The sequence below is a fragment of the Lycium ferocissimum genome, chromosome 3, assembly GCF_029784015.1.
Source record: "Lycium ferocissimum isolate CSIRO_LF1 chromosome 3, AGI_CSIRO_Lferr_CH_V1, whole genome shotgun sequence".
Lineage (NCBI taxonomy): Eukaryota > Viridiplantae > Streptophyta > Magnoliopsida > Solanales > Solanaceae > Lycium > Lycium ferocissimum.
The window spans coordinates 58,397,887-58,469,975 of record NC_081344.1 but is presented as its reverse complement, the minus strand read 5'-3'; the positions used below and the strand labels follow the sequence as shown (position 1 = coordinate 58,469,975).

The 72,089-nt window shown below is 36.1% G+C and overlaps 4 protein-coding genes and 1 pseudogene across 4 annotated transcripts; 4 read left to right on the top strand and 1 right to left on the bottom strand.

The window, feature by feature from the left end:
- The first annotated feature begins 36,782 nt into the window (after positions 1-36,782).
- LOC132048937 (uncharacterized) lies at positions 36,783-38,060 on the top strand. Its single transcript, XM_059439616.1, has one exon. The coding sequence runs from the start codon at positions 36,783-36,785 to the stop codon at positions 38,058-38,060; it is 1,278 nt and encodes a 425-aa protein (XP_059295599.1).
- Positions 38,061-38,402: 342 nt separating this feature from the next.
- On the top strand, positions 38,403-39,007 carry LOC132048936 (uncharacterized). Its single transcript, XM_059439615.1, has 3 exons — positions 38,403-38,773; positions 38,852-38,924; positions 38,990-39,007. Exons 1-3 carry the CDS (start codon positions 38,403-38,405, stop codon positions 39,005-39,007), a joined length of 462 nt encoding a protein of 153 aa, XP_059295598.1.
- LOC132050315 (uncharacterized) lies at positions 38,977-47,702 on the top strand. Its single transcript, XM_059441515.1, has 8 exons — positions 38,977-39,163; positions 39,246-39,312; positions 39,398-40,267; positions 42,224-42,512; positions 43,856-44,134; positions 44,214-44,325; positions 46,494-46,987; positions 47,091-47,702. Exons 1-3 carry the CDS (start codon positions 39,099-39,101, stop codon positions 40,196-40,198), a joined length of 933 nt encoding a protein of 310 aa, XP_059297498.1. The 5' UTR covers positions 38,977-39,098; the 3' UTR covers positions 40,199-40,267; positions 42,224-42,512; positions 43,856-44,134; positions 44,214-44,325; positions 46,494-46,987; positions 47,091-47,702.
- LOC132048935 (pollen-specific leucine-rich repeat extensin-like protein 3) lies at positions 41,962-42,793 on the top strand. Its single transcript, XM_059439614.1, has 2 exons — positions 41,962-42,081; positions 42,224-42,793. Exons 1-2 carry the CDS (start codon positions 41,962-41,964, stop codon positions 42,791-42,793), a joined length of 690 nt encoding a protein of 229 aa, XP_059295597.1.
- Positions 47,703-67,072: 19,370 nt separating the features above from the next.
- Positions 67,073-72,089, bottom strand: part of LOC132050313 (pentatricopeptide repeat-containing protein At1g12620-like) — a 7,840-nt pseudogene continuing 2,823 nt past the window's right edge.

The window sequence follows — 72,089 nt, the reverse complement described above, 5'->3', positions numbered from 1 at the left end:
TTAATAACATCATTTCCCATACCAAAATATTATATAAAACAGCCCACACACTGTTTCCCAACTTCCATAACTCACAACTCATTATACAATCATTTTACCGCTCTATTTCCGAATAAGCTAAACATTAACATAAATGTAGATCTATACCTTTCTCCTTTATTATTATTATTGTATCTTCACTTTTCCATGCTAAGTTTAGGCCACAACACACCGCTATATGATTCTCGCAACAATAACTATACTATCCGACCGAATTTGAAAATTATACCTCGGCTCAAGCTAAAAAGTTGGCTCGGGGGTTGGGAGAAATCTCCAATTTTGGAGAGGTTGGGGTGTTTTGTGAAGAAATGGGATTGTCCTTGACAAAGCTCCAGAATTCAGTCATACCGCCTCCGAAATCGTTCGCGATCGCGTGTCTTCTCAAGGTTTCGCGCAGTTTAAATTTTCTCGTTCGCGCATTCGTTCAAAGAAAAGGTCATAACTTTTGATCCTCATATCTTGCGAGGTCCCACAACCTATGGTTGGAAAGCTCTTTCAATTATCTACAACTTTCATTATCGTGTTTTTCAAATCTAAACTTATCAGGAATGTTGGCTCCTCCAAGTCGATCATCCGAAAATGTTTCCTTAAATCGTCCTTTTGGAGGGCTTATGCCCATATTTGGATTATGGGTCCTTCTTAGTACTTTCTCAACTTTCCATGTACTACTCATATGTCTCTTCATATGTCCTTTATAATACTCCGGCATGTGGGCCCCACTTAGCGTGCAGCAACGAGGGCTTTTCATTAAGTGCCATATGAACAAATTCACCCCATAGGGTCTCCAAATGTCATATAAATGTTATTATTACATTCTTATAATATAACCCTCATCCTGAACCCGGGCCTCGTTTTGGTCGGCGCGTTCACGCCTCATAGTGGCGTGTTCGCCGTGTTGGCCTTAGTATACGCGCGCGTTCGCGCCCTCCGGCGCGTTGCACCATTTTCCCGGCACCGCAGCTCGACTTATAATGTCCATATCTCCTTACCCCGATGTCCTATTCAGGAGCGGTTTGTTGCGTTGGGAACTAGACTTCCCGAACTTCACTTTAGACTTTTGTTTCACTTCAAAACTCTTAATATACTAAAACATATTCTTCTTCTAGTTAAACCGAAATTTTCGTACCAAACCTTGCCCAACTTTCCTTCAAAGCCTCCGAAACTTAATCCTTAGTTCCTTTATCTTCAATCCTCCTATAACCCGTTACGCGAACTCGGACTCTTATAATCATAACACGAGCATCTATGATCTTGCATCTTCTCGACAATACTCCGATGTCTGCAATTGAATAGCTAATACCTAATGAGTCTCAACGTCTGTAAACTACGAGCGTGTAACATCCTTCCCCCCTTAGAAACATTCGTCCTCGAATGTTGCAGTATTGCCAACCCACAAAACCATCTTTGATTCCTTAGAATTGTTATTGTTCCCTTAGGGTCCGATTACTGTTTTCTTAGATTATAACTTGGTTCAGTCTCTTCTCATCTTTCTTTAACTCTTTCATTGCTTTCAGTCAGCTTCTTCCACTTCTTTGTCCTCATGTACATGGTCGGAAATTAACTAGCACCTCGCTCTCGTTTTGTCTCCATTATTGTAGTCTTGCTTATCGTGCCATAACTATCGGCCCGTAAGTACTCTTTTCTCGCTTGTTCCTTGTTAGTGGGCAATTACCTTTCTCATTTATGGCGTCCTCTTTGCGTTTACTCCTTTGGTACCATCTCGGGCTATCTTTTTATACTCGTTGATTTTTAAGTATGCACTTTACCGCCTTCTGGTAGCTCGTTAGTCAGGCTCGCTATTCCCTTACATTCCTGTCACTGCCTCGCTTAACCTTACATTCCAATTGCTTATTCAACCTTACTTTGTCGCTAATGTGCATAATGGTTATGTTTCTTTCCAAGGCCAGTTATATCGATATCCGAAATACATATATACATAATGTTTCTTCGCCATTTATTATCCTTCGCAGTGCACTTATGGCAAACTCATAATTCGAGTTCAACTAAATTTGTAGCTCGCCACATTTTTGAGCTCCTGCCACAACTACCTACAGTTTTGATTGGTAAGCTTCACTTTTTCCTGGAGCATTACCGAGTCTATGTTGCATATGTTTTTTTGTGACAAGAGGGTATGTCGGGGGCCCTATCCCGACTTATATACTTCAGTCATGTTCATAGAGGCTTTGCAGACGCTTCTTGTGCATGTGCCTTAGTCATAGTGTGACAGTAGTAATGTCGGCATCATGGGTCTATTGTACATTCACTTATGCATGATATTATGTTCATATTTAGCCTCTTCAACTTATTGTTTCCATTTGAGACACGAAAGATGTAAGTTATAAGTTGGTTCGCTCGGTTCCTGTAAGGTGCCGGGTGCCAATCACGCCTTGCCAAGGGTGAGGTGTGATACATTCTTTTATGGATGCAGAGTATTAGATAGGTTCACTCTTTTCCCTGCGGCTGATTGGCTAGGCTGCTGTAGAGTCATTCTACGGTAAGCACGATGACGGCCGCTGCCCGGATGTTTTTTCCCTTACTTACTTGTCTTACTCTTAATTTGAGACAATTGTATTATGAGACTTTTTCATCTTCAGACTTGTAGTATTTAGTTAGTGCTCTTGTATGACCAGACCAGATACTGGGGTGATTTATGATTACTTCCGCATTTATTATACATTCAAATGACAGGCTTCGTTGCTTTATTTTCTTCCGCTATATATATACTGGGTTGTGAATGTCGAATTAAGGGTTCGCCTATCGAGGTGGGATAGGGAGGTACCCGTGCGACTTTGTGAAATTGGGTTGTGACAAAAGACATGAAGATGACATGTGATAAAAGAGAGTCAACCTGTACATTTGAATGCCTCTGAGGGCATATGACATGCATGTTTTCTTTTAAAACAGCGTATGACATGCATGTTTTCTTTTAAAACATACACATATACATAAGCCATACGTTGAGGCTGTATCATCATCATTAAGATGCTTTTTGGGGCTATCATCATCAAACCATACCCAACTGCAGTGATGTGCACAATAAGTACCACACCCAGCCGACTATAGCACGGCTCAATGTCATAAAATAGCGACATATATATACATAATGCATGAATGATAAGAAGACAATCTGAATCTATCAGAGTGGCATAAGGTAGTTGCACCTCCGATTATCATTATAGAACTAACATCTTCAACATAACTTCTTTCAAGGATCGATGGATTATAAGATAACATAAGAATCGTCATATGGAAAAAAGAGCATAATCTTCTAACACTTTCTAAGAATAGAGCCATTATGGATTACATTTGTTTCATTCTGATCATGCCAATAGAAAGGAATAGCCTTAACATACCTTGTAATCTCCTCTTCAATCAACCACCAAGCTCAACACAATTTTCTTGCATCTACAATAAGGAAAAAGATACTATCATCATTATAACTATTGTAACCATCACGTTTTACTAACCACATATCCTACGAGAAAACGAGCAGCACCTCCCCTATTTATACTACATCCCATAGACCACTAAGGGTCATTAAACAGCCCAACAACACAATACAAATCAATATAAGCTTTCCGATTACTTCAACAATCATATTGAGCAGCAAGCTCGATTTACGAATAACGACACATAATCTGAATTCAATTCTTGTTTCATAAATCTCTCTGCACTACTTGTGACATTATACTTAGGCTTACCATATCATTCACAACTCAAAACATCCAAAAAACAACATTCAAAGTAGTCCACACGCCTACACTTCAACCTTCCCTTTCAATTCATAGTTTTTACATGTTTTCTTCTTCAGTTCACTTAATTAATACATGAATAATTTTAACAATAGAAGTCACAACATATTCATGTTATATTCCATAATTTCCAGCCATCATAAATCATATTTATCACCTCAAAATAGCCCAACAAAATAGTAGCCATATCTTAGGCTATTTCAATGCCATCTTGTAGTATTTTGCTTCAAACAACCTCACCAATATGGAATTAAGCTTAAACACAACAAAAGGGAAGTAATACATACCTTACAAAGTAGATAAAACCTAAAATCCAAACTTGATCCAGCTCACATCCACCCTTGTTCACTTCACAACATCTTAGAGTTGGTGTTCTTTACTTTAGCTAGCTTTTGGTGTTGGATTTGGTTATGAACCCTTGGATTTTGCCTTGAACTCTTTAGGAATCTGTTAAGAGATCTTAGGAGAGTTTTGGGTTAATTTTGGTCAAAAAATTATGTAAGATAGGCCCCCAAACGTTTTTAAAACAAGCCAAGGTTGGCCACCACCTAAGTGGGTCCCAGCGAGGCTGACTACGCAGTCTCGCAAAAATACAAATATCTCTCTATTCTGATGTTGTATGGATGAGCGGTTTAATGCATTGGAAACTAGACTCATAGACCTTCAATTTTATGGATGGAATGCTCCGTAACTCCAAGTACATTCGGAGAAAAGCTCAGTGACATTTGACCCAAATTTAAGCAAATTTAAGAACGTAACTTGCGATACTTTCCGCCGACTTTTATTTTACAACTTTCCGCCGACTTAACATACAAATATTATATGGATCAATTACCTTAAAATTACGACCTCCTTAGCATATAAAGAACTTCTTGTTTAACCTCGAAAGTACGGGTTATAACATTGTTGATTTGTTTAACCCCGAAACCTTATGTTATATGCTTAACATTTGTTAAGGTCTTTCTTGGCCTTATAGGAGCTCCATGGCCTCTCTGGCCTTACATTAGTTTACTTACGACCTAAATGATGCAACAATTTTATGAGGTGTAACTATAATGACCCGTTTGGTCGTTATAGTCTTTCCGGCACTTTCATCCTTTTTTCGAGCTTGGTTAGCTCACTTTTGACCCGAGGGGACCATTAACACTCTTCCCGAGGTATCTAGACTTGATTCGAGCTACTTTTTGTGAAATTTGGGCTTTAAGCGAAAAAGAGTTGACTCAAAGTTGACTTTTGGGTAAACGGACCTTTTTCAAAAATTCGTTGATTTCATGAGGTCTGGATGGTCATTTAGAACTTTTGTGCATATCTGGTTTGATTCCCAGTGCACTCGGATGCATTTTGGGACTTGGGTTGGGAAGTTGGAAATGAGGTATCGGGGGTTGACTCAATCAACGAGACCTCCGTTGGAAATTCTAAGGCTACGAGTGCGTTCATAACGTGTTTTTATGTGGGTCTGTGTATGTGGTTTGCGAGCAGATGGCCTCGGGAGTGGTTCGGGATTCCGATTGAGACTTAGAAAAATGTTTGGGATTTTGGTACCTGGTGTCCACCAATGCTGTCCCCGTGGCACCGCCGTAGCGGTGGCACGGCCGCTGGGGCGGCCAAGCTTGGTTCGCCCAAACCATCCCGACAGTCTGAGAGGACGCTGGGGCAGTGGCGCCGTGGCGGCCCCAATGCCGCCGTGACGATATCGGGCTGTTATTTCATGAAGTGTGTATTAAAAAGCCCTTAGTCTATCATTTATCACCATTATGAAAATTGAGCTCTTAGGAACTGTTCTAGAAGATTCTTGGGGAGAACTCTTGGTGGTAAGTCTTGCTAATCTTCTTACTAATCTTCTGACTAATTCCTTATTCTTAATTGTAACAGTTCGCATTTTTGCAGGCGGGGTTAGCGCTCGGAAAAGCTACTTCGAAATCGTTGGTACTCTTTTGGACTTTGTTTTAAAAGAGTAGCCACCTAATTTTTACGAAATTAGGAAAATCATTTTTGAAGGGTTTATTTCATACACCGTGAAAAAAACCTTCTTAATTCAAAGTTTCAGGTAAGGGTTCTGGTGATCCCCTGGGGAAGGTGTTAGGCACCCCAGTATTAAGGATCCGTACTATACAGTTGACCTTCGAGTTCCAATGTGTGAGTATTTGCATGAACCGTTTATTTAGTGTTTATTTCCCGCAAAAGAATTGTCCTATAGCATATCATTTTTTGAAAAGAAAAAAAAAAGTTGAATATATTCCCTTTATATACAGGGTATTTAGGTTTGGATTTATGATATCCAAGTACAAATAATTCCTTTTATATATAAGGATAATAATCTTACTTATAGTAAACGAAAAGTAGAGGGTTCATTTATTTATTGGGTTTTGAGTATTCAAATTTTATCCATGCTTTACTCACACATGAACCGGGTTAATCCGTCTAATACGCTTTCGGAATATCCTTACCTAGAGTTTGTTATGAATTAAGCGTGACCTTAATTGTTTAGACTCTTTAAAATCTTTACATATTTGGCGCGATTGTTTTTAGGAAAAAAAAAAAGTGGATTATACCCGTGATTAATACGTCCCATTTATACATCCCCTTCTAAAAATACTTCCATTTTTATAGCTATTTTATCCTAACTTTTAATTAAGGGATAGGAACTTACTTTCAAGTAAAAGTCATTTCCTTTTACAATAAAAATGACTAATCTGTTTGAAATTTGTGGGCCTTCGCCCCAAACTACCGACTGGTTTGATAAAAAAGGCACGGTGGGCTTTTTGAAACAAATGACCTGATTTAAAAAAAAAAAAATACAGAGTACTTGGATTGATTTAGCCAAGTCAATTCCTATTTCTAATTATCTTGAACATAGGCCTTTGGTCAGGTTTATTTAGCCATAATTTTATTCGAAAAAAAATCAGGTGAGCATTCTTTGGTTTAAAAAGGATCCTCTTGTTATTTCGTTTTTAAAAATGCCAAGCAGAGTGGGGTTCAACCCAACATAATTCAATGAATATATTTTTCTCGAGAAAAATTTAGTGGGTTGCAGCCTAAAATACCAAAGTTGTTTTACAAAAACAAGTTGTTTTACAAAAACCCAGAAAAAGGTGCTTTTTAAAAATGCTTTGAGAAGTAAATCCCCCTTCCTGCGTAATCTATCCTTTCTCTAGAGTTTTCACAGGTTTGTTTACCATTTTTGGCGATGTTTGAGAAAACCTCTTAGTTTACTACTTAGTCAAATTGTAGCGTCCATCTACTATTTTTTGAAATACTTTTAAAATCAGTACGTGGTCCCAAAATTTTTAAAAAAAATCAGGTGCTAGAGTCAAAACTAAACGGCATATGTATCGTTTTCCTAAGATGCCTAATTTGTAATAAAAGGGTTCCAATAATTCTGTGGGTTTACAAGCAATCAATTAATACAAGAAGAAAATAATATGCAGCAGTATGAATTGAAATGAAATAAATGGGGTGTACCAAACCCCAACTATTTTTACCCAGGGCTGGGCCTTCATATCATTTTTACCCATGATTGGGCCTTCAATATATTATCTTCCCTTTGCTCTTTTGGACTCAAAAGGCATTTGAAAGATGTATTCCTTATTGGGCTTTTAGCCCAACAAGACGGCTGGACCTCGGCCAGCGTGGCCATGCAATGGAGGAGGGGAAAAACAACAAAGGACCCTGGTTAGTTTATATTTTTCTGTCCTTATCACACGTATAATATACACACACATATATATGCAAGGTACGCTACTATTCTACTAGTCCTATTCTATGTGTGGACTTACCACATATGCATACATAGTATATCGCACTCACCCAAAGGACCATGTGAAGCACATGTGTTCTATGTTTTCAAACTCAAAACATCCCAAATTAGATGGTGGAAAGTCAAGTCATCAACCCCTTTTTATCCGAATGCCGCACAAGTTCCAAGAGGTTTCATGAACCTTCCGGCATGGCTGGTCATTCGGGAAGGGTTCAAACTAGACCCCCCTTTACCTAACATGCATCTCAAACCACAACCCAAGAGAACACAGCTTCACATGCATCACCACATGGCCTTAGGGCAAAAGGAAATATACCCAATATACATATGTATTGAATTACTATTATCTTAAGAATATAACTGAGACCAGTGAGGAGAAAACATAACTGAGACATGAGACATAAGTAATTCTATGATCATAGCACAGTCCAAACTCAACTTAACCAAACAAATCTTAGCAAATTAATCACATATAGCTCCCAGCAACATGGGATCAGATAGATGTGGCAAAGCATGTAAAAACTCAAAGGGGAATCCTCCTCTAAACATAGTGTTATCATAGTAAATTCACATACATAAGGTGTGCCTACAACTGTATAAACCTAAATCCTAAATGGCTCCTAATGGTTCATGGATACTTTAAATGAATACTTGATTGCCCTCAAAGTTATATATATTCTAAACTTTGAGTGATCTCTCTCAAGAGAATCAAGATAAACAGATAGGTGCATGTCACAGTCTGAACAACAATGCTTAATCAAAACCAAGCACGCACAGCCTAGAATCTTTCATCAGTACACATTTTCACAGAACACAGTGCAAGTCAAATACAACACTGAAGACCAAACTGGAAACATCTATAGAACCAACTGTCCAGGCCTCTTTTAAACCACTGAGTTTTTATGTAGATTATGCGAGTCCTAAGTCTAATCAGTCATCCTTATTTTAAATGGAATGAACAACTAGGCAGATTACAGTCTCAAAATGTCTATGTTCTTCATTATTTAAACTATTCTGGCACTTCCCTTGACACTACCTTATTGGCAGGAAATTTCAATTGACTTAAGAGATGCACTTGGTTATGACAAGACTCTTAACCTTTACCTTCCTTAAAAAATTGATTAAGTTTCACAGATTCCCAACTTCACATGCATAGCAGGAAAACAACTTCCTTTTGGCATATCTAGAATGAGCCTAACTTCATCTATTACATGATTCTGTGCATCAAGGTTCAAGTAACTTAATTCAGAAAAGAAAAAAAAAAGCCATGGTCTGGAATTCAGAGAAATCATATATGTAAGAAGAAGGCCAAATATACCCCTCTCCCTTAACCTATACTGTTACTATGATTGCAATGGCACTATGGGCCTTCTTGCCCTTCAAGAATCATTTACTGAAGCTTAAGGTAGAAGGGCAAGGAACAAATTACTTTCAGAACAACAAGTTATGATTACAAATTCACACAAGATACATATAACATCCAAATTACAAGCCTGATTTACCTAAGCTGTTAAGTGTCACCAGATCCTTTTCACAAAGGGGAAGGATTCTTCCCTTTTTATTTGTCAAGACAGGCAATATTCAGAATAAAAGAAACTTCTTTCCAATTTTACTTACAAAATCCCAACTAATCTAAATACTCCCCCTTAAGGCATGATGAGGCAGACACAACAGAAAAAGTGATCCAGTTTTAGGTTGAGCAGTTTCAACAGCATGACAAGGTGATCTCTAAGTGTAAGGGGTAAGAGGCTGCACCCCTATAACTTGAGAGGGAGGCCATGACAACCTCTTATTTGGAAGAAAAGGTACTATGGGTCAAGCAAGTGATTGACCCTTTCCCGAATCTCCTCTAAGGTGTCTTTAAAAGACCTTCCCTGTCTAGTTAAGTGGCTTTCAGCCTTATATCATGCAATCATGTCCTTTTATTACTTATTTTGCAATCACAGATTAGATAACATTAGGCATTTCACAAATCAAACAGTCAAATTGTTTCCCCTTTTCATTCTTAAAGACTATTTACCCCTATTTCATTTCTTTATACTCCTCTTACTTAGATTGCTATCATTAAACTTCTTTCCATCTGTTTCTATCTTTTGTGCCTAGACAGTTAAAAATAAATGATCATCACTACTATACTAATTGCCTTATACACACAGAATAGCAGAGAAGATAGTCATGTTACAGAGTGAGGTTTTAGTCTAGGTTGTTCAGAACTTGAGCAAATAAAAAAAATGTCATATTGCCTCTTTTCCCTTTTTCTTCTTTCAATATTTCAGACTCTCAAATATGGCATTCATGACCTTTTACCAAATTCAGACTCACATATGGATACAAGTAGTCACAGATTCAAAAGCAAGATATCAACCCTCTACTCTCCTTGCCTTATTACTTCATTCTTTAAGTAAAACCAATCAATAAGGCAGTGTTAGCAAAGAGTCACAAATAAGAAAAGCATACCTCTTTTTAACATTATTCTCATTCCATTTTTTATTCTATACTCTTCTTAGCTTTAGCATGACTGGGTGATGAAGTTGGCAGTTAATTCACTAGTCATTTAGCAAGTTAAACAATCTTAGTTACTTCTAGAGGATGACATGAACTTGTGATTCCATTATTTCTCCTGTTGCTTTTATTTTCTCATTAAGTTCTACATACTTAGGCAGATAAACTATTACTAGATATGAGCCTGTGACATAGACTATTGAGTCAATTATGAACGCCAGGTGCACAAGCAGAGAAGTTCACACAAGGTAAGATAATTTGAGTAGACCAAGGAAAACAGGATTGGCACTTTAAGCATTATTTGCCATAAGCACAAGCAGACAAGTTCACACAAGGTAAAACAACTTTGAGCAGACCAAGGAAAACATGATTGATATTTAAGTATCATGTTCTCAACAGCTTCTACGACTTCTGCCATGGATCATGGACACTCAGCATTCATATATCACAAATCATAATTGATCACACACAACCTACTCCAGGTGATAATACCAATACAGTCGTAGTCATGGACAAAACAAGCAAACCCCAAATCTAAAGGGGGCAATGATCCTGATTCACCCTTTATTCCATTATCCAAGCAAATAACAAATAGACTGGTCTTGTTCTATTTTATTTCAAGTGTAGGACTGTTTTAAAGGAAAGAAGCAATGAGTCACTTCACCATCACACTTAAAAGATTTAATACCACAGATGCATATTCCTAGCTAAACTTCCTTCATTCATTAAATCTTAGGGAAAAAAAAAAAGGAAAATACCACAGATCACGTCCAGAAACATAGGTCAAATTTCAACAGTCCAACAAAGCTTTTTTTTTGCCAATCAGTATTACTTCACAATTAGAGTGCTTCATGATGAATAGAAAATAGCTAGGCTAGATGGTAATCAGAAACACACATTGTTGTCAATTTTAATCATGTCACAGTGCCACAAATGAGCTGTCTCACCCCCCCCCCCCCCCAAAAAAAAAAAAATCTCCTTTTTAGAACTGAACTTAGATTGGTCATCTTTATCTATTCAAGATCATGCTCAATAATCCTATAATAATTCAAAAGCAAGACAAAGAAAAATGGAAAGGGACCTGCCCAACACCTTATTTACAACTTCACAAAAAGTCTCAAGATCTTATGAACAAAGATAAGGTCAAAAGCAGTTCATGGCCATTCTTCTCTTTTCAAGAACTCTAATCATGGCATTTCTATTTATCTTTTCTCAATTTTTCTACTGTTTATCTAGGAAATCGTGCATTAAACACATTCCCAACAAGACAGAGGAAAATAATCATATCTAGTCTACAAAACACATTCAAACCAAGCAACATAAGCAGAATACTAAATGCTAAACTAAAAATGAAACAAACTAAATTGAGGTTTACCTTTTACACGCGCAACCAAGGGAAGAATGGATGTGATATCCTCTTGTGCTTCCAAACCAACAGACTCAGCCACACACAAGGAAAAATAAAGCGAATGAGAACCAAATATTTCAACTAGAGCCTAACCCCTTTCGTTTAGGCTTCTAAAATTATTTTGACTGGAAAGTTTCTTGAAAAAATCTAAGTTTTTCACTTTCCTTTTCTAAAAAACTCTACTCTTAAACTCTTTTTCTTACTATTTTCTAGTTTTCAATTTTTTCTTCCAAAAACCAGATCCTCCATGTGCAAAGACTGGGTTTCTTATTTATAGAACCCCGAAATTCAGACCAAAACCAACAAACACCGATGTGGGATGAAGTTTAAACATCAAACCAATGGTTCAGATCGACACGAATGAATATACGGCCAGATCTGGCCCTCTTGGATCGATCTGGCAAATGAAAATGGACAAATCACAAAATACCCTCAAAACAAATTGTAAAAGCAGCAAACAAAGATGATTTCGACAAAAATTGAAAAAATAATGATAAAGGGAAGATTTTACCATTTTCAGGTAAAGCAATGCACAAAAAACTGTGTGAACGTTGATCTTTCACCATTATAGGCGTACATACACTGTGCATGTCAGCTCAAACTCGCACACGTGCCATTTTTGTCATGAGAGAGGTAAGATTTCAAGGGCAGCAACTAGGGTTTGCCTAGAATAGTAAGAGAGAGAGAGAGAGAGAGAGAGAGAGACGGGGTAGGGTTAGGGAAAATGAAAAGAAAAGGGGTGTGAGGGGGGGGGGGGTTTGATATTTTGAAAATAAAACGTTTGGGCTGGGTAACAGCCTGGTTGGGCTGGACTCGGTCCAAATTTGTGACTTAATAAGATGGGCCTTTTGTATACATCAAGTGTATATATGCATATACCTTGTGTATATGTATATGTATACTTGATGTATACTCGTGTACATATAAAAACAAGTAATTTAGAAAAACATAAAAAATGAAGAAGTATTAATCATATAAAATTAAGTCGTGATTACTTTATAAAAATAGTTAAAGAAAGTCAATCAAAAATTGTTTTTGAGCCAAAAATGGCCTTTAATAGATTGACTAATATATTAAGACATTAAACTATATAATTAGCAATAATAAATATATAAATTAAACTGGTTTATAAAACAAAATGTTAACAGACCTGTTTTGCAAAATAACCAAGATTTGGCTAATTTGATAAGAAAATATATTTATGAAAAATTTATTTGCGGTAATCACTACATAATTAATTAATTGACTTAACTAAAACATTTATGGGCGATTATGCCTATTTTTTATAAATTTGTGGATTACATATAAAAATTAGAAATTAAAAGGGTGGAAACAACCTAATTATCCAAATATTCAAATTGCTCAGACTTTTACAAAATATTAAAAAGAAGTATTTGCAAGAAATATTTAATAGTTTTAAAATAACTTAACTAAATAAAACCCTTTTCTTTTTCCTCCTTTTTCTAATAAAACCTCATAAGAATAGTTATAAAAAATACTCATTAATTTCTAAATGAATTTATGACGCATTGAAAATCTCTTATATCAATTTAAGGGAAGAAATATTAATCTGGATGATTTATAAAATAAAAAAAAATCATTCCAGTCCTTAGAAACACTCAGCTCATTCATTTATTACCCGGGGACTCTGGGCAGTTAAAATATATTGGGGGAGGTTAAAAATTATGTGTCAACACTAATCATCTTAGAATTCCTCTTTCCTTATTAGTTCCTTAGTAATGGAAAATGAAAGTGGTTTTAATGGATATCCCAATTAGGCTTTTAAATGGTGAAATTGATTGGGTTTATGCTAGATTATGATATATCTAAGTTTATTAATCATATATCTTCCATTATTAGTCTTTGAATCCTTGAATCTAAGAGTTAGGGTTTATACCCAAAATTAGGGATTTTACTTGAATTTCGAAATTGGGTGAATCTTTGAGTTAATTTAGCAATTAGTTGATGGGTTTTGATCACCTAGTGTTTAATTTGATATTTTACCCCCGAGTTTCTCATTTTGCCCTTGTGGGGCCCGTTTTCCCAAATTCTAGGGTTGGTTTTGACCTAATTTGAATGATAGCAATATAGGTATCAATCTTCATGATTTCTAATCTAGATTTCAAATATGCCTAGACTTCTTTGATCTTGAGGCTCAGCGGAAGGGCAAGGCTAAAAAGTGATTGTTGGTGTATTGTTATTCGGCCATCCAGGTTGGTTATGGCTTACCCTTGGTGAGACTTCATGTAGCGAAACATATATTTAGATTATAGTGTCAAAGAAAGCATGTGAACCTTCGAGTATGAAGTTAGGTTGAATATTGTCTTAGGTTGGGCCCTGTTGTGTGTTGGGGTTAGCCACCCCGTTGTGTGGTGACTTGATTGTTCTTCTGTGCTTGGCTTGATGCCACGTGATGATAGTAGATATTGGTAACTATTGTTATATCTTGATTGTGATATGGTAGTACCATAGTTGTTGGTGTTGATACGAGGATAAAGTTCTGTATGACTTGTGTAGTCTTTCATGATATTGTTGGCGTACCCATGTTGGTACTTATGATATTGATCTGATTATTGATGTTGACACATACATTACACGCATGCTCATATTTCATTATATACTGTTGATACACTGTTGGTACTTGATGAAACACTATGATAAGCTGGGCTTAGTTTTTCAAATGAGAGTGATGTGAGAGTCCGATATCCAATGTTAGTCCCGGAATAATGGATTGAGCAAGTGCATAGACTCCGCGGATCCCCGTGGTGATGGCGGTGAGAACCCTCTGTGGGCAAAGATTCAGAGTCTCGTCTATCTGTTAGGTAAAGATTCTGGATGAGTGGCACTTAGACTTCGCGAGTCACCTTGGGTTATCTTTGTCGAGACGTGGAGTTATTCCATCCGGAGTATGTGTGTACGCATTGCATGGCATTGCATTGCATTTGCATTCATACATTATTGCATTGGATTGCATCATGGCTTATATTGAGATGATTTGGTGTTTTACTTGTGATGTTGGTTTCGGATTGGACATATTGAGACCTAGCACATTTGGGTTTAGATGCTCTACTTAGGCGATGATGTGTACTTGGTTCCAATTATGTTTGACTTATACCTGTTGATTTATATGCCTATCTTGCTTATTTGGTCTAGATTATGTTAGCTTTACTTAGTCGGCCTACGATACCTACCAGTACTGTGGTTTTGTACTGACCTGCACTTGTTGCATTCTTTTATGAGTGCAGAGTTCCAGGTTGGGTCTTTTTCCGTCTCCCGTGGCTGATAGTCACTATCAAGACTGCTTTGAGTTTACAGGGTGAGCACGATACATTCGCTGCCTTGAAGACTCCTCTTATTATGTCTTAATTCTTTATTCTGAGACATAGACAGAGTTGATGTATTATTATATTCCAGACTTGTATATTTTCACTTATATGCTCTTGTATGGCTTAGACCAGACCCTGGGGGTATTTCCTTATTTTCGCACTATTTCTATTATGTATTATTGTAAGACTTACGTGATTATTCTCTCCGCTTGATTGATTAATTATTTTATGTCTTTATTTTCATTGGGTTGAGGGTTCGCTTACCGAGGTGGAAAAGGTAAGTGCCCGCATGACTTAGCCAAATTGGGTCATAACAGTAACATCCTTCTCTCCTTAGGAACATTCGTCCTCGAATGTAGGACCTCATATGTATCATTTAACAACATATCATACGTAGAATCTCGTAGGAGGATAAAATTCAGTACTCAGCTACCTTAGGTGTTCATCCTGTCCCTTATCTTTCCCTTAATCATCATTTAACACGGATCATCAAATTAGCATCATCATGGGCATATGAAGATGGAATTCATTGCAGTTTTAAAATTGTGGAACCTTTAATCTGGAATAGACATGAAAACTTCATTCCTCGTTGTTTCTTCTACCTTTCATGTGATCCTTTTTCTGTTCCTATTATGCCACATAACTTTTACAGAGGTCACATCTTTAGTCCTCAATTCACGGATTTATCTGTCTGTATAACTATCAGGACTTTCCGTATGATAGGTTTTTACGTCATTTATACCTTATCAATCAGTACCATGACTAGTGCGCTTCCACAACATGAAAATATGGAAGACTTGGTGAATAAATCTGGAGGCGACTCCAATTCATATGTATCTTTAGGAACACTCAACTGCTCACTTAAAATCTTAAACCCTCAGCCGACGCTTTTGACGAACACGATATCCTGACTAACTTCCATTTTTCTCTGGGGTCTGGTGTATCACATCGAGTCTAAACAAATATAATTTTCTAACCACAACTACTCTCTGGGAGAATCCACAGTCTCATATGGAGTCTTTCTAAAGCTGACATAGGAGCTATTGTCATATGCAAATTTAGTAAGAGGAGCATAATTATCCCAACTTCCTTTAAAGTCCAACACACAAGTCCGTAACATATCTTTAAGCGTCTGAAAATTGTCCTTTGCTTGCTCATCTATCTGAGGCTAAACAATAGTGTTGAGGTTGACCTGTATTCCCAGATTACTCTATAAGGATCTTTAGAGGCTAGCTACGAACTGGGGACCCCAGGCATGTACAATAGAACCAGAATGCCATACAATCGAGCAATCTCTTTGATGTAAATCTCTACATGGTTTTCCACTATGACAAATTCCATAATAATCATCTCCCCTTTCTATACCAGTATCTCTATATGCTACCATAGTCCACTAGGCCTTTAGTGCTCAATTTTCTCCTATAAACAAATAGTTGATTCTGTAATACCTTCTTCTCATCGATCCATCAATACCGCTCTTTGAGGTCATGATGTATCTCTGTTACCTCTAAATAGGTGGAATATGGGAATAGTGAACTTCAGTCATGATCTTACCGTGCAATCCTACTATATTAGAAACACACAATACTCGATTCCTGAATATCTCCTCTAATTGTCCCTTAGACGGGATATATCAACTATTAACATTTTTTGTTGCACCATACTTCAACAATTGGAATTCTGTACCTATCTTAGTAGTCCGTTATACACTTATATCATTCCTGTGATACATAGTCCCATGCCATCTTGCAACTTTCCTCATAATCCTTAATGATGTCACACCCCGACTTTACTAGGGTGTGATGGGCACCCGACCCCACGTTTGGAGCCGAGCGAACCCGCTGACTCTCGTTACATATCAAATCCTCCAAAAATTCTTACGTCAACAAGTAATAGAAAACGTAGATAAGCCTCATTTTTTATTTTTTTATTTTTTGAAACATAAAACAACGGGACGCGTTGGGCTGATGGCCCGCGTCCGAACCGACATACTACACTCATGACTGCGTACGCAAAGTCTCTAACTTCAATCCGGAGATCCTAGCATATAGCTCGACTCGGCGGCACTCCAAGAACAAGTGGGGCCTGCCAACTCCGGCCCAGGAACGTCTTCTATCCCGGCTTTCGTCCATCGGGTGTACGCGCGGCATGAACGCGGCCGAAGAAGAGGGTCGATACGAGCATTGTCGAGTATGTAAGGCACGGAAAGTAACATAGTAAAAGTGGTAGAGCATGTCATGTGAGAGAGAATATCCTGTACATATGAGACATATCGTAAAAGCGTAACTTTGTACATATGGAACATATCATGTGAAGGCGTGTCGTACATATGGAAGATATCATGTATAGAGGAGTAATGCGTACATCTGAGTGCCTCTAAGGCGGAATCATGCATGCTTACTGTTCCTTTGATATACATACATAACCCGTCTGAATCACATAACATCATTAGCCCGCGTCCGGGCCTCCCGTGTCCGGGGTAACCATCTCATGCCGCCCGCTAGTGGTGATCGTGCCCGGCCCTCTAGGCTCGGTGTAAACTTAGCAGCCCGCCTTAGCGGTGACATGCCCGGCCATCTAGGCACGGTGTAATCTGTCACAACTTAAGCATGCATAAGAGCCCAATCAAAAGCTATAACTTTATCGGAGTGACGTAAGGTCGGTAACCTCCGATTATATTATGGAATGGGAATAAGCATCCACCGATGTGGGATTTGCCCGAACCAATGTGGGATTCGCCTAAACCAATGTGGGATTCGCCTAAGACAAGCCTTACGCTCATCCCCCACTTTGGGACTCAGCGTTCTTACTGAGGTTTGCCCCACCACTGGGTTTTCCCCACCATTGGGTTTGCCCCACCGCCGGCTTTATGACGCCTCACCTTGAAGGAACAATTATAAGGCGAGACTATCAACGAAGGACAACATCACCGAAAAACATAGGACAGGATCATAAAGCATCGTTCCATATACTTTGGAACCTTTAAAATAGTCATTATCCAAGAAATAGCTTAATATTTCGTATCGTCATATTCATAGTAAGAACATATCCTTGGCATACTCGTCATAGACACTTTCTCATATCGGGCATCATCATTGTCGTTATATAATCGTATTCGTCGTTTTAGTCATAAAAGCTTTCAAAATCATGAACTTGGTTTTTAGAAAAAAAAAAATGAATATTTTGAAAAACATTTATAAACTTTTAGGAAAGAAAACCATGCCTTAAAACCATTACTTCTAACTTTTGAAAATGAGAACGCTATGGAAGCATTTAACACATCTCACGTACGAATCATGCCATAAAAAGAAAGGGCGTAGCCTTAACATACCAACGCCGCGCCTTACTAGCTACGTTTATTCGTCCGAACTTGTTAGTCTACATTCAATAAAATCAGCACTATCGTTAGATTCATCGACATGTACTTGTCGTAACCTTTCAAGTTTATTCACTTATGGTCTGCCGGAATTTCGGCAGCATCTCCCCTATAAATATATCGTCCCCGAGAGTCTATCTCGACCAATTTTTAATCAACAACAATCCGGGAATTCAACCTGGCCAAACTATCAACAATACCAACAAGTATTCTAGCAACACTTCAATAACCAATCCAATCCAATCCAATTTAATTCAATTCAATTCAATTCAATTCACATAATCTTCCAACAACTCAATCAACCTACTACTTTATCCGAAACCTTCAACTTCAACAACAACCATGTATTTCATGATCATTCGTATGCATTAACTTCGACAACAACCTTCATTACACGTTACATGATCCATATCGACAACAACTAGAATATCAAATTACATCAATTTACACTAACTTACCAAAACACCTATTTCGACCATAATCACTCCTTACATGTCTTCATGCATTTTCATCCATCTCTATACAATATAACAATAACATAACAATCAAAATGCTAAATAGAATTGTTTCATTTTCTCCTACATCATACAAGGACCACACGACCACCACACTTTATACATACTTCCATGCATTTTTACTCATTTCTTAGCATTTCAATAACAACCAACATGCTACATACACTACATGCACATTTCCATGAATTCTCATCTTTTCATACATTACAACAACAAACAACGTTCTACATAGAATCAATCCATTCTTCCCTTGCAAGACAACACAACACACATATATTCGGCCATTACCACACACCACACGGCCACACTTCAATATCATCGATTTCATGTTTTTCCTTCATTTTTCCGTACCATAACATGTACCAAGCATCCATAATACATAAAGGAAGATTAGTTCTTACCTTTTTCCTTCAACTTTCCACTTGACTAGGGTTATGAATTTGTGCAAATGAGTGATGTTCTTGTTCCAACAACCCTTTCATGTTGTAGAGGACCTTCCAATTGCTTGGAATGCTAGGGAAAAATAATTTTTCTCCTTCACTCTCTTTAGGCCATGTTTGGCCGAATCCTCCTTCTTTCTTTCTCTTTTTTTTTTTTTCTTTATTTCTTTCTCTCCAAGTCTTTCTCTCATTAAAATGATGACCACTTGCATATATATATAGTGTTTGCAAGCATGTGAGGGGCACATGCCCCCCCCCCCCCCCCTTCTTTCTTTTTTTTTTCTAGACTTTTCTTTTCTTTTCTAGAATTTTCTTTCTTTTTCTTGAACTTTTTCTAAAATAAAAGATGACTTATTTTGGTCATCATTTTTCATTCTTTTTCTTCACATGGCCAATATGGCCCCTTTTTGGAACTTTCTTGAATTCTTATGAAATGACCATTTTACCCCTAGCCTTTTTAAACATTTTCATGAACTATTTTGCGAATTTTCCTTTTTCGCCCTCAACCTTTCTCAATATTCCATATCAACAATATTCCTAAATAATAATATTAATAACCCACTTGCGCATTAAAATAGTTTTGGAAAACGATCTTACCTTCCACATTCCACGACTTCTTCGAAATGTCCGAGCGCACGAAATACGGGCTATAACAAATGACTTGCTACTTTTATGTGTAGACGTATTCATTTCGGTGCTAGCTCTGTCTTTATTCACTTAACATAAACAAGTCATCTTATACGACCTTACTTCTTCTCGCCCCTTCTTACTACCGTTATTATCCTCTAGTTCCTTATTCAGTCTTATCTTACTCCGTTTCGCTCGTAACTTGGCTCCAGTTCCCTTACGTTTTGAATCTCTTATGCCTGAGATTCGAATATTATCTCTGGGGTGCCACTTTTATGTCGCCATGTGTCTATCATAACTCATCGCAGGTTGCTCTGGGTATAGGGGATTTACCATCACGTACTCACTTACTTCAATATTGGCCTATTACTTCATCTGTCTTCTATCATCAAATCCATATCTTTTCCTCAACGTTGTTGTTGCTAGTTCCTGACTCGAATGGTTTTGCCTCTCTACCATCCTCCAATATAGTGGCTTCATATCGGTTCCACTAACTCAAGGTGGCTACATCACATATTTTTATCTAAGTTTATCCTTTAACTCCGAGTATCATCATGCCCAATCCTTCTTCATTTCTTCATCACTGGACCTTTCATTACTTCCTTATCTTGTAATTTCAAGTAACTTCTTCTCTGAAGTTCTATTTCCTAACTTTTGCCTGATCGGGCATACGACTGTCTGAATCAACAATTTATCCTTACAACTTATATTTTTGCTAGTGCGATTTCTTTGAAGTGGTTTCTAACCCCTTCCAGTTACCATCTTTCCAAGCATACTTCTAACCTAATACTTATCGTCTTGTCTTCCCCCCTTAAGGTAATGGTCCAATATTTTACGGTTAATATCCCATTTATCTTCCCATTTCCTATAAGTACATATTCCCAATTTTTTCGCGATTAATCTTGACAGTAGTTGCTCATCTTTTAGTCCATCTGTTCAGATACATATACATATAAAGTTCACATACTCTTATTGACGTACAGGCTCCACCTCTTATCAAAGAGGTCTTTATGGTTTCCCTTACCCTTTTTCTAGTAATTATCTTTCTCTTTTCCAATCACTGTAATGATAGCTAGCACAAGATTTCTTCTCATAGGTCCATCCTGATCGTTGACATATCTTCGTTGTATAGGCGTTCGAATTTTTAGTAGACCTCCTTTAGATTACTAATTCATCGCTAAGGAAAAACATAGCTTGTATCACTTTGCAACCTTAAACTTATCCATTTTCCATCCTTCCTGGATTCTATTTCTACCTTCTTGGTTCCTCGCCCCTTGCTCTTATTCTGGATAATTTTCTCGAGACATTTCTTATTTTCCCCCCATTAGCTATATAGCCTTACATTACTAAAGCAATAATCCTGTTGTCGTAAAACTTCCTGAAGGATAATCCCCTTTACCTTGGTCCTACCTTTCGTCTTATACATTCCTTCGAAAAACCCATGACTCGTATACATTTATACTCATGTCCCTGCATAACGTCTTTAACAATATAATCTACACTATTTCTTTACTTCATTGGCTCATAAATCATCTGCGTAATTACTCAAGTGTCATATTAAGGCATACTCCTATCCTTCCCATAATTTTCCTTAAAAAGAAAATGCAACTCTATCTTCTTCACAAACAGCTTATAATTCGCAAGCGGTACTAAAGATTAGGCAGAAGAAGAACTAGAACGAGAATTCTTCTGCCACAGATTGAGGCATATCTTTTGGAGATGGTCACGTCAGCGGCGGCAAGTGGATCATTCATGCGCAGACAACACTGAAAAAGAAAGATTAATATAACGTTATAACATCTTTATCAATACAGAACCATGGGTAAGAAAACTTCCATCAAAATATATCTCAATGAATAATATATGTTGTTCTTCTACCTTTTCTGACTATTTCGATCCCATTCATTGTCCAACCAGTAAAACTATCTTAGTACAAATCTTGCAATTCCGTATTGTATCGCCATAAACATTAAACATTACAATCCTTGTAATCTACACTCCTTTCTTATTCCACCTTTTATGTTTTACCTTCTTGTTCGCAAACCATTTACATAATAAGACTTAGGTGTCTTACTGAAACACATACGTAGCCTTTCCATATTCATTCCTTTTGAAGCAATTACAATGACTATTTAGTCATATCATCGCCTTATTACCCCAACATTTCTTTACTATGTTATCGACATACTCACAATTTTAACCTGCCATCTAACCGCAGATTCCACGTAAGGTTCTTCATTTAACACTACCCTTTTTCCTTTTCTAGATGTAACCATCGGGGCTTTACGACTTATCGTTGTTGCTTAACATAAAACATTTCAGAATCACACTCGTTTAATTCTAACATTTTATCAAAGCGGTGAATATACCTTCAATATTCAGTCACTCTGGTCCGAAAATCCCGATGGATGCGGACCTTGCCATGGCCCTACTCTAGAGCTTTGATCTGGGACAAATCATTCTAACATGGGCTGGGGAAATTCTTTTTCCTGTTGTCCCTCCATTGGTTGTTCATCGCCACTCGGAACCTTTACAAACGTCCCAACTATACTGACCCTCCTAGTCTGGTTACCATTTTCATTCGAACCTTATTCCATAGATGACGTCAATTCTCGATTAGTTAGGCTCTCAGGCTGCAAACCTCTCAGTCTCTCGAAAGGCCCTGTACTCTCTCATAGTCTACCATAGTACGAAGCTTAGGGATCAACTCCCGGCATTGGTCTCCTTCTTTCTTGCCCAGCTGGGGCCAAAGGTGAAACTGGCGACATCGGATCTCTTCTGGGCTCCTCTACACTCATCAAGGTCGATGATGTCTGTAGTGCTGACTCATCCTGAATCTCAGACGGGTCTGTTTGCATAGAAGATATGATCTCAGATGGGTCCGTCTCAATGGAGGATGTATCCTCAGTTGGGTCCTCCTCTAGAGAGTAACTCACATCCACCCTTCTCGTCACTTCAGTCCTCGAACCAGCTGTAGTTCTTCCCGAAAAAGTCATCTTCCAACTATAAGATAAGGAAAGGTTAGGGTTAAGAATTTCACATGCTATGACTTGGCTCTACAGCACAATCTAGAATAAGGAAGAAAAGTAACCACCCTAAATGCCCTATAGCCTCCAATATATAAGTGTGGCCCGCAATACATGCATAAACAAGACACTACTAGACACGGCTTGTACACAACCCTAGGACAGAACTGCTCTGACACCACTTTTGTCAAGACCCAAACTGGAAGGCCATGACGGGCACCTGCCCTTACATGCCGAGTACCACTAGACAAACATCCATAATTTAATTATAAGCATAGGTGGCCATTAAGGCTGCCATGAGATAACCTGCTAACTCACAGAAATGATAGACTGAAATAAAACAAGTCTGAAAGGACATAACTACATAACAAGCTGGACATAGTGGATGGGCCGACAGGGACGTCATATATATCTATGCAAGGCCATACAATATTTGGCTGTACATAACTGTCTGCAAGCCTCTAGTAGAGTACATGACATAATGTAGTCGAGACAGGGCCCCGCCATACTCATACATGTGTATACATATAACCATACTGACCCACAAGGCAACAAGTGGGGTGCAACAATACTGTCTGCTGAGCTAGTATCCTACAGAGTGGGCCATCAACCTATACCTCAATACCTGTGGGCGTGAAACGCAGCGTCCCCAGACAAAAGAGATGTCAGTACGAATAATGTACCGAGTATGTAAGGCATGAGGAATAACATAATAAAGACATGAAGGTAACATGAGATAAAGAGAGTCGACATGTTCATCTGAATGCCTCTGAATCTATCGGAGTGACGTAAGGTCATTGAACCTCCGATTATCATTATGGAACTAACATCATCAACATAATTTCTTTCAAGGATCAATGGATTATAAGATAACATAGCAACCGTCATATGGAAACAAGAACATAATCTTCAAACACTTTCTAAGAATAGAGCCATTATGGATATCGTTCGTTACGTTTGTTTTATTCTTATCATGCCAAGAGAAAGGAAGAGCCTTAACTTACCTTGTAATCTCCTCTTCAATCAACCACCATTAACACAATTTTCTTGCGTCTACAATAAGTAAAATGATATTGTCATAATTATAAATGTTGTAACCATCACATTTTACTAACAACATATCCTACGAGAAAGCGAGCAACACCTCCCCTGTTTATACTACATCCTATAGACCACTAAGTGTCATTAAATTTCCTAACAACACAATACAAATCAATATAAGCTTTCTGATTACTTCAACAATCACATTGAACGGCAAGCTCGATTTACGAATAACGAAACATAATTTGAATTCAACTCTTGTTTCATAAATCTCTCTGCACTACTTGTGACATTATACTTAGGCTTACCATATAATTCACAACTCAAAACATCCAAAAAAACAACATTCAAAATAGTCCACATGCCTACACTTCAACCTTCACTTTCAATTCATAGTTTTTACATGTTTTCTTCTTCAGTTCACTTAATTAATACATGAATAATTTTAACAACATCAGCCACAACATATTCATGTTATATTCAATAATTTCCAGCCATCACAAATCATATTTATCACCTCAAAACAGCCCAACAAAACAGTAGCCATATCTTAGGCTATTTCAATGCTATCTTGTAGTATTTTGCTTCAAACAACCTCATCAACATGGAATTAATCTTAAGCACAACGAAAGGGAGGTTATACATACCTTACACAGCAGATAAAACCTGAAATCCAAACTTGATTCAGCTCACATCCACCCTTGTTCACTTCACAACATCCTAGAGGTGGTGTTCTTTACTTTAGCTAGCTTTTAGTGTTCGATTTGGTTATGAACCCTTGGATTTCGCCTTGAAATCTTTAGGAATCTGTTAAGAGGTATTAGGAGAGTATTTGGGTAAATTTTGGTCGAAAATTGATGAAATATAATCCCCCAAACATTTTTAAAACAAGCCAAGGTCGGTCAGCTCCTAAGTGGGACCCAGCAAAGCTAATTGCGCAGTCTCGCGAGAATGCGAATATCTCTCTGTTCTAACGTTGTATGGATGAACAGTTTAATGTTTTGGAAACCAGACTCATAGACCTTCAATTTTATGAATGGAACACCCCGTAACTCCAAGTAGATTGGAAGAAAAGCTCAGTGACATTAGACCCAAATTTCAGCAAAACTTATGAACGTAACTTGCGATACTTTTCGCTGACTTTTATTTTACAACTTGCTTGACTTCAAAACCTAACATACGAATATTATATGACTCAATTACCTTAAAACACGACCTCCTTAGCATATTAAGCACACGTAGTTTAACCTCGAAAGTACGGGTTATAACATCTTTGATTCGTTTAACCCCGAAACCTTATGCTAAATGCTTAACATTTGTTAAAAGTCTTCCTCAGCCTTATAGGAGTTCCATGGCCTCTCCGAGCTTATGTTAGTTTACTTTTGACCCAAACAACGCAACAATTTTATGAGGTGTAACATATTTATAGAATTATGAATCTGTTCTTGTTAAGTTCCACTCCATAGACATATAGTTGTGAAAGTGGCTTGAATACACTAGTAAGGACTATCACGACCCATTTTTAAACTCGTTTAAAGAAGCATCAATAACTTGATTTTAGAAAATGACAGAGTTGCCACCTAGTATTTATTTCGGGGATTCGGAAGCCATTTTAAAAGAAAGGTGATTTAAACCTTAAAAATCTTTGAAAACTAGAGAAAGGGTAAAGGTTCGAATAACCTCCCGAGGAAGGTATTAGGCATCTCAAAATATCCGCAAATGCGGTCAACCGGGAGAGTTTGAAACTTTGAGGCTAAGAAGTGTATTTTGTTTATAAACATGTTTAAAAAGTTGATTTTGTATAAATCGTATATTTAGTGCTTAATTATTCCACTAATTCAGCTAGCGAATTTGAGTTTATAATTTTGGCTATGTCTTTGCAAAATGACTATTTCCTTAAAAGTAGTAATGTTCATGTAATTAAAAATATATAAAATTTTCGAGTTATTGCCCCAAGTTTTGGGCCCTTAGCCTTAATAATATTTGAAAAGGAAAAATCACCTAACACAACTATATAAGACTAAAGACCATATATTACAAAACATAGGGATAGTCCTTATTTGCAAAACGTAACAACAAAATTACAAAAATATGACCAGATCTGAAAAATTAAAAGGGTAGCCCTTTCCTTCGTCTTCTCCGGGGTGAGGGTGAAGATGAGGAGTATTGGAGGGTAGGGAGGAAACAATCAATGTGGAATTCTACTTGTGGAACTTGTTTTCCCTACTTCCACTAGGGAAGTCATTTTCCTCATTTTTAAGAAACTTATTTTCCTAAAATGTTTTTCAAAAATTTTGACCAACCTAACATGAAAAATTGAAAAATATTTTCTAGAACATGTTTTTCTCCCTACCGAACACACCCTATATGTGTAAAAACTGACAAACAAATTTTAAGACTTTGTTGTATATGTTGGGGAGGAGCAAAAGAGGAGATTTGTGTTCCGAATATCATTCTTGAGCTAACTTTCATTTCAAGATTTGCTAGGTCAAGCAGAGGAAGAATTTGGCTTCGATCATCCAATAGGTGATCTCACAATTCCATGCAAAGAGGACGTCTTCATCGACCTTACCTCTCGATTAAGAGCTGAAAAAGAAGAAACTTGCTTTCACAATCTATAGACTAGTAAAAGGATAAACAGTCTGTACAATGAAAAACAGTTTTTTAATGTTAGAATGACGAGAGTTTACCACTATCAAACTAGGTAGATCAGTGAACTTTAGATCCACAAAGACAATTAACTTACTTTTTTCAACTTAAAGAACTTGAAGTATTAAACCTTCTAAATTTCAATGATTCTTTTCAGTTAGTATTGGAATTTTTTCTCCTTATGGTTCCATAATTTCTCAAGTCTCATGTGTTTTCTGACCATTATGAGTAAAATAGTAACATTTTCATGTTAATTAAAGGATGACTAGACAACATAACAAATAGGTCAATCAGTTTTCCGGAGAACGTGTTCAAATCCAACAAACTTACATTGGCGCATGAAATTCAAACTTTGAGAAGCAGCTGAACACCAAATGAGTCATCCCTCATTTAGAAGCAATAAAAGAAAGAATAATCTTGTCATTCTATAAAATAATCTTGTCATTTTATAATCTTTATAAATCATCTTGTCAAGTTCTGATAATTCAAACCCACTCAAAATTAAAGACATATAATGAAGAAAAAGCACTAGTCTCTGTTTAAAATATAATATGGCACAGACAAACAAGTGAAGACCATATATAATTCTTTAGAAACTTACGGAAATGGCGTTAATTTTCAACAAGATCACATTGAAAAACTAATGGGAAAAGGGTTCAAAACACATTTAAACTATGGCCAAAGTTGCCCTAACACACCCTAACTTTGCGGGGCTCCTATTACCCCTTCAACTATTTTTTTGTGTATTATTGACGTTTTTATATGGACAAAGTCATCCAAACTCAAACGAGTGTATGCACGCGCTCCTAAAAAAGTTAAAATAAGACGTGTCTTTTTCATTTCTCAACTTTCTGAAAATTCAAACCCAAAAAACTCTCCACCTCCCACTTGATTTCCACCCAAATCAGACATGTAATCACTCAAATCATAACATTTTGTTCTGAAAATCACATTGAATCACACTTGAACTATGTTTAGCTTGCAACATTGCAGTGAATTTTCAAGGTTGTCGTATTTATCTTAAAGGTTGTGTCAAACTGTTAGTGAACTAAAAAAAATACCAGGTTAGTCGTGTTCTTTGTCACAATTGTACACGTAAAGTTTATTTTTTCCGATATTATATAGGATTTGTGACATTGTCATCTGGAATCCTAGGGTTTATCGAAAAATTATGGTTTTTTTCTAGTTTAAATTGGGGTTAAGAGGTGTGTAATCTTATGTTGAGTATTATTATTGTTGTAGGTGTGTCCAATCCATTTTCACCCCAAAATATGATTTTATACAATGTTTGGCCATCTATTGTCACCTGTCTGAATTTAATTGTTGTTATTTGATGTGTGTGTAGGGTATTGGTTGTTGTTGGCCATCTATTATTGTTGTATATGCGTTGTACTGATTGTTTGTACTATTATTGAATTGTAATTTCAGGTATGAGTGGGTTTATGTTGGTAATATTGAGATGGTATCATGGTGGGGTTTTGAATGTTAGTATTAAGGAGCCACAGTATGAGGGTGGACAAATAACAGAGTTTTTGGATTGTAGAGGTGCGTGCCACACTCACGAGGGACTGAGAAGTTGACGAAGTAGCGAGTTAAATGAGAGGCTAGAGTCAAAGGTGAGCCAATGAGCTTCTGCAAGTTTCACATCTAAATAATACCCGATCCGATAGTTTACGATATAGATAGATAGATATATATTTCTAAAGCGTTGATGTGGATTGGATGTCCTTTTTTGAACTAAGGGACTATATTAAAGAACTAGGGTATACTACAAGTTGCTCATTTTGTGTTAGGATACCTAATAGTGACAGTCGTGTAGAAATCCAAACTGATAGGGACATTTTTTATCTTTCACAAAGTTTTGAAAATGGGGATATTATTGAAAGCTATGTTTGTCACATGGTTGATAATTTAGATGGTCCCACTGCTTTGTTTGAATACACTAGGCCCAATGAAGAATCTTTTGTTACTTTTAATGAAGAAAGAGATGGGGGTGTTCAAGAAGGGGATGGGTCAGCTTTTTATAAAGAATCAGAAGCTACTTTTAATACTAAGAAGTGTATTTTGTTTATAAACATGTCTAAAAAGTTGATTTTGTATAAATCGTATATTTAGTGCTTAATTGTTCCACTAATTTAGCTAGTGAACTGAAAAATTAAAAGGGTAGACCTTTCCTTCCCCTTCTCCGGGGTGAGGGTGAAGATGAGGAGTATTGGAGGGTAGGGAGAAAACAATCAATGTGGAATTCGACTTCTGGAACTTGTTGTTTTCCCTACTTCCACTAGGGAAGTCATTTTCCTCATTTTTAAGAAACTTATTTTCCTAAAGAAAATGTTTTTCAAAAATTTTGACCAACCTAACATGAAAAAATTGAAAAATATTTTCTAGAACATGTTTTTCTCCCTATCGAACACACCCTATATGTGTAAAAAATGACAAACAAATTTCAAGACTTTGTTGTATATGTTGGGGAGGAGCAAAAGAGGAGATTTGTGTTCCGAATATCTTTCTTGAGCTAACTTTCATTTCAAGATTTGCTAGGTCAAGCAGAGGAAGAATTTGGCTCCGATCATCCAATAGGTTATCTCACAATTCCATGCAGATAGGACGTCTTCATCGACCTTACCTCTCGATTAAGAACTGAAAAAGAAAGAAACTTGCTTTCACAATCTATAGACTAGTAAAAGGATAAACAGTCTGTACAATAAAAAACAGTTTTTTAGTGTTAGAATGATGAGAGTTTACCACTATCAAACTAGGTAGATCAGTGAACTTTAGATCCACAAAGACAATTGACTTACTTTTTTTCTACTTAAAGAACTTGAAGTATTAAACCTTTTAAATTTCAGTGGTTCTTTTCATGTTAATTAAAGGATGACTAGATAACATAACAAATAGGTCAATCAATTTTCCGGAGAACGTGTTCAAATCCAACAAACTTACATTGGCGCATGAAATTCAAACTTGGAGAAGGAGCTGAACACCAAATGTGTCATCCCTCATTTACAAGCAATAAAAGAAAGAATAATCTTGTCATTCTATAATCTTTATAAACCATGTTGTCAAGTTCTGAGAATTCAAACCCACTCAAAATTAAAGACATATAATGAAGAAAAAGCACTAGTCTCTGTTTAAAATATAATATGGCACAGACAAACAAGTGAAGACCATATATAATTCTTCAGAAACTTACGGAAATGGCGTTAATTTTCAACAAGATCACATTTAAAAATTAATGGGAAAAGGGTTCAAAACACACTTAAACTATGGCCAAAGTTGCCATAACAGACCCTAACTTTGCGGGGGTCCTATTACCCCTTCGACTATTTTTTTGTGTATTATTGACGTTTTTATATGGACAAAGTCATCCAAACTCAAACGAGTGTATGCACGCGCTCCTAAAAAGTTAAAACTAGACGTGTCTTTTTCATTTCTCAACTTTCTGAAAATTCAAACCTAAAAAACTCTCCACCTCCCACTCGATTTCTACCCAAATCAGACATGTAATCACTCAAATCATAGCATTTTGTTCTGAAAATCACTTTGAATCACACTTAAACTAAGTTTAGCTTGCAACATTGCAGTGAATTTTCAAGGTTGTCATCGATTTATCTTCAAGGTTGTGTCAAATTGTTAGTGGACTAAAAAAATACTAGGTTAGTCGTGTTCTTTATCACAATTGTACACGTAAAGTTTATTTTTTCGATATTATATAGGATTTGTGAAATTGTCGTCTGGAATCCTAGGGTTTGTCGAAAAATTATGGTTTTTTTCTAGTTTAAATTGGGGTTAAGAGGTGTGTAATCTTATGTTGTGTAATCCTAGATGGTCTCATTGCTTTGTTGGAATACACTAGACCCAATGAAGAATCTTTTGCTGCTTTTAATGAAGAAAGGGATGGGGGTGTTCAAGAAGGGAATGGGTTGGCTTTTAATAAAGAACTAGAAGCTACTTTTAATACTGAACCAGCAGCTACTCATCAGAATCGGCCGCTTTCTTTGAACCGGCAGAATGCTTCTTCTGCCGGAAAGACATCTCAACCGATAGCCTCACGAAAGCTCGCTTGCTCGATGACCCATTAAGTAGTGAATTTCCTATTCTTAAATCTGACCAATCCACTGATGATAGTTCTAAGTCTGACCAAGCTAAATTATTTAATGAACATGATGTTGAACATGAAAGTGAAGATGTTCATGAAGAGTACACAGATTTGAGGGTTGAAAGGAGGTCATATCAGAGGAGGAAAAGAAGAGAAAGAATACCAAATGACCCCGGAGAAATTCCTTAGGTGAAGTTGGTCCAGATCTAGGCTTTGATGAAACTGCTACTCCTGATAAAAGCTTGAAAGGTAAGGTTGTTGGGGATGAGCCAGTGTATGTTAGTTCTGATGCATATAGTGTTGAATCGTCAAGGAGGGCTAGAAGAAGGATAAATTTTGACAAATCTACTAAAAAGGTGATGTGGGAGTTGGGGATGGTTTTTGAGGATGTGAATGAAATTAGGGATGTTGTTACAAAATATGCACTTCAAAGGGATGTGCAGTTAGAGAAGTATGTCAATGAGCCTAGGTTAGGGTGAGGTGTAGGGAAGGCTGCCCATGGCTACTATATGCAAGTCTTGACAACAAGACTAATGATTTCATGATCAAAACCTACAATCCTAAACATAGGTGTATCAAGACTACGAGAAATTACATGTCCAATGCTAAGTACTTGTCTAAACATTACAAGAATAGAATTACTGAACAGCCAAACATTAGGATTTTCAAGTTTTAGAAGTTGATTAGGAAAGAACTTAACATAAATGTTGGAAAACCCACTGCCAGGAGAGCTAGAGCTAAAGTACTCCAAGAAATAATGGGTGATCATGTGTTAGAGATTGGAAGAATATTGGACTATAGGGATGAAATGTTGAGGACTAATCCTTGGTGTAATTGTGTTGTTAAGGTTGATGACTCTGGTGAAAGTGGTGGGTTGGTGTTTGAAAGTTTTTATATTTTCTTTGATGCTTTGAAAAAATGTTTTTAGGTGGCGGTAGAAAATGTATTGGTTTAGATGGTTGTTTCTTGAAGGGAATAACTAAAGGACAACTACTGGCTGTTGTTGGTAAAGATGCTAATAATCAAACGTTGCATATTCTTTGGGGCTATAGTAGAATATGAGAATAAGAACATTTGGACATGATTTTTGAAATTGTTAATAGATGATTTGGGATTAGGAGATGGCAGAGATTACACGGTGATATCAGACATGCAAAAGGTATGACAAAAGACTTTTATTTTTCTTCATTTAGTTTCTGTCCATTTAATATTATATATAACTGTTTCTCATCATTTGTAGAGGCTTTAATCAGCTATGAAAGAATTGCTACCACCGGTGGAGCACAGGATGTGTGCAAGACACATCCTAGCCAACTGGGCAAAAGAAGGGAGAGGTCGTCAAAGAGGGAACCAATTCAGGAAGTGTGCAAAATGCACCTTTGAGGGAGAGATGAAGACAAATCTGGAGAAAATGAAATAGCTTGTTACTACTGTAGACACCTAATTTTCACCTCACAAAACACGTATTTTAATTTTTAAATTTTTCGAGTCCAAAGACGGAGTAAGGATGCCCTTAAAAAAATAAAAATTTAAAAATCCCGAGAAAATTGCAAAAGTTGACGTATAATTATTATTCCATAATAATTAATGATTACAAGAAATTATGAGTTATTTACTTTCACAAACATGATTTGAAAAGAAGATACATATCCCGCTCCGCCTAACACGGAAATATTATTAATTAAAACGACATATGAATTACGGCTCATTTTTTACTGCATTTTTCACATTTTTAAATATTACTCGGAAGTATATCAATATTGGGCTCATTTTGAAACTCGTGTTTTAAAACAACATATTATGATTTTTATTTCGTCGAAATATTATTTTACGAGGGGCGTATTAGACTAATTAACCTAAAACTATATAAAAACTATGCTACATTTTTATAAAAAATAAGGAGGGAATTTTATCCATTTGTACCTTTGTTGGTACTATTTGGATAAGGTCTTTTTGGGGGGAAAAGTGCGGCCAAGTGGCCTATTTGTTTTTCCATAGAATTCTAAATGCTTAGTTGGATGATTTTTGAAAATTTGAATAAGGATTTTGGGGGGAAAAGCTATGGCCACATGGCCTATTTTTGTCCATAGAATTCTAAGTTGGCTTGCCTACAAATAGAAGGGATGGACATTAAAAATGGGGGGTCACGTTTTTTTCTTTAGAGAGAAAAAAGGGGACAAATTTTATCTTTCTATTTTGGGGGATGGGGACCACACAATAGAAAACAAAAAACATTCATCATCATCTTCCTAGAAAATGGTCACGGATGAAAAAAAAAAAAATGGACCCATAGCAATAAAAAAACATATCACCGCCTTCTTTCACTCCATTTTTTTTACCTTCACCATTTTCACGACCTAAAACCCATTATTGAAACCACACACAAGATAGGAAAAAAGAAAACAAACTAAAAACAAGCTATTTACCTACGCGGGTTACCGAGGGACAAATTAAATGTCACTATTCCGAGGTACTTTGCCACGGCGTCCCTCGGAAAAGTCAAATATTTTAATTTTTAATTATTTTTTAAAGATCCCGAGGGACATCCCTCGGTAAATTATTTGACTTTTTTAAAGTCAACATTTAATTGACTATACCGAGGGACTCTATCGGTACATAATAAAAAACAAATTAAAATTTCCGAGAGAGACCCTCGGTAATATAAATATAAATATTTTGCATTTCTTTTTTTCCGTACCGAGGGACACCATCAGTATGTTAATAAAAAATAAATGAAAATTAAATAAAATATACCGAGGGAGTCTCTCAATAGAGTAGATATAATTATTTTGAGTTTTCTTTTTGAAATTACCGAGGGACGTCTCTTGGTAAATTAAATATGTAAAATTGAGTATTTAATAAATAATTATTTTATATTTTTTAAATAAAAAATAGCGATGGTGTCAATTGGTAAGTCCCTCGGTAATTGTTTAAAGTTTTTTTTTTTTTCTTTTTTCAGTTATATTACATTTCTAGACTTATCATAAGAAAATTAAGTAGTACCACTTATTTATTGTACCGAGTAAAAGTGTATAGTGATAGCACTCTAAAGAATGTTATAAGTGATAAGTTTAAAAAGTGATAGTATAAATAGAAGTGTTCTTATTGGCATCCTTAATAAAAGTTAATGATTGTTTAGCTTATAAATTGACAATGGTTAAAGTGCGTTGTATTAGAAGTATTGTTTAGTAATGTTAGTGATTGATAAGTCTATTATATAATAATTCTAGTAAGTAGAAGTATATTAGTGGTATTCTTAAGTAATACTGATTGATTAACTTATAAATCGATAATTACACTAAGTAGTATATGTATAGTGCATGAGTGGTATCTTTAAGAAATATTATTGATTGATTAGCGTATACGTCAATAATTACAGTACGTGAAATTGTATTTGTGATATTAATCTATTATGTTACAACTACTTAATTAATGAGTCCGAATGATTATTAAAGATCTGTAACAAAGTCTTTATATCATTAAAATGTCGATTAAAAAAATTCTACAATCAATTGCCAAATTCTCTAAAAATTAACAAATCTTTTCTTTAAGGATCATCGTATATAATAATACCTAACAATAAATTGTAGATGGCACTCATCGTTTCCTCCATTTAATTATCGCTACCATTACGACATCTCCCATCATTATCAATTATTGTCACCGCCTACCATTATTAATCGTCACTACTCACAACCACCGCCATTATCAATTACTATAATCAACGTACAATGCCACTAGTCACTATTTACAATCATCACCACCAACCACCATTTTTACAACACACCATCGTTCATGACTACCGCAATCACCACAATCATCACCACTATATATCGTCTATCACCGTCATCCTTCACCACTATGTATCGTCAATCACCGTCGTCATTTACCAACATTATTAGCTATCACTATCAATCACCACCACCAACTACTACCAGGCATTCATTACCACTAGCTACTACCTACAATACCAAAGATTAGCCGACACCATCTTCAGTTTGACACCTACAAGACCACCTCTAGTATTGCCACCACACACCTTCATATAATATTTTAAAAAATATTTTATTGATAACATATTGAATTCATTTTGTATTGTATTAAATTTCATACTAATTTTTTTAAAATAAAGACATATTTTACACATTAGATATTGTAAAGCAAACCGTCTTAACTCTTAATAATGTAGTATTCGAGACCTTAACACAATATCTTAGTATTCATATGTGTATTTAGATTCGACATGTAATTCTTAATGCATATCTTAAATATTAAGAGATGCGTTTAGATTTGTTTGGAGATAATTTGGTTTGGCATTCCCAAACAAAATTTTATTTTCACTCTTTTATAATAAATTCATCTTTTATTAAAACAATCTCAATTTTGTCTTCACAAATATATAATATATCTTTTGTTAAGTTAAAATTTTATTCAACTCGGTGATTCGATCTAAAATAGGCTAATTTGAGTTATCAATTTTTTTAAAGTAAATTGTTTTCCAAGTTTTCTACAAAATTTGATGGTTATTATCTAAATTTAATATTTTTATTTACTTATTATCTCAAAGATTATAAATAGTTTAATACCCCCTCCGTTTCAATTTATGTGAACTTATTTTTTTATTAGTCCGTGCCAAAAAGAATGATCTCTTTGTATAATTGGAAACAATTTACCTTTATGCAATGATTTATAGCCACACAAAATATATGTGACTCATTTAACATCACAAGTTTAAAAGCTTTCTCTAGTTTTTAAAATTTCATACAAAGTCAAATGGGTTCACATAAATTGAAACGGAGAGAGTATATACATCCCATTATCCATCCCCATTTGTGTTAAAAAAAAAATTAAAAAACTAAGGCTAGAATAAAAGAAACTTAGGCGCTAGAACATAAGTAGAGCTGAAAAAAGTTGGGGAAAAAAAAACCGGAAACTTAGGCGCCATTTATTTTAGCCAAAAGAAAAATGGAGCACTTTAATCTAGCCAAATGGAATGGTCATTCATTCGGAGGACGAGAGAATAAGGACTATATACGAACGAAGAGAATAAGAATAAGAATAAATGGCGCCTCTTCAATCAATGGCGCCACTTCAATCACCAACAGAGGAAAGCTAAGAGACATGAATTAGTTTGAGAGCACAGGGCAGAAGACACCCAATTCGTGGAATTGGAAGCAACAGTGAACACAAAGCAAAAAAATTGACTTTGCAATTTCAAAGTGGAGACAAAGTTAGGGTTTTTTCTATATTCTTGAAGAGGTAAGGTTTATTATTTGAAGTCATTAATAACTGCAATTATTTTGAAGGAATTTGAAGTATTCTTAGCTCAAAATTTGTCATCTTTCTAGATTTTAATAGGAAGAATCTTGATTGCATCCGTTGCTTAAATTTCCTCTTTTTTATGTGCAAAGATATAATTTTTAAACATTTTAGGCTTATGCTAAATGAATTCGATTTGGGGTTTTTTTGTGAGAGTATTTTCGAGTTTTGGATTTTTTTTTTTTTTTTTTTTTTTTTTGCTCAGCTTTAAATTGCCATAGGGTTTAGTTTTCTTTCTAGAAGGTCCAAATAGAGGGAAAAGGATAGCAAGGATTCATATTATTTATCGGACTAGTTTTGATTGAAGCACAGTTGTTGTTTGTGTAATGTGGTATTTAGAAGCTTTTCTATGAGATCTTCCCCCAAGCCCCTTGTTTTTAATTTGAAAGAATAAGATCAATTTCCTCTTTGAAATTCTAAAGAACAACTTATTTTTAAACAAAATGAAAAGCCTAAAACACTATTTATTTTGAAACGGAAGGATCATCTATTTTGAAAACAAGTATGTCAACTCTTCATCGTGTAATCTTTTAAATATTAACTATGCATGAAATTGTACATCGAATTTGGTTTATTTACTAGATCACTAAAGTTGTGTACTAGATGTAGAATTACTCTGTGCATCTTAAACTATTCATGTGGATTGTTATTTGTACATGTAGATGGACAATGAACATCGTAGATGGATGTATGATAGGGTGTTACCTAATCGACGGGGGTTGAGGGATGAATTTAAGCAAGGCGTTGAGGGGTTTATTAATCAGGCAAATTTATTTTGTCAAAAGGATGGGACAATTAGGTGTCCTTGTGCAGATTGCAATTGTATAAAGTGGTTAAAACCCGAGGATGTTAGGGCTGATCTTTGTAGTAAGGGTTTTATGGACGACTATTATGTTTGGACTAGTCATGGAGAAATTGAGGGTAGTGCCAGTAATATTGGCAATCATAATTCTCGTTGTTGGTGAAAGTAGTCAAGATCCTAGATTGCATGAAATGGTTATTGATGCTCTTGGGATGTACAATGAGGGTAACAACCAACAACCTGTTGATCAACCTCCCAATGAAGAGGCACAATGTTTTTATGCACAATTAGAGTCTGCTAGTCGTCCATTTTGCGAAGGCATGTCGCACTCTGCATTATCTGTTGCCGTTAGACTGCTAAGTATTAAATCGGATGCGAATATTTCTATAGCGGGCATGAACGCTATGATTGAGCTTATGAAAGAACTTAATCCGAACTTAGACATACCCGATGATTACTATAAAGCAAAAAAATTGGTTTCCAAATTAGGTCTCTCGTCTATGAAAATTGATTGTTGTGAAAAAGGTTGCATGTTGTATTATAAGGATGATGCAGATTTAGAGAATTGCAAAGTTTGTGGAATATCTCGTTTTAAACAGCTTGCCAGCGGTAAGAGGGTTGCAGTTAAGGCGATGCATTATTTACCTCTTATACCAAGGTTAAAGAGGTTGTATGCATCACTGAGTTCCGCTCCTCATATGAGATGGCACTATGAAAATAGAAGGCCACCCGGTGTTTTGTGTCATCCATCAGATGGAGAAGCATGGAAGCATTTCGATAGAACGTTTCAGAATTTTGCTAATGAACCAAGGAATATTCGATTGGGTTTGTGTGCTGATGGATTCACACCATTTTCTGTCTCAGCTGCACCATATTCATGTTGGCCAGTCTTTGTCACACCGTATAATCTTCCGCCTGAGATGTGTATGACAAGTCCATATTTGTTCCTAACTTGCATTGTCCCGGGTCCACGTAATCCAAAAAGTTTGATTGATGTATATTTGCAGCCTTTGATTCACGAGTTACAGACTTTGTGGCACGAAGGTGTCTTAACATACGACATATCAACCAAACAAAACTTCAACATGCGTGCTGCTCTTATGTGGACTATTAATGATTTCCCTGCCTATGGAATGTTGTCAGGGTGGATGACTGCTGGCAAATTAGCTTGTCCTTGTTGTATGGAAAACACTAAATCATTCACTTTAAAACACGGGGGCAAGAATTCATGGTTTGATTGTCACCGTCAGTTCTTACCAATGGATCATGAGTTTAGGAGTATGAGAAATGCATTCAGGAAAAATAAACTGAACATGACTTACCACCGCCAACATTGTCAGGGGAGCAAATTTGGGAGAGGGTTAGGGACTTGCCTAAGGTGACAGAAACTCCACCTTCTAGATTAAATGGATATGGGGTTGAGCATAATTGGACGAAACAGAGTATATTCTGGGAGTTACCTTATTGGAAGCATAATCTTCTCCGACATAATCTTGATGTCATGCATATTGAAAAGAATTATTTTGATTGTTTAATACGGTTGATGGATGTTAGGGACAAGACAAAAGATAACATAAAGGCCGGGAAGGACTTAATGGAATATTGTATTTTAATTGCACCTACAACAATCAAAAAACAAAAATAGGATCGTTAAGCCAAAGGCCAGTTATACATTCACTTTGGAGGATAAACGAAAGATTTGTGAGTGGATAAAGAGTTTGAGGATGCCCGAGGGGTATGCGTCCAACTTGGGTAAGCGTGCAGATGTGCTAGAAGGAAAGTTGGTGGGTATGAAAAGTCATGATTGCCATGTTTTCATGGAAACTTTAGTTCCTATTGCATTTCGTGGCTTACCCGAAAGAATATGGAAACCAATCACAGAGATTAGTTTGTTTTTCAAAGAGTTATGTTCCAACACATTGAGGGAAGATACTCTACTTTTGATGAATCAGAACATTCGTGTAACCTCATGTAAGCTGGAGAAATTTCTTCCATGTGGTTTCTTTGATGTGATGGAACATCTTCCGGTCCACCTTGTACAAGAGGCACTACTTGGAGGCCCAGTTCAATATAGATGGATGTACCCTTGGGAGAGGTAACTATTATAAATTATTATTTAATTTTTCAATATTGAATAATTCTTGTAGTTCCTATCTAATTTGAAGTTATACAGGAAAATTGGCAAATGTAAACGGTTTGTGAAGCAGAAGAATAGGATTGAGGGATCTATATGTGAGGCCTATCTCGTGCTACGTAAACCTCTCATTCGTTCTTATTATTTTGAGAAACACGTTCCGTGTTTGAGAAATAGGCCAACTCGAAACGATGAAGGTGAGAATGATCCTTTGGCCCCGCCAAAATCCATATTCAATCGACCAGGTCGGGGTTCTAAAACTATTAAAAGAAGACTCCTAACTGATATGGAGAAAAAATCAGCCACAACACATGTATTGTTGAATTGCCCGGAAGTTCAACCATATTATAAGTAGGTTTCAAATTATATTATTGAGTTTTTCAAAATAATCCATACTAATATGTCACTGACAAGCGTTAAATGTGTCGGACAGTTTGTTCGTAGGTAGGTATGGCTATGCTCCTGTTTATTCCGAGTTTAGCGAGTGGTTCAAATGTTATGTAAGTGTTAAGTTATAAAATTCAACTATATTTATTTTTTATAAACTATAAATATTTGCTAACTTTTTTTTTTTTAAACCACTAGGTCCATGATCCAAATAATGGCATAGCTGACCAATTTCTGAAAGATATAGCTTGGGGACCAGACCCTTATGTCAAGACAATGAAAAAATACAATGTCAATGGTTACAAATTCCGTACTGAAGAAAGCTCCAAGCATTATAAAAGCAATAATAGCGGAGTCTGGGTTAAAGGGGACACTAACAATCAGGATGGAGATATTGATTATTATGGTGTGCTCCAAGAGATTTTAGAACTAGAGTATCCTGGTTGGCCATACAAAAAGTTGATACTTTTTCGTTGTAAGTGGTTTGACCCAACACCAAAAAGCGGTACAAGGATAGATCCACATTACAAAATTGTTGAAGTTAAGCATACAAGGCAGTATGGAAGCTATGATCCTTTTGTCATTGCACAAAATGTCAAGCAAGTGTATTATGCTCCTTATCCATTGCGTAGGGATAAATCGGATTGGTGGGTTGTTATTAAAACAAAGCCTGTGGGTCGTGTGGAAGTCGAGAATACTTTGAATGTTGCATACCAAAATGACATATCGAGTGTTCAAGAAACAGTGGACAGAGAATTAGAAAATGAATTGGAGCATCCTGACAACATATATGAAGAAATTGATCTCGGGGAAGGAACTTCCATGGCAAATGAAGAGGAAGAACTATCTGTTGACGATGAGTACTCTTCTTATGAGGAAGATTCAGCAAACAGTAGCGACACAAGTGAAGAGGAAGAATTACCTGTTGAAAATGAAATAAGCGAGGAGGAAGAAATAAGCGAGGAGGAAGAATTACCTGTTCAATATTCTTCTTCTTAGTCCCGAGCCCTAAACTCTCAACCCTAAATGTTCTTTGGACATGGATGAAAGCTTGTTTTTCGTTTGCAGGTTCGGGTTCAGGTTCTTGTTTTTGTTTGTGCTTATGATAAAATGGATGTTTTTCCAGTGGCACCAGTAGCAGTAGCAGTAGCTTAAAGGTACAGAATCTGGAAAGGCAGCTTTAATTTATACTTTAATTTAGCTTTAAGTTTAGTTGTAGAGTGAATTCCTAAAATTTATACTTGATGATGACTTACTGAAGTATTTCTCTTTATTTTTCTGGAGAGGGGTCACAAACTTCCCTTTTCTTGGATAAATTATAAAACTCCTTTGTCTCACGGTAGAGGGATTTCCTGTTGTTACTCCTATAGGCCTGCAACCTAAATTGCTTACTTCTTTGATTAGCCTTCTTTAAGACCAATTGAAGTTCAACTTTCTCTAATGACTAGACTTGTGTAAAAGTTACGGATTTTACTTGGTCTAGCTAAACATGTTCTTTGCTTAGGGAGAGGGAAAGGGAGTGTGCTAAACATGCTCTTTTCTCGGGGAGAGGGGAAAGGAGGCGTTATATACCAGACTGGAATGCTGGTGGTTTTCTTGCGCATGGATCGAACTTTCGTTTCGGTTCATTTTAGTTCCAATTTTCGAAGTTCTAATTTTAATTTGTTTACGTGCATCATTGCTTGGCCATAAGTATAGTGTACTTCGCTAGAGCAAAACCAGCGGTATGTCCTCATCCTCTTTTTTCGTCGTCGAAATCTTTGGTGTTTGGTTCTTTTCTCTCTCATTCTCTTAATGTGTGAGTTCTATTTGGTAGCGAAAGTCAGAAAACAATTGAAGGCACTACTGCTGGCATCATAACTTCTGTCCTGGCCGCATGGTCATTTCTACTTCCACTTCTAGCAACAACTGGATACATCTCGGATCAGGTCTCTCTCTCTCTCTCTCTCTCTCTCTCTCTCTCTCTCTGACACCAGAAACGAACACACATTTCCACTTCCTGCTTCCCAGCCCGCCCACATGCGCAAAAGTCTTATCATCCTAGATCCACAATATTTAAAAATGGACCCATTAGCCAGTACTACACATGTGAACATGTGGAATGAAATCATATGCTTTTACTTCCATACAAATTGCATACTTTGACTATTATTTTAATTGATGCAGTATCTCTTGAAATCCCTTTTGTTTTATTTTCGCCAGCTAGCGATCCTGATTAGTTTGGAACCAAATCCTCGAATCAATCAAACATTTGAACAACATGAAACTGGGGCCAAAAAGAAATAGAGTTAAGACAGCGTTTGACAATGTTTTCTGATTGATTTTGGTCCGTTGATGCAACGTTAAGAAGCTGGTCGTCACTTCTTGTGGTTTGTGACAATTCGGTCCGTTGGAGGGCCCAATTCGATAATGCCTTCATACTTCTAGTGTTCTACAGCATCCTGTGTCTATGAACACCTATCACCTTTTCTGATGAATGCTGATCTTTCCACAAAATCCTTTTGGAGCACATATTCTTTTGTATATAACATAATTCTATTTATTTTTCTTTTGAAATCTATGATTGAATTGGTTTTTTTTTTCATAATGAACTGGTTTTGTTCTTTGAGATTCCATTCATCCTCGTTTCTCTGCTTAGGCATTTGTTTTCTAATTCCTAAAATCTTTGTGTTTTTTGTTTTGTTGTTGATTGAACGATTCCTTTAATCCCTTTTCCGGTTGTTCCCCGCCTTTTATGTGATTAAGCATTTTATTTGTAGACTATGGGGAACTGTATATCACTAAAACTGTGTCACCTCATTATATCAGTCATGCTTGCTCCTCACTTAGGTTTAGTATTGTGTCAATTGTTGCCAATCTGCCATAGTTGCTATTTCTGTGAGGTCTGTTAGGAATTTTGTTCAAGGTGATGAAATGTCCACTCCAATAAAAACAAACTTAATCCTCAATATTTTAGCTTTAACAATCTCATTATGTAGTAATTAGCTAATTTATGTTCTAACAATCTCAATTTGAAATTTGCAGATGGCATCAGGTGATAAAAATGAGCGACATCAGATTAATAGTTCGCGTGGGAAGAGTACCACTAAGAGTAAGGGTGGGAAGAGTACTACTAAAAGTCGAGGGAAATCAACCGTGTTTACATCAAGTCCATCTCATTCTACAATTCCACCATTGCATCCGCCTTCACATGGCCCGTCATCAAAGAGTAAAGGGGAATCAACCGTGTCTACATTGAGTCCATCTCTTTCTTCCATTCCACCATTGCATCCTCCTTCACAGGGGCCGTCATCATTTTCACATTCTTTTTATGGTACTATGCCTCCCCAGGGATATAGCTCGATGCCTCCCCCCGGCTATAGCTCTATGCCTCCCCCGGTCTATAGCTCAATGCCAACACAGGGCTATTCCGGAATTTCAACTACTGCCCCTTTCTACAATATGCCTCCCCCGGGATGTTCCTCGATGCCTCCCTCTTATGTACCTCCACCTGGCATGCATTCAGCTTACCTCGCTGCCATGGAACGACGTCCATCTCCGAGACTCCTTCGTCAGAGGCCACTCGATCAGCCGGTCCACGCCTTTCTAGGATAAATATTGGATCGAGCAATTCTGAGCCCTCTCTTAGCCAACCTTCGACGCCGTCTTCAGTTGATGGCCCAGATTTTCCATCACCTGGAAAGTTAGATCATCTACGGAGGGTGTACATCATCGCTGATGGAGAAGGGTATGTTTATTCTTTTATTGCATTCTAATTCCTCTATTATTTTCTAATTCTTGAATTAACAATTTTAAATGTTTTAAAATTGTTGTCTTGTAGGTTTTATCCTTCTAGGCCACCGCAAATGCAATCTCAACAAAGAATCCGTAAAGTTTATAGCGGTGCCTTCGCGACGTGGGGTGAAGTTCCATGTCATACGCAACAAGCAATCCTTAATGAGTTTATGGTATGTATACTTTGGATCACAAAATGGATTAAATGCGTCTTCTCCTCTAATTCTAAAATATCTTAAAGTACTATAGTGGGAACTCTCTCGTTATCTCTTTCTCCATGTCTCAATACCTTTCTTCTTTTACTAATTACTATTTCCATCTTTTTGTTCTAGCTATCTTCTTTTTACTATTTTACGGTTAACTTCTTGTTCTAGGCCTAGTTATCTTCTTTTCTTGAAGTTTATTAATCCTCCTTTCTATTTGTTTTCACTTTTATGTCTATTGTCTAATGTCTGTCCTCTTAAATGAAAAAATATGCCTACAAATCTTATATGTTAGTGCCTACAGTTCTTATATGTTGGTTGTTTTTGTGCTGCTAACTAGCTATGTAGACCATTACTACATGTTAATTTATTTTCCTATCAAATAAATCATAAATATTGGCCTTTTGATATAGAGGCTTTAAATTATCAGTGTGCTTTTCTTTTTGGAACTTGTACTCCACTGGGCAACACCACTGGCCAGTGGGACTTGTATGGATCAGATGACAAAGAAGGGCATAATAAGAATAGTTGTTAGCTTCTTCAAGATACCTTAAATATAGAATGACAAGAAGTTATTCTGATATTGATTTTGGCACTTCAAATTCCTTGGAAGATGTCTTCTTGGTGTAGGCACTTCGGGACGTCTATTCCTCTGATGTCTTTTACATTTTTTTTCCAGAAAAAGTGTACATGGAACCCTGTCGAGGATAATGTTATTAGAAGCAATTTTACAAAGAAGGCGAGTTCTCGATTGTCAAATATTTTTTCTGAAGCTCGAAATAAGGGTCAAAAGCCTGGCTGGCTTGGGACAGATTACTGGGAGGATCTTAATAAATACTGGGCTACGCCGGAGTTTCAAAAGAAGAGCGCCCAGACAAAGGCAGCTCGAAAGTCTAAGAAGGGTGGCTCATTGCACACTTGTGGTTCAGTGTCCATGGGGACTGCTCGGAGGAAATTGGTAATTGTTTAAGCATTTAGATGGCAGCAAATACAAATAATGACATAAACAACGTTAACTTGGTTTATTTCATTTGCAGAAAGTTTCTCTTGGTAGACCACCCACTCGACATGAGCTATGGAAGAAGACCCATATGAAAATCGAAGATGGAAAAGAAGTTTGGGTTGAGCCACGGGCGAGAGGATACCTATGTAAGCTCTAAACTTATTTGGAATATATTTGACTAGTAATATTGTTTTTATGGTTCTTGGTAAGACTCAACTTCTATTTGGTTTTCTCTTCATGTTAATCCTTCTTAAGTTCATATAAATAATCTCTTGGTGATATTATCTTGGATAAATTTTTGTGACTGGTATATCTGTGTATATCAATCTGAAATACGTGTTGTTCATAGACAAACTACAACCTGTAGATGTGTTGTGGTAACTCTTCCGTAAAATACTTCCAAAAAGTAGTATATTCCATCGCTTTTTCTATAAGTAGTAAATAGCCACTCCCGCAGTATTGCACACCTTGCTGCAAATAGCCCTTGCAGCCTTTGTTGGTTTTTGTGATGCAGTGCATCTGTGACACCACATCTGCATATAACTGCAGCATATATTGCCTTGCTGCCCTGCAGCACATCTCTTGACACTAGGGCTGAACACGAAAAACCGAAAAACCGAACCAAACCGATAACCAAACCGAACCGGAAAAAAAAACCGACATTTATTTGGTTTGATTTGGTTTGGTTTTTAAATTTAAAAACCGACTATATTTGGTTTGGTTTTGGTTTCAAGTCTTAAAAAACCGAAAAAAACCGAACCAAACCGACTTTATATATTATGTTAAAAATTAAATTTGTATATATATGTGTATGTATTTTAATTTTTTTATGAAAACATTACAATTTATATTATGTTTTTATACTCTTGGGCCATGCTTTTGAATTAAACGGGCAATTCGCAGAATTGCCCTTCGTTTGGGGTGGTCTTTAAATTTTGCCCCTCATATTTGAAATCTTTAAATTTTGCCCTTCGGCTAAAACCCATAGGTTCCAGGTTCGAACCCACACGCAGAGGCAAATATCAAAAATTTAAAAAAAATTCGCAATATAGTTAAATTTCGCTATGCCCCCAACGGCATACTTTTTTGTGAAGGAATTACCAAATATATATGCGGACCCACCATACTTATGCCTTTGTCCGAAAAGTTTTGGCATAAGTATGTTCGGGTCCGGCATAATATATATGATATATTCCTTCACAAAGTTATGCCTAAAAAGGTCCCATAAAAGTTTGCCTATTAAATTTTGCCTTATAAGGCAAACTTTTAGTTATACCTTAAGGAAAACTTACGCCTTATGTGGCATACTTTTAGTTATGTTTTATGGGACACACTTTTAGCTAAGGCATTACTAAAAGTTTCCCTTAAAAAGTTAAAAAAATATATATATATCCCCTTCAAGGAAAAGTCTTAAGCGAACAATTTATTTTTTCCTGTGCTTAGTTTGGTTTTTTTTGGTTTGACAATTTGGTCAACCAAAAGTCCGCCGGAGGGGGGGCGACTTTTAGTTGTGTTAAGTAAAAGTAAAAACCCGGACTATACTTTTAGTTGTGTTTAATAAAAGCTTCCCAACTATTTAGTTGTGTTTTAGTTGTGTTTTAGTTATACCTTCTTCTCTTGCTGCCTCTGTTCCTTTCTCCCAATACCTTGTGCTCTCCCAACTGCATCCATCACATTGTGCCTGCTCTTTTTCACTACTGTTGCATAGAATTATCCATAGTGCTGCTTCATGTTCCTTCATGTGTATATTTGAACCATCTCATTTCCCATGCTTGGATCAGTGATTTAAAGAGTTGAGCATGATGGTGTACTATCACTAAACACACCAGGTCTGAGCCAGGATTGCCCCAGGATTTTTCAAAGTACACCAGAAATAGCAGCTCCTAGTGTACTTGATCAGTACATCTGAATTGCCCCAGGATTTTTCAAAGTACACCAGGTCATGTCCAAACTGTGAAACATCATCATGAGTTGGCATTATCGAGCCAACTCAATTTTGAAAGACTGGAATTCCCCCTGGTTATAAACAACAGTGTTGATACTGTGCAATCTAACCAGCTTCATGATCATATTTATTCCAAACCAGCAAACACATTCAACCTTCTCTTATTTTTTTTTCCTGTGTGTGTTCCCCTCCTGGTGCACACCAGCAGCAACAAATGCTGCATTTATGCACACCTTGTGCCTATCATGACTTGTGGTATTTATTCCAAACCAGCAAAAACCTTCAACCTTCTCTGCTAATTTTTTTTTTCACTTTTCAGAATTTATTTTATATCGTTTGTTTATATACTAAATTTTACTTTTAATGTAGAATCGGTATAATCAAGCAATGGAGGATCTCATTAGGAATCAGCCGACTGATGATCAAGGCAATCCAATCACGCCATCAGAGGAACAAGCTCTCTCCTGTTGGTTAGACGTGGTTGGTGGTGTAAATAAGGGAAGAGCATATGGCCTTTGCTCCGAGAAGAACTTTCACCGCATCCAGTGTGGATTGCAAGGTATAGGGAGTTCTGCCACTGTGTCAAATGAGCAGCTCGAGGAGATGCGAGACGAGCTTCGGGAACTTGCTAGGAAATATGAGCAGGAACAGAATAAAAGATTGAAGGAGGAGCGACGTAGGATAGTGCTTGAGTCAGACGTCAAAGAACTCAAGGCCCAAGTGTGTAACCTCATCAAGTTGCCCCGTTCTCCACCCCCGAGCCCTGATCATGATGATGGAGAGGATGAGGAGGATCAGGAGCATGGAGATGATGAGGATCAGGAGAATAGAGAGTATGGAGAGACTGAAATGGAGTATTAGAGGTCAGTTCTTATTTTTGTTTGTCCATTTGGTGAACAGATGCTATGTGTGCCAAAAAGAGTCAAGAGTCAGTTGACATATTTTTTTTGCATTGCCCTGTTGCAGCAGATCTCTAGCACATGTTTACAACAATTTTTGGAATCAGTTGGACAATCCCATATAGCTTAAAAGGAGCAGTTGAAAGTTGGAGCTTATGGAAAGTGAACAAAACCATCAACAAGATCTGGTAAATGATACCTGCATGTGTTTTTTGGTGTTTATGGAGAGAAGGAACAACAGATCTTTGATGGGACTTCAACTCCTAATTGTTCTCTAAAATCAAAGTGTTTAGTTAACCTTTTTAGTTGGAGCAATCTATCCCCTGTGAATGATATTATCCCCCTTTTAGATTTCATTGGCTCCCACTCAGTGGCTTAGTAGCCTTGAGTCTTTTGCTCATGGTTTTAAACTCCCAGCTCTTACTAGTTTTCTTTTGTAGTGTCTGGAGTTTTTAGCCTTTTCTTTGTAAAGTTTGCATCTGCTTGATGCTTTTGAATATGAATATAACAACTTAGTTCACCAAAAAAAAAAAAATTATTATTTTTGTTCCAACTTATGTTACTTTGGCTTGTTTGAAGTTTAGTGGGATGCTTGTGATATATTTTTGCATAACGTCGAAGTTGGTTAGATTCGTACGATGTTTGTTGGCTTAATTTTAATGTATGAATTATTTCGGAGTATTTTTATTATTGTTTTGATGGCTATTATTGGTTGTGTTTCAGTTTCTATTGAATAAGAATATAAAGGTGTCTTTGTAGAAAAAATAGGCATTGCTTGCCAAAATAATACTAGAAATAATGAGGGACTTACCGATAGAGTCCCTCGGTAACAAGTGTAATTGCAAATATCAGATTTTCAGGTTGCCGAGGGACGTCCCTCATTATTTTCAAATATCAAAGTACTTTTCATTTAGCTTACCGATGGACATTCCTCAAAAATGAAAAATATAATTGTTAAATATTTTATTTATCGAGGGTTGTCCCTCGGTGTATTTAAAATTTTAATTTAATTAACATTAATATACCGATGTATGTCCCTAGTAAATAATATATCAATATTATATATATTTCATAAGTACCGAGGGTCGTCCCTCAGTATATTTAATTTTGCATGAATGTGAGGGAAGGGAAGTACCGAGGGATGTGTGAGGGTCTCCATCGGTATTTGCCGAGAGTGTCCCTCGGTATTATTTACCAAGGGTCAAATTACCCACAAGCCTAGTACCGATGGCGTCCCTCGGTAAATCCTGGTTACCGATAAACAATGAAGAAATTGCACGAACTGCCACAAATATTGGTTTGCTTTATTTCTTCAAAATAAACAATGAAGAAATTACACGAACTGTCCTTCAAATGGACTGGTTGCTCAAAAATATTTATTGCACGAACTGCCCTTCATTGTTTATATTGTTTATTTCTTCAAAATAAACAATGAAGAAATTGCATGAACTGCCCTTCAAATGGACTGGTTGCCCTTCGATGTGTATTGCACGAACTGCCCTTCATTGTTTATATTGTTTACTTCTTCAAAATAAACAATGAAGAAATTGAACGAACTGTCCTTCAAATGGATTGGTTGCCCTTCAATGTGTATGTGTTAATGGAGGAAGAAAATGGGTTGAATGTGTGTGTGTTAATGGAGGGAAAAAATGGGTTGGTTGATTTCTTGAAAAGATATGTATGATTGATGATGAAATTGAATGTGTGTGTTAATGGAGGAAGAAAATGGGTTGAATGTGTGTGTGTTAATGGAGGAAAAAAATGGGTTGAATGTGTGCGTGTTAATGGAGGAAGAAAATGGGTTGAATGTGTGTGTGTGTTAATGGAGGAAGAATATGGGTTGGTTGATTTCTTGAAAAGAAGCTTTTTATAATTGATGATGAAATTGAATGTGTGTGTGTTAATGGAGGAAAATGGGTTGATTGATTTCTTGAAATGAAGAAGAAGACGTGGCAGTGACGTAGCACTGACGTGACGGAGAGTGTGCAACACTCTCCACTGTGCAACTGGGCATCAAATTTTTTTGTGCCACGTCAGCCGAAAAATGGTACAAAAATACAGAAAAAATAAGGTCACGGGAGTAATAGGTCGCCCGAAAAGATTGGGTGCGTCATAATTAATCCGAGTATACGTTGGGGGGTATTTGTGTATTTTCCCTATAATTATATGTTATTTATGATGCATGTGTAGTTGAAAAGGATTATGTGCTAGCCTAACTTTATTTACATAATTAAGTGAGTATCCTATGGATTTATTACTATTTGAAAAATGAAAATAAATTAGAAGTTTGATTTAGACAATGTTAAGTGATTTTAGGTTAGTTAAATTGAAAAAAAAAAAAAAAAAAAAAAAAAAAAAAGAGTAGCTTAAGTTAGAATTTTGACATGGTGTTTGTAGATTTAGTATGATTTATTCAATATTGCTAGCTTTTGATATAAACAAAACCAAAAAAAAAGCTTTTGATATAAAAATATAATAATTTACGTTGCAATTCATTTTATAAAAGTTATTTGCATTAATATTAGAACTTTTTAAATATTTCAAAAAAGACATATTATATAACAGATTTAGCCAATAATTAAACATGATTAATGTCCCAAATGAAGGGATGAATTTTACTCTTTTCCTCAAACTAAATTCGGATTAAATGCTAGAATAATATTTTCTCTTTCTCTTCCCTATTTTCCACAAATGCTAATACCACTAAATTAGGGGTTGGATGATAAAACATCATAAAAAACATGTTTTTATTTTATTTTGATGGTCTAAGTACAATATAAGTAAGATCTTTGAGAATATACATGATTATGGTTAATTAATACACAAATTATTGACAAAATTTATGGTATATTCCTAGTATGTTTATGATATTAAACATTTATACCAGAAAATATGTCATAATTATGAAAAGCTTAAAAAAGAATTATATGCTCATATATAACATATTTGTGAGTTATTCACCACTTAAATTTAATTACAGTAATAAATACTTGGGATATAAAAAATATGTCATATATTTTCGGTTACTAATTTAACATACATCTAATATATTTTTATTTTTTATTTTTAAAAAGATGCGTACATTCTTTTTCTGAACATAGATTGTTTGTATACTTATGTGTATATATATATATAGGAAGTTTTTTTTTTTATGAACTATATAAGAAAGTTATCCTCTCTGCATATGTCTTTTTGCTTATTTATAGGGATTATCAATTGGTGTCCTTATTAAATGGAATGTAATAAGTTGTTTTAATTATGAAATAATTCCTTAAATCTATTAAGTTACATTAATTCTGCCAAGACACGGGTTATGTTTTTTTTGTTTTTTGTTTTGGGGGTGGGGGGGGTGGGGGGGGGGTCAGACATTATTTGGCTAAAACTTATATGTTTAATTTTGTGCAAAAATTATGTAAGGTCAAATTTAACATTTTCTAGTTATGAAACTTATTTTAAAAAAAACTTAGTTCTTATGAGTTTGTTACTAATTCATAGCAACTATTGAGTGTTTTGCATAAATTGTCCTTTTATTTATAAGTATGATAATTATGGGCTTGGCTTAAAAGCATTGTAATTCATTTTGGCTTTGTAAATTAGATAATTGACCTCGGCCTATTACTAATATTTTGTACACCTGTCTTTTGTGACCTCCCAAACTTGTTGGTGGGTGTTTCGAGGCCCACTAACATTTCTAGATCGAGTCAACCCCTATCATGGAAGGACTAAGGCATTGAAGTATAATTTAGAGCGAAAATATTTACTTATGCATTTTTCTGTTGGGTTTGGTCTGCCCAACTCCTTATCTCTTTACTATTTATTTGTCAAAATTGATTAAATGTGATTTATTGGAACCCTTAAAAATTGTCACGTATTAGAGTTGCCAAAAAACTGTTTTCTAAATATAAAATTGATTTTTACAATTATTAGCATATAAAAATGATTTTTGGGACAAAATAATAGACTTGATTAATTTTGCGGAACTAGAGACAAAAATGATTGTGGACCGTGCATATGGACATTTTAGACAAAATTAGACTTAAACTATTTTTTGGATTAACTTGGACTAAAAGTATAAAAATCTAAAAAATATAAAATATGGTTAAAATATTGATAATAATAGTATGCCAAAAAATGATTTTTTTATAAAATTTAAAACTAAAAAACCTTTTTCTAAACTCAGGTGGGCTTACATAATGTTCTACTTAGGTTAACGCCTTCGGGTTTTAACCTAGTTATTCTAGGCCGAAACCCAAAATGCCCAAAACTCTACCATTTTCATTTCTTGAAAAGTGAGTATTTTTGCATAACTGACACATCTTGATTTGCAGAAATATAAACAAAAGCAGTTTTTTTATCACAAATAATTTATATCTACAAAGGCATACTATTAGAACCTGTAGGTCAATCGTATTTTATGGATCCTTAATACCGGGGTGCCTAACACCTTCCCTGGGGGATCACCAGAATCCGTACCCGAACTTTAGTTAGATTAGGATTCTTTTAAAATTTAACAATTTTGAATGAACCTTTTTCGAACTGGTTTTCCTAATTTACTAAAAATTAGGTGGCGACTCTAAAATAAAGTCCATTTAGAGCACCATCCACGTAGAAGTATATTTTTTCCTTTTTCCCGGTACGATTGACAACCTTACTTCCCCGGGATACTTTCCTTTTTAAATGAGGCAAGTGTAAATACGAATCGAAAAAAATAAAACTGCTGCAGATGGCGACTCTGCTGGGGATAATTTAAGGTTCTAACCATAACGGTTCCAATAATTTGTGTGTTTGTATGATATAAATTGTTTAAGTGATATAAATTATTTATGTGTTTAAATTTCTGCAAAATATAACTGTCATTCATGCATACATACTCCGCCACTCCTGACATTTTATTGTACACTTTGTTTCTAAGGGCAACGACACGGGATGAGCTGCGGTCATACCTTCACTAAAAAAACCTTTGCTATATTTCTTTAGAGGTCTATAAGGTCGAGTGGGCATGCGGTCAACCCACGTCCTTAGAGAGCCCACCCCCAGCTTGTCCGCTCGGGTAGCCTGTGTCATTTGCTTGAAAACCACTCTAGAATAACTAGTGTAGAGCGAAGCCAAATCCCTACTGGTATAGGCATACGGACCATAGATCGATTTGGGTATCTCAGACCTACCTGAATCGGACAGGAAGACTGCCCGCATCCAACTATGTGAAAAATTGAAGGATGTACATGCCGTTATATGAACCATTTGCCCTTGGGTTTGGGTTTTTACTTTTTAGTTTAGGAGTTGTACCCCTGCGCAGAACTGATATTTTGTATACCCCGTTCCCCTATTATGTATCCCCATTCGATATTTATCAATGTTATATATATTGAGGCAAACGGAACGTCTTAGCGGTACCTGCATCCTTCAAATGATAGTATACTTTTGTTGATATATTGATTACATGATAATATTGTTTACATGCTACGTGCTATATACTCTGCTTTGCCATGCCTATTTTTGATTTACACATATAAAGACATCTGTTTTGCTCCAAACACAAATAGTCCATAGTTTGGTTCCCAAAATCTTAGAATGTTGTCAAAATGCACCCCAAAGTAAAATCTCGAAACACCACATCAAAAGTCAAGTTTTCTAAAACTTCTAAAATGTCGTTCGATCATCGTCCAATCCACATGAACCACGTCATTTCCAAAAGCACATTGTTTACACTCAATATTGCTAAGAGCTGCACCCCTCGGTCCTTGGAACCTCTAAAGTTTTAAGACAAATAGCCCAGCCGTCGCAAATTGCCGACAACTACTTCATTCCTAAAAAATCGTTCTTATCAGACCCAAAAGATCGTTAAGGTCATGCTTTGCCCTTTCAAAGTCCAAACACTTCAAGTCCAAAATGGTCGAGTCATCATCCAATGCTCGTTGACCGTGTCATCCTCAAAGATCACTGTCACATACAAAGATTACCAAAGTTGCACAAAAATCAATTGAATGGGCAAAATCCTGTCCATCCGGGTCATCTCCAAAAGTCTCTATGTGAGCTGAAGTTTGAACAATATGTTTCAAGTAAAACAGATGTTACGTGTCTTATTATGATTAACGAACTAACTCGTTTACCTCTTGATTTTCTCTTTTGATTGACTCGTGGGGACCAACGAGAGGTTTTGGTAAGGAAACTTAAGTCGTGATCCGTTTTAGCCCATCCATGTGCTACGCTATCGTGATCTCACAAAATTCAAATCACAACTTTTCTTTAGCGGACCCACGCGCTACACTATCATGATATTACAAAATCCAAATCACAATTCCTTAAAAAATTCAATATTACGACCTTTTTTAGACCACCCATGCGCTACGCTAAAATGTCCGACATCCAAAAATGACAAGCCTGCGCTTATTTAGATAGACAAGCCAAACATGTCAGTTTTGAATTCTTAGCTACGTCAGACCTGATTCTTGTTCCAGCAAGATACGTAGGCAATCCTATATAAGGGTGCGGTCTCCCCACTGTTTCAAACCACAAACCCCGATAAGGAATCGGGGGTACGTCTTTTGATCCGCATCTTAAAAAACTTCATTCTTCCACTGTTTCAAAATATGGATTCTCCGAGAAGATCTGGGGTATGTCTTTGAATCAGTCAAGCTATTCAAATTTTCAAGCGCAAACATCTTGAACTAAGTGCCCTCGGACTGGAAACCGGGGCGACCGGGTTCAAAACGATTCGACAATCGATATCTTCATTCATTAGAGTTGCCCAATCAAACGAACAACTCCTTCCCTTATGAGAATCCAAAATAAGAACGTAAGTGGCTTCTTTCGAACGAACGATTCATCCTTTTATAGAAATAAAAAAAATGGAACGTGCCTTACGTGGCATCCTATATCAGTTATTTAGCCTTCGACTCACTCAATACTTATCCCAGGGATCACATTTCTATTTCCTTCAGTCAATCATGACAGGCTCGTTGAGGTCAACACGAGTCAATCACTTTTACTCTAAAGAAATTTTCTTTGAGCACAAGGACAAGGAAGCTACAAAACAACAAGCCTCAAGTCGACATCAAGTCCAACCAAAGGCGTTATTGAGCCTACCATCGCCTCAACTCTATAAGCCAAAGACGGCTTCATTTCTAACTCAGCCTTCAAATTGGATTCCTTTCACTTCGTTATGTCCACTGACACTTGCTCTTAGAATATTGCAGGTTATGACATTATGCAAAGTTGAACTCGGGAATCAATATTATGAGATCTTCGGATCCTCACAAATCCACATAAGCCAAGACGCCACTAACCTCACTTGTGTTATCCTTATCAAAACAATACTATGATTCTACTGATAATAAAGTCGAATCTCGCAGGGATCATGCATCAACACTGCCAAAGACTGGCATATCAAGACTAAAGGATCAATAACGTCACTTGCCCGAACGTAATCATCACAAAACAAGCAAAACAAACGTCAAGCCTTTAAAGATGGCCGAAAATATCAAAAGCCTATTTAATGGCCCAGGCCAACGGCGACATCTCTAACTCTTCTCCCAATTTTTAAAGGCTAATTTTAACGACTTTGCTTTAAAATTTTGCAGAGTCAACTTTAAGTCATCAATGACTCCCATTGACCCCAAAACGGGACAACTTGCTTAGGAGGAATGCCGAATCTTCCCGAAAAATAGGAGCTCCACATCAGGCTATAAGGTACGGTCGAAGATCGAAAAGCCGACAAAGAGCAAGGCCTACCTCTAGAAAAGCAAGCAATTGCTCAACGGTTTCGTATATCTTTCTAAAGTCCTTTTAGATTATCTTGACTAAAGTCACTGGTAAAGCGACCACGTAGCTACTAATCATCTTCTTTAAGTGACAGTGATTGCTATAAGATTAAGAGGCCTCAAAGTAGTGACCGTCCTCAATGTCAAAGGAAATGAGTCAATTGAGCCAAAGGGGCTATAAAAGGACAAAATGCCACAAGGAGACACGAGCCGAAAGGGCTATAAACAAAATCAAGCGAAAAGTTAAGCTACAAATGGACGAAGTGCCACGGGGGCGATGCCATCAAGAAGGGCTATAAGATAGACATAGTGTCGTAAAGATAGCATAAAAGAGCCAAAAAGGGCAAAACAACCATCTAACCCAGAGAACCACAGTCCTCGGGGGTCAAGATGATGACAAAGAAGTCAAGAAGGCTAAGAAGAACACCGAGAAAGCCGTTCTCAAGCGATACCAAGAAGGTTATAACTATAAATCAAAACCGAGGGGTTATAACTATACGAGAATGGTAGAATAGAAACAAACTTATATTCGTGACAAAGAAGGGTTGTCCGCCCTTAAAATGTGACAAGCAGAGTCGTCCGCCCTAAAAATGAGACAAACAGGGTCGTCCGCCCTAAAAACGTGACACTTACCTCTTAAGTAGACATTGCCTATCTCTAAAGTGGATTGTCATAGGACGATACGCTGGTCTCTAAAATTTGAGATGACGTCATAAAAATATTACCACCAACTACGTTTATGACATAATTCCCAAAGTGGGATTACATAGGCATTTTTCGAGTTTGGTCGCACCAACCAAAAATCGTAGATATCCCTAGATCTTTTTGGAAGATCTCAAAACTTCCTCAAAACTCGACACGATAGGTTACCGACGCAGCTTTAACTGGGGCAGAATTTTTTAGAGGATCTCAAAATTTCTCTCGGTACGACAAGTTTAAGAATTAGCGAATACTACACTGGGGCAGAAATTTTGAGGTTTCCTCAAAATTTCCATTTTTCAGACTCAGAATAACGTCATTGCCAAGCAACATGATACTATCAATGGTATCAACCAGACAAGAGTCACCACATCAAATGGTTTCATATCCAACTTTATCTGCCATACCTTACTAACTTTAGTATAAGGGTTTTGCAGGTAACACCGTCAAATATCGAGGACATGCCCAAAAATGACGGACGAAAGTGGACATCAAATCTGCAACAACGACAAGAAAAATCAAATAAAGCGTTTCGAATGGCGAAAGCCGAACGGCTACACTTTGAACTCTCTTCTTCTCCTTTATGAATACATTGTCGTTTCTTTTGACTAGTTTAATGCCTTTTTGCTTCAAGTTTTGCAGAAAGTCACCATCAAGTCATTAATGACTTCCCTTGACCGCAAATAGGAGCAATTTGTTCAAAAGGAATACCAAACTCTTCAGGAAAAGCAGAGATCCTACAAAGTGCGTCAAGGACCACCACGAAGAAAAAGCATGGAAAGCGCGGCCTACCTCTACAACGAGCAAAAGATGCTCGGTAGTTCGCATATACCATTAGCCCTTTCCCCAAGTTTCTTTCTTAAGAATTGTTTTAACTACGGTCGCTAGCAAAGCGACAACGTATCTACTAATTATTTGCTTTGAGTACAGGTGGCAAGACCATCAGAACGGACTTTGGCAATACAATTCAAAATTCAGAAAGGCACCAAGATGATCGCCACATAACAAAGGCTTCAAAGAAAGCAAAGGAGAGCATTTTGGCCACCCACATCAACAATGAGACATAAACCATGTCAAACACATGGTTCTCGGTATCTCAATTTATTTTTACCAAGACAATATTTGCTTGTCCACCTTAGAAAGGGACAATACTCGCTCGTTCACCTTAGAAAGGGATGTATAACTGTTTGTCCACCTCCTAAAGGGACGTATAATTTGTCCACCTTAGAAACGGACATACTTATTCATCCACCTAAGGTGAACGTTTATAACGCATTATCTACTGATAAGGTTTATAAGGTTTTGCAGTTTAAACATGCTAAGGAGATGATACATACAGCCAAGAGGGCCATTCATTCAAACAAAATACAGAGAGGACCATGCATTTAAGACAAAATTCAAAGGAAGAACAACAGAAGCTGCAATTCAATGAAGGAACACCCGAAAAGGGTAACAAAGCTATTTAAATAGAGTTTTTTCCGCTAACTAGTTTGTTCGGTGATTGAGATAGGAAATGGCGCTAGCAGAACAAAACAAAGCAAAAAAACAAAGGCGAAACAACAAAAGCAAAAGCAAAGACAAAAAGTTCAAAGACAAGTGAGAAGCATCCGAATAATAATGATGACGAAGCAAAACGAAGACAAAAACTTGAAGAGCTATGATAAAGCAAAAGCATCCGAGAAAGGGTAACGAAATCCTCCCTAAGTAAAGTTTGTTTTACACTAACAAGTTTGTTCATTTTGTAGAGCACGAAGATTTTTACAAAAGGAAATTTTTAAGATTACAAAAAGATATAATCACGATTTACGGAAGTCTGGTCTCTACTAAACATCGTATCAAGGTATTGAGACCCCGGCTAGACGTCGTATGGCTTGCCTTGATACAATGACTAATTAGACGTCTTAAATTTGGTAAGTACAGTCCTCACCTGAATCAGGTGACGTAATTCTGACAACAAATTAAGATCGTCGACACGACGTAATGTCAGCAAAGATGGATTAATTTTGACCCAAAGGATGGTCACAATTTTCATCCTGACAATCTGTGATTTGAAGATGATGTGCTGATATTGGCATTAAAATGCCGTATTCACAATAGAGTCTAGTCCTTTCAGAAGATGTAAACCCTGTCGACGGGCGGGTATTCTTTCCCGGAGTCAAAAAAGGAAGGTGTCAGTCTTGACATCGAGGTAAGCTTCATTCTTCAAGATGACGATATGGATTAAACGACTACATGCCAAAGGGGCTGAGTCGTCATCCATATATATAGCCAAAATTAGGTAGCATAATTTCGAGGTTGATGTCCACAATCATTGAAATACGAATGTGATTCCTACATCAAGATTTGCAGTCGCTACTGCAGTTTATTTCAAGTTAAATTAATCCTTGTTCAGGGATAGTGGTAGTCGTGAGAAAAGGCTCCGCACTTGAGTATGCAGTAGTTAACTTGAATATTCTAACTAAATGTTGTAATTCTGGACACAGAGGTTAGTAGTCATCATGAAAGGAATATGATACTGTACTCTGATGTGCAGTCTACATTTTGGTATTTTTACCTATAAGTGATGTAGTCCCGAACTGGTATACCGCAGACTTCGTATGAGGATAACGATGCAGTCGACACCAGATTTACCACAGTCACCGCAGTGTGTAAAAATGATGTGAGTCCAAATTTTCAGGGGTGGCGGATGTCATAAGAAACAAAAACGACCCCGCACTTGAAAACATGATTTTCATTAGTAGCATCTTGCTTACGAAAACGACAATGGGACCGAGGTGTGAAGGTTTCGCAAAATGCGGTATAGCCCGACCCAGATCCCAATGAAAGTTATCATTGAAAAATGAGAATATCTAAAAATAACGAGAAAAAAGCCAACTAAAGTATTGTGATTATTATTCAAAGTTATTTAAAAAATATACATGCACAAAAGCACACACTTACAGGAAAAGAAGAAAAGACGGATGCACATTCACCGAGAGCCGGATTAATGACGTAAAACTGACAGAGTTAACCTTTAAAGCAGATGGCAAGAATGCTGCATAGGTATGACATTTACGATAAAGATAAAAAAATTCAAATCACTAACAACGCAGGATTCGACACTTGGAGATGGCTAAAAGCTACCAAGATAGGAGCAAAAGAGCCAGACTCAAGACATGCAGAGCAAACGTGGAACTTTTCTTGGGCAACCGGTTAAAAACCATGTACGAGAGTCAAGCTTTCTACATCTGGGATTGAAAAATCATTTCAAGCATCAACACTAATAAATCTGTTTCAAAAAAGCGCCTCCGGTACAGATTCCCAACCGGAAATAGTCCAAGGGAATTCCCTCATAAAGGGATATTCCTTTTCGAGCTATCAGTCAAACTATAGTTGGCCTGATTCCCAAAACCAGGGATATGTAGGCTACTCAAATTTTGAGGATCGGCCATATTCCTATGATTATTTTAGGACACCATGAGATAGTTTAAAAGTTGCTTTATGTGTTAGTCCTCCTAGAGTCAGAGCTACAAACGGCTTGAATTCTCATGTAACCTGAGATATGTAGGAAGCTCAGAAACCGGGGTCCGGCCATACTTTCGAAATCTTGCACAAAGAAAGCTGTAATTTCTATTATCCGGTAAACATTAGGTTTGTCAAAATTCGTAGCTCAAGGATGGCCTTGCTATCCTCGAACTCCGAAGGGGCAACTGTTGACACCTAATTTTCACCTCATAAAACACATATTTTAATTTTAAAATATTTCGAGTCCAAGACAGAGTAAGGATTCGCTTAAAAAAAATTAAAAATTTAAAAATCCCGAGAAAATTGCAAAAGTTGACGTATAATTATTATTCCATAAAAATTAATGATTACAAGAAATTACGAGTTATTTACTTTCACAAACATGATTTGAAAAGAAGATACATATCCCGCTCTGCCTAACTCAGGAAAATTGTTAATTAAAACAACGTATGAATTACGGCTCATTTTTTACCGTATTTTTCACATTTTTAAATATTACTTGGAAGTATATCAATATTGGGCTCGTTTTGAAGCTCGTGTTTTAAAACAACGTATTATGATTTTTATTTTGTCGAAATATTATTTTACGAGAGGAGTATTAGACTAATTAAACTAAAACTATATAAAAGCTATGCTACATTTTTATAAAAAATAAGGAGAGAATTTTATCCATTTGTACCTTTGTTGGTATTATTTGGATAAGGTCTTTTTGGGGGGAAAGTATGGCCAAATGGCCTATTTTTTTTCATAGAATTCTAAATGATTAGTTGGATGATTTTTGAAAATTTGAATAAGGATTTTGGGGGGAAAAGCTATGGCCCCATGGCCTATTTTTGTACATAGAATTCTAAGTTGGCTTGCCTACAAATAGAAGGGATGGACATTAAAAATGGGGGGTCATGTTTTTTTTTAGAGATAACAAAGGGGGCAAATTTTATCTTTCTATTTTGGGGATGGGGACCACACAATAGAAAATAAAAAATATCCATCATCATCTTCCTAGAAAATGGTCACGGATGAAAAAAAAAAAAAGGAGGGACCCATAGCAATAAAAAAACATATCACCGCTTTCTGTCACTCCATTTTTTTACCTTCACCATTTTCACCACCTAAAAACCCATTATTGAAACCACACACAAGAGAGGAAAAAAGAAAACAAAGAAAGGGAGTTCGAAATCAGAAAAAAAAAAAAAGGGCTAAGGTTTGATTTATATATTCAAAAACTTAGTAGCCTATACACACTCTTACTAAAAATACACAAAATATAAATACAATAGATATATATACATAGAAGAATACGGATTTCATCCAAAAAAATTAAAAAGACAAAGGGATTTTCAAAGATTTGTGAAGTGTTGGTGCTTGAATTTGGTGGACTCAATCCCTCATTTTGATCTTTAGGTTGCCCCATCAAAAGGTAACCTCTTATTCCATCCTTTATTTCATTTTTACTTATGATTATATGTTATTTATGATGCTTGTGTAGTTGAAAAGGATTATGTGCTAGCCTAACTTTATTTACATGATTAAGTGAGTATCCTATAGATTTATTACTATTGGAAAAATGAAAATAAATTATAAGTTTAATTTAGACAATGTTAAGTGAATATAGGTTAGTAAAATTGATAAAAACTTAAGAAAAAAGAGTAGCTTAAATTAGAATTTTGACATTGCGTTGGTAGGTTTAGTATGATTTATTCAATGTTGTTAGCTTTTGATATTAAAAAAAAAAAAAAAAAAAAAAAAAAAAAAGAAGAAGAGAATTTTGCGTTGCAATTCATTTTATAAAAGTTATTTGCATTAATATTAGAACTTTTTAAATATTTCAAAACTAACATATTATATAACAGATTTAGCAAATAATTAAACATGATTAATGTCCCAAATGAAGGGATGAACTTTACTCTCTTTCTCCAACTAAATTCGGATTAAATGCCAGAATAATATTTTCTCTTTCTCTTCCCTATTTTCCACAAATGCTAATACCACTAAATTAGGAGTTGGATGATAAAACATCATAAAAAGCATGTTTTTATTTTATTTTGATGGTATAAGTACAATATAAGTAAGATCTTTGAGAATATGCATGATTATGCTTAATACAAAATTTATGGTATATTCCTGATATGTTTATGATATTAAACATTTATACCAGAAAATATGTCATAATTATGAAAAGCTTAAAAAAAATTATATGCTCATATATAACATATTTGTGATATATTCACTCCTTAAAATTTAATTACAGCAATATATACTAGGGATATAAAAAGCTTGTCATATATTTTCTAGATATATATATATAAAATACACGGTTACTATTTTAACATACATCTAATATATTTTTTTTATTTTTAAAACGATGCATACATTCTTTTTCTGAACATAGATTATTTGTATACTTGTGTGTATGTATATATATAGGAAGTTTTTTTTGATGAACTATATAAGGAAGTTATCCTCTCTGCAATGTCTTCTTGCTTATTTATAGGGATTATCAATTGATGTCCTTATTAAATGGAATGTAATAAGTTGTTTTAATTATAAAATAAATCCTTAAATCGGTTAAGTTACATTAATTCTGCCAAGAAACGGGTTACGTTTTTTTTTTTTTTTTTTTTTGGTTGGTGGGGGGGGGGGGGGTCGGTATATTATTTGGCTAAAACTTATATGTTTAATTTTGTGCTAAAATTATGTAATGTCAAATTTAACATTTTCTAGCTATGAAACTTACTAAAAATAAAAAAAATAAAAACTTAGTTCTTATGAGTTTGTTATTAATTCATAGCAACTATTGAGTCTTTTGCATAAATTTATAAGTATGATAATTATGGGCTTGGCTTAAAAGTATTGTAATTCATTTTGGCTTTGTAAATTAGATAATTGACCTCGGCCTATTACTAATGTTTTGTACACCTATCTTTTGTGACCTCCCAAACTTGTTGGTGGGTCTTTCGAGGCCCACTAACATTTCTAGATCGAGTCAACCCCTATCATAGAAGGACTAAGGCATTGGAGCCTAATTTGGAGCGGAAATATTTACTTATGCATTTTTCTGTTGGGTTTGGTCTGCCCAACTCCCTATCTCTTTATTATTTATTTGTCAAAATTGATTAAATATGATTTATTGGAACCCTTAAAAATTGTCACGTATTAGAGTTGCCAAAAAATCATTTTCTAAATATAAAATTGATTTTTACAACTATTAGCATATAAAAATGATTTTTGGGACAAAATAATAGACTTGATTAATTTTGCGGAACTAGAGACAAAAATGCTTGTGGACCGTGCATATGGACATTTTAGACAAAAGTGGACTTAAACTATTTTTTGGATTAACTTGGACTAAAAGGATAAAAATCTAAAAAATATAAAATATGGTTAAAATATGGATAATAATAGCATGCCAAAAAATGATTTTTTTTTAATAAAACTTAAAACTAAAAAACCTTTTTGTAAACTCAGGTGGGCTACGTAATGTTCTACTTAGGTTAATGCCTTCGGGTTTTAACCTAGTTGTTCTAGGCCGAAACCCAAAAAGCCCAATTTTGGGCAAAACTCTACCATTTTCATTTCTTGAAAAGTGAGTATTTTTGCATAAATGACACTCTTGATTTGCAGAAATATAAACAAAAGCAGTTTTTTATCACAAACAATTTATATCTACAAAGGCAAACTATTAGAACCCGTAGGTCAACCGTATTTTACGGATCCTTAATACCAGGGTGCCTAACACCTTCCCGGGGGATCACGTAACCCTTACCTGAACTTTGGTTAGATTAGGATTCTTTTAAAATTTAACTGTTTTGAATGAACCCTTTTCGAACTGGTTGTCCTAATTTCTTAAAAATGAAATGGCGACTATAAAATAAAGTCCATTTAGAGCACCATCCACGTAGAAGTATATTTTTTTCTTTTTCCCAATACGATTGATAACCGTACTTTCCCGGGACGCTTTTCTTTTTAAATGAGGCAAGTGCAAATACGAATTGAAAAAAATAGAACCGCTACAACTACCCAGCTTGGTAAGGATATTGTTGCAGATTTACCGTACTACCCACCTGGAACTTGGTGTAAACTATGCTTTAGAACTGACATTAAGTGTGATAGTGTGGACAATAATATATCTGAGGGCTTCAATGCTGGGATATTAGGACCAAATCATAAAACCATTATCAATATGCTTGAAGAGATTAGAGTGAAGGTAATGACTAGAATAGGTCAATTGAGTCAATTTCCAAATACATGGTTAACCAATATATCTCCAATGGCACTGAGGGTACTAGAAATCAACAAAAAGAAGTCAATGGAATGTAATATTGATTTCAATGGTGAGAGAGGGTCTGAAATTAGTGATGGGCTATATCAACATACTGTTGATTTGAGAAATAAAACCTACAGCTGTAGGGCCTAGATGCTCAAGGGAAAAAATACCATGTCCACATGCCCTTGCTGCCATATTATATAAGAAGTATAAGCCCATTGACTTTGTTGATAGCTGCTATAGTAAGGAGACTTACTTGAGGACTTACTGTCATTTCCTTCAACCAGTCACCAATATGAAAATGTGGCCTGAGTCCAATAACTCCTATGTTGCACCACCAGTTGTAAATCCTATGTCAGGCAGGCCAAAGAAGGTTAGGAGAAGAGAAGCCACTGAGACAAGAAGATGCGCTAAGTTGTCAAGAAAAGGAGTTGACATGACTTGTAGCATTTGTCAAGGTAAAAACCATAACCAAAGAGGCTGTCCTTTGAAGGTATGAACTTTTAAATTACCATTCATCATATTTTAGTAGTAATGGTTTGAATTTGACACTATATTTTTTATACTCTTTGTAGGATTCTGGTAGAACAAGCTTTGGTAATGGACCACATACTGCTGCAGCATCTCAACCAAGCTTTGGTAATGGACCAAGTGACTTTGCTGAATCAAGTGTTGCACCTAAAACAAGAACCAGGACTACTACTGCTGCAACTACAAGAGCCAGGGGAAGGCCAAGAAAGCCACCTGCAAGAGGAAGGGGAAGGCCAAGAAAGCAAACTCCAATTTCTGAAGCACCAGCAAGAGCTAGAGGAAGGCCAAGAAAGAATCCATTAACTTCTGATGCACCAGTTATAGCAAGGGGAAGGCCAAGAAAGACTACAAATACTTCTAATGTACCAGCTAGAGCAAGTGCAATGCCTAAAAGTAGTTCTCAAGCACCAGCAAGAGATATGAGAACAAGGGGAAGGCCAAGAAAGACTACAAATACTTCTAATGTACCAGCTAGAGCAAGTGCAATGCCTAAAAGTAGTTCTCAAGCACCAGCAAGAGATATGGGAACAAGGAGGACAACCATTACTTCTAAATGGTTTGAAAATGGAATAAGTTATGCTGCACCTGTTGCACCCAATGCACCTGTTCAACCTGCTGCTTCTCAGTCTAATATGAGTAAGGCAAGACCAAGAAAAACCTCTTATAAGGCAAGACCAAGAAAAACCTCTTATAAGGCAAGACTAAGAAAAACCTCTCATAAGTCAAGACCAAGAAAAACCTCTCAAGCTTCTAGTGCAACACCTGCTGACAATGAAAGAGGAAGACCAACCCTTTATAAAAGGCCTAGGATAGTTGGAATGGGTATATTTGTTGTTGAAAATGGGCTTACAACATACAGTGTAAGTGCTGAAATATAGGGTAAAGTTTTATTTTGCAAGTGAGTTTACTAACTATAAAACAACTATTTTGCTTTGTCTACAGCATGGCTTGCCAAGTAGTAGGATAATAGATGCTGGTCCAAGAAAGCCTTTAAGGTCAGTTGATGTTACTGAGGACCTTGGTCACAAACCAAGGACTGGAGTGAGGTGGAGGGGCAAAGCAGCAATGACATCAAGCCAGCTTGAAGAGATGAGGGTAAAGAAAAGGAAAAAAGTGACAGCAACCCAGAACTCACAAACAAAGGATCCATGGAAGTAGTGTTAATATGTTGGTAGTTGCTAGAACAAGCTAATGTAGTTGGCAGTTTTTGCAGTTTTTTGATAAACAAACTAATGTAGTTGTGGTTTAGATATAGTTATGGCTTAGATGATTGTTTAAGATGCTTGTTTTGTAATATTATGCTATTGCACTTGAATTTTGCATCATTATGAGTGTGATCCACTACTTTTGATCAAACTTATATTGGTGCCTTTGGTTTATATATATTCAGTTCTATTTCTATTATGAATTTTTGTTCAAGATCTTTGTGTTCCATTTCTTTTTGGTAGTGTAGTATCTTTGCCAATATGATTCTTTAGAGTAGTGTACTATTAAATCAATTCCACTTGAAACAACTTCTTACCAAAATAAACACTAACACAAAGGATTTCATTGATCAACTTCCATGTTACATTAACCATATGACAAAAGCCTACAAAGCACTTCCTAACTTACATTAACCATAACACAAAAGACTTCAACTTGAAACATACATGTACCACTACGACAATTGGTCATGGCAAGTCTTTGCATATCCTTGCATTAACCAATTGATCCAACTAGCAAAACAAATCAAGATGCAAAAAGTGAAAATCATATTAAAGCTAAAGTTGTTGATCCCCTTCTTTTTCACTTTTATCTCTTTTGAATTTTCAATTTCGGGCAGATTGATCACACTTGATTGTTCTTCCATCTCCTTCATTTTCTTATCACTTGAGGCAGATTATTCTTCCATCTCAATCTCCTTCAGCATATCTGCAATTTCAGAACTTCCACATCCTTCTTCCATCTCCTTGATACTCTTCTGCTTTGAAGTTAATTCTTCGTCCATCTCCTTCATTTTGATCCGCTATTTCAGAACTTCCACATCCTTCTTCCATCTCCTTGATACTCTTCTGCTTTGAAGTTAATTCTTCATCCATCTCCTTCATTTTGTTCACCAACTTTGGAATAATGTACTTCGATCTTTCATCAACTTTAGAAAGATCCCTCCATCGAAAAAATTTACACTTCTTTAGACCATAGTAGGGGCAAGACCAATATCTTCTTCCAGGATTGTTGTCAGACTAGGAAGTCTTCAAAGGGAGCATCAGACCATGACTACATTGCACCTCGGCATTCAACATTGGACCTTCATTGTCCATACAAAGCTTATTCAAATCCAATCTTACCTCTTCCATAGCTAACCCTAATTTTTTAACAAAAATTTTGGGAAAAGAAATTGTAAGCCCTAAATTTAAAAATATAAATTAAAGAGAAGAAATTTAAAGGAACCCAATCTTACCTCTTCAAAGCAACAACGTCAATGGAGAATGGTAGCGGTGTCAATAATGGTCCACAAACCCGTCGTTGGTGTTTTTGGTTTGTGGATTGTGGAAATAATGAAAAAACAAATAAAGGGATTATGAGGACTGCTACGTGGCAAATTCTTACTGGTCCATTAAGTTTTAAGTCCAGCCTTACGCACTCAACAAGCGTGTTCTCACTTTCTTGTCCAGGTCAACATATAAATACATCAATAATACACCAAAAAAAAAAAAAAAAAAAAAAAAAAAAAAGAGTCTAGGGGTGTCATAGGACTCCCACAAAGTTAGGGAGTGCTATGGCAACTTCGGTCATAGTCTAAGTGTGTTTCGAAACCTTTTCCCAAATCTAAACATAGAAGAAATTATATATAAGTTACTCCTATCTTATAGTGTCCACAAGATTCAATGTTTTCATAGACAACAAAACATCTTAAAACAACAACTATGACAAAGATACACATGGAGACACAATCATAAAACAATTTCAAAATTCAAAATTTGTTACAAAAAAGGCAAAGAAGAGGGTGATATCTTTTAGAAGTGATTGATACCTCTTTTGCTGATAATTCCTGTGATGATTTATTTTCCCAAGGGTACAGTCAATCAAGTCAACCAATACCTATACAAGATTTTATAATTTATTGCAACATGCAGCAAAAAAAAAAAAAAAAAAAAAAAAAAAAACTAGAAATAGTTTTGTTCCATCAATTTATTAAAATCCTATCTCTAAAACTAACAGATATTGACGTAATAAGAAAGATTGAATTTCACCAAGGAAGCAAAAGACACAAATGAAAAAAAAAAAAAAAAAACAAGTTGATAACTGGTCAATGTATTGATTGATCACAGAAGAAATCTAATAAGCATGGCCACCAGCCCTTAGGCATGTAGCAGTAGAGTGCTTGTTCTTCCATTTTCAGGTCTTAGTATTTTTTCGAAGTTTTCGTCTTTTATCTCCTCCTTTTCAGAAACCATGAGAAAACAAAATGGCCAAACGGTGCCTTAAATATCAGTCATCAGGAGGAATTTTCTGTTCCCGAACACCATGGATTTAACTAGATGAAACCCCATTAAGAATAAGCAGAGTGTGCACTTAGAGTTTAAAATCCATAATCTATAGAAGAAATTAAAAAAATTAAAGTTGCAAACAGATTTCTACATCTTCAAAAGATATCGGTTCCCTCCATCTTCTAAGTTAGTTGACAATGATTATACGGAGTACAATCCTCTCGAATTCCAACGACAACTAGTCAAAGGATCAATGAACATTGTTCATTGATGAAGGCTGCTCGTTCAATGCATCCTGGCATGACCAATTCAAGACCAAAAATAGCGCGAAACATTGTCCAGATCTGTCTAGTGAAGGTACAGTTAAACAGTAGATGATTTACTAACATATTGTCCCTTTCACACAGAAAGCATCTTTGTGAGTAGCGATACAATTGCCTTCCAAATTGTTCTCCATGGCCAGTCCTTTCAAATGCCTCCCATATTCCCCAAAAGATTTTATAACATGCTTTGACAATAAACTTTCCGTCTTTCCGAAACTTTGACCACAATGAGTCAGCAACCAGATCATTGAGAGAGATAGCCTCCAATTTCAGTAGCTATTCATTTACATTTTCAAATTCCCAATCAAAAAGGTCCTTCGCAGGAACAATGTACTTTTCTTTGACAATTACTTGACAATAGAAAATGGATATGCAAAAAATTTCAGCATGCGTATTCCTTTCCCAGAGCAAGAATACAAAGTACTATAAAGAAAGTTCAAATTTATGTCAAGCCTCCGAGCAGCCTTATTTTACAATGCTTCATTGAGACAGCCAAGTCAAAGCAAGACAATGTAGCAAGAAAATATCAGAATGGAAATTCATACACTTTAAGTGTACTATATTACAATCATGAATGAGAAACAAAAAATCACAGCTGACATCAAATTATTCTAAAGATGAGGTTAATTTTTTGATAGAACGTGATCACGTTGAAAAACTAAAGAGAGAAGTAATTAGATATATTACTCCTATCTTATAGAGTCCATAGGATTCAATATTTTCATAGACAACAAAATTTCTTTAATGACTGCTATGACAAAGCCACACATGCAGAAATGATCATAGAACAATTTCAAAATTCAAAAAACTAGTAGAGAAAAGCAAAGAATCAAGAAGAAGGTGAAGACAATGGTAAATGGCCCTTGTTGTGTAGAGGGGTGTGGGTTGGGGAGGTGGGTTTCAACTCTAATCTGGATTCCAATGAGAAATTGGGAGGTAAACCATACAGAATCAGGAGAAGCCTTGATATCTTTAATTGTATCGATATCTTTAATTGTATCAACAATTGTGAATTAACTGATGTTGGTTATACTGCTGTGAAATTCACATGGTGTATCAATAGATGGCTTAGGAAGAGGATTTGGAAGAGACTTGATAAAATCATGATTGATGATCTATGGGTGCAGAAATTTCAAAACAACATTGTCAGACACCTTGTAAGAACTGGTTCACATCATAGACCCCTTCATTTGAAATGCTCCAACAATCAATAAGAGATCATCAGATACTTTAGGTCTTCTATTTTTGGACTAAACAAACTGGCTTTCAGGATTTGGTGCAAGAAGTGTGGAACAATCTGATCACAGGTAACCCAATGTGAATTCTCCAACAAAAAACTGAAGCTTCTTGGGAGAAGATTGAGTGTTTGGTCTCGGAATATCATTGGAGATGCTCATATGAAAGTGGCAGAATGGGAAATTGAAGTACACAGATTGGAAGAACAGGAATTGATCAGAAATGACAATGAGGTTAGGTAAGAACACAACAAAGCTCATGCCGAGTATATTAAATGTCTCTCAATGCAAGATACTATACTAAAGCAGAAGGCTCAATTGAAATGGTTTGAAGCAGGTGATAACAACAGTAAGTATTTTCATAGTATTTTAGAGACGTGAGAAGAAGAATGCAACAACAGCAACAACAACAACATACCCAGTGTAATCCACTAGTGGAATGCAGATTCGTAAAATATGGAACCACAGAGATAATTGGATTCAGGGGGGAGAAAAGATTTCTAAAGTTGTTATAAAACACTTCAGGAAACTTTTCAATCTTAATCCTGCTAGACAGAATAGAGAAGTTCTAGATTGTGTTCCAGATCTTGTTATAGAGAATGATAATATTTTATTGAATGCTATTCCTGATGAGACAGATGTTAAAGAGGCAATTTCCAATATATGCCCTCCTAGTTCAGCAGGACCAGATGGTTTAAATGGTTTGTTTTATCATAAATGTTGGAATATCATTAAAAATGATGTCACAAACTTTGTCAGATATTTCTTAACTGGGGGCAATATCACCAAATATTTAACCAGACTTGTTTGGCCTTGATTCCAAAAGTTGATTCTCCCTCATATTTTTCAGAAATGAGACCTATCAGCCTTTCCAATTTTTCTTTTAAGGTCATTACCAAAGTTCTTTCCATGAGATCAAATCATATGCTAATTAGGTTGATTTCAGAAAATCAAAGTGGTTTCATTGAGGGTCGAACCATGACTGAAAATATTTTGCTAGCTCAGGAAATTGTTCAAGGCATCTCCATGCCCAACAAAGGTGGTAATGTGGTTATCAAATTAGATATGGCAAAGTCTTATGATAGACTTTCTTGGACATTTCTAGCTAATGTTCTCAAGAAGTTTGGCTTCATTGAAGAATTGATATTATTATGAGACTGATATCCGATGTATGGTATGCAGTTATCATTAATGGCACTAGGAAAGGTTTCTTCACTTCCTCATAAGGCCTCAAACAGTGGGATCTTTTGTCCCCTTCTTTATTTGTGATAGCAGTTGGAACAGCTTTATCCAGGATGCTTAAAAGGCAACAATATAACTGTAACTTTCCCCCTTTTACTATGAATACCCAAGGTCCCTAACATCTCGCATCTTTTTTACGCCGATGGAATTGTTAACTTTACTTCTAGCAACTCCAAATCTATTAAGCTAATCATGAAAGTGATTAAGAAATATGAAGCAGCTTATGGGAAATTAGTTAATCAAGATAGAAGTTTTTTCTTGACAGATCCAAAGGCCTCTAATAAACAGAATGAGAACTGCCACCGGTTTCTTGAATAAAAATTTCCTTTTGTTTATTTAGGATGTCCTATTTTTGTTGGTAGAAAAAAATTGTTTATTTTTATGACCTGGTATCCAAAATAGTCAAAAGACTTAATGGATGGCAATGTGAATTATTATCTTTATGGAGGAAAAACTTTAATTAAACATGTTTTGCAGGCTATTCCAACATACTCCCTTGCTGATATGAGTCCCCCGCAAAGCTACTTACAGAATAATGGAGAAATACTTTGCCAACTTCTTCTGGGGAAGTATCAATGACAAGGTCAAATATCATTGGAGCTCATGGGATAAGCTATGTTATCCCAAAGAAGGAGGAGGAGTAGGCATCAGAAGCATTGAGGTCATCGATGATACATTTGCAGTCAAAAGATAGTGGAACTTCAGAAATAAAAATAATTTATGGACAGATTTTCTTAAAGAAAAATACTGCTCAAGAGGTCACCCTGTGACTCTAAAAGGAGCAGTCAAACAGTCTCACATTTGGAGATATAAGACGAAGATGAAAAAGAAGGTGGAGCATAACATAGTTTGGAAGATTAACAAAGGTGATTGTAGTGTTGGATAGGATAATTGGATAGGTTCTGGACCTTTAGCCAATACATATATAATTACTTCTAGATCTACTAGGCGAAAGGTTAATGATTTCATGCACAATGGCATGTGGGACTTACAGAAGCTCAATGATGCTTTGCCAGAAAATATTATCCATCAGATTAAGAATGCCAAGATAGGGGATCAAAACAATGAAGACAATGCTATATGGTAACCCTTCAGTTGATGAGAATTTCTCTAATGCTTCAGCCTGGCAGAGTATTAGAAGGAGGAAACAATCAATATGGTGCTTAAACGATTATGGAACAAGAACATCCCTGCCAAAATATCCTTTCTAGTTTGGGGACTTCTCAAAAATAAATTGCCTTTTGATGATGTTCTATTTAGATTTGGGGCCAGTTGGTATCAAGTTGTGTATGTTGTCTCTGTGCCCAAATGTGAAAACGCTCAGAATATTTTTGTTGAAAATCATCCTGCTAATTACATTTGGAAGAGATTTGGTAATCCACTTGAAGTTCAAATTCAGAGATTCAATAGTAGAAGTCTAATGAACCAGTGGTGGGAAATTAGACCAAGAAATGAGGTACATAAATATGTAATGCTTATTACTTCTCTCATGATGATTTAGGAAATTTGGAAAAGTAGGTGTTCATGTAAATATTGCACCCGAACAAAATTTTGTATAGTAGCATGTATAATATCTGTTGGAACATTAATTCCGCTCTAAGCCTTAGCTTTTTCAACTGTGTTTTCGCTTGGCCTTGGGGTACACTCTATGCAATTATTGCGCGACTCAAAGCTACATTTCATTATTTTATTTTATATATGCATTTTCTTGATAAAAAATAAAGGAAGAAACAAGTGTGAAAAGCCATTTCTTGAATTCATATACTTAAAAGAAAGCATTTTTATACCCGTTGACACTACCATGAAATATGGAAAATTTCATAGTATATTTTTTGGCTGCATATCCCACAGAAGCCATTACACTGAATAAGAGTTCTCAGATTACACCGTCAAAGTATTGTAAAGGATAAAGTATTCTATTACTCCTGTTAGAGTACCTATCATTATTAATCGCACTCCATAATGTTTTCTCCCTACTCAGATAGCTCTAAGGCAAGGTGATACAGTCTCGCCGTACCTTTTTATTCTTGCTTCA

Bases quoted from the DNA above. Each gene is read 5' to 3' on its own strand.
- LOC132050315 (XM_059441515.1), top strand. From the start codon at position 39,099: ATGGAGAAAAAATCAGCCACAACACATGTATTGTTGAATTGCCCGGAA. The intron at 39,164-39,245 runs GTAGGTTTCAAA...TGTGTCGGACAG, and splicing joins GAAGTTCAACCATATTATAA to TTTGTTCGTAGGTAGGTATG. The intron at 39,313-39,397 runs GTAAGTGTTAAG...TTAAACCACTAG, and splicing joins GCGAGTGGTTCAAATGTTAT to GTCCATGATCCAAATAATGG.
- LOC132048937 (XM_059439616.1), top strand. From the start codon at position 36,783: ATGGAGAAATTGAGGGTAGTGCCAGTAATATTGGCAATCATAATTCTC.
- LOC132048936 (XM_059439615.1), top strand. From the start codon at position 38,403: ATGCCCGAGGGGTATGCGTCCAACTTGGGTAAGCGTGCAGATGTGCTA. The intron at 38,774-38,851 runs GTAACTATTATA...GAAGTTATACAG, and splicing joins TGGATGTACCCTTGGGAGAG to GAAAATTGGCAAATGTAAAC.
- LOC132048935 (XM_059439614.1), top strand. From the start codon at position 41,962: ATGGGGAACTGTATATCACTAAAACTGTGTCACCTCATTATATCAGTC. The intron at 42,082-42,223 runs GTCTGTTAGGAA...TGAAATTTGCAG, and splicing joins ATAGTTGCTATTTCTGTGAG to ATGGCATCAGGTGATAAAAA.